The sequence below is a fragment of the Haemorhous mexicanus genome, chromosome 10 (assembly GCF_027477595.1).
Source record: "Haemorhous mexicanus isolate bHaeMex1 chromosome 10, bHaeMex1.pri, whole genome shotgun sequence".
NCBI classification, from domain to species: domain Eukaryota; kingdom Metazoa; phylum Chordata; class Aves; order Passeriformes; family Fringillidae; genus Haemorhous; species Haemorhous mexicanus.
In genome coordinates, this window is record NC_082350.1 from 24686206 (window position 1) to 24756380 (window position 70175).

Here is a 70175-nt window from a genome sequence, read left to right on the forward strand (position 1 = left end):
GAGTGGAAAGATTTCAGCTGGAGGTAAACAGGGATAACAACAGTGATAGAGGAATGGGAAGATCAATTTGGAAAAAGCTGTGCTGTGCCTCTTTAGAGCTCTGATTACTGCTCCAAGAGCCTGGAGCTTAAAATACCTGACTATTGTGACTTTCTGCACAGTTTTGGTGGCTTTTTTGTGTCCACATCTGGATCTGGAATATCCAACCCATCCCTCAACACCACAGCCCCAAAGGTTCAGTGCTCTGGCTGATCCCACCAAGATTTTTATTCCAATTCCCCTCACACAGCTCAATGTTATTTCCATTTTTTTGTCACAGGAGGAAGGTTTCTAAATTATTGTAAATAATACATTTATTGTTTATCAATTTATTTACAAAACGTTTATTCCATTCTTCATAATTTTATGAAATTCTTCATAAATTTATGAATAAATTTATATGACTTTTGTTAAATTCTTCATAAACCAAAGTTGCCAATCCACCAGCAAAGCCTTGCAGCTTTCCAGAATTTCCCTGAATTCCTCATCCAATAAATTAGGGATGGAGGTTTGGGGCACTCTCAGCTGTAGAGGAAACCCTCATTTAAAAGCACAAACTGAATTTTCTGGCAAAAATTAAGAGCAGATCTCCTCACCAAGATTCAGTTTTTAAGGATTGAAGTGACACCAATTCCCTCCCCCCTAAAATCACCTGGCCTTTGAGAGATAAAGATTGAATTCCATCAAATTCTACCTGAGGGATGAAGAAAAATCTTGATTTTATTCTATATTTTAAATAAATATTTATTATTTAAAATATTAAATTTAATATAGCCTCAAGAATGTTTATTTCAACATCCTCGAGCTTATGTTTGAGTGAAATATTAGGAGGTAAACCCCCAATTTAGAGCTTTTTGGGGGCCAAAGTCCAGCCCAAAATCCAGATTTTAATCAGGTTTTGTTATTCCTGCAGCTTCTCACCCAGGAAACTGCACAAGACACAGAAGGAATTTAGATCTAGAAACACGTAGAAAATGTGATAAATTAATATATTAATAACGATTTTAACATTGATAATTGGCATATTAATTTGTCCAAAAGAGCTTCCTAAGTCCAGTTTACATCTGAAAAACAAAATAACCTGGATATGGAGTAGAGATCTCATAAAATGGTTTTGAGAGCCCTGACTTGGTGACCACAACAACCCTGCTCTTCCAAATTACTCCCAAATCTCCCATTTTTTCTCCACATTTTCCACCCAAAAGTTGCTCCAGAGCAAAAGAGGCACCTGGGAAGCACCAACACCTGCAAAAAAAAATAAAACATCTTTTCCTCCTTCTGCAGGCATTGGAGGGGAAGCAGGAGCCTCTGTCCCACTGCAAACCCTCTGGATTTATTGAGGATTTGGGTTCCAGGAAGACTCATGAACTTTTTTTTGTTTTTAAGGAACACCTCTAATTGTCTGCCAGCCAAAAATCAATTGCAGGTGGAGGTAAGAGCATTTGGCTGCCTAAGGAATTGGTGAGAACCACAAATCAGGGAGATGGCCAAGCTTCTCTTGCATTTACAGCTTCCCTGCCTCCTCATTTTCCACCACAAAAGTGGGAATTTCAGATTCTTGGTTGGTTTTATCCCAAGGTTTGTGTTAAAACCAGCAAAGAGAGTCCCCCACGTGGTCACAGACTTCCTGGGATTATTGAAGTTGGGGAATCATTCACATATTCCAAGTGAGGTTTGTGCTGCAGCTCTCTGCATCCAGAGCTCTCAGTGAGGACACGGACCCTCAGGGATAAAACAGCATTTAAATCAAAACAAGCACACAGCTCCCAGGAAATAAACACCATTGTGGGCCCAAGCTTGGCCTTTTCAAGGTGTCAAATCCTAAACAGACCTTCCCTGGGTGGAAGGGACAGGCTGGGAGTGTCCCCCCATCCCAAAATCCATGAGCCTGGCTCCAAGGGGACACAAAGAGCCTGAGGATGGGGACAAAGTGACTCCTGAGCAGGTTCACAACCCATCCATCCCAGCCTATGGAAACAGTCCATCCACCCATCCCAGCCTATGGAAACAACACATCCATCCATCACATGCTGTGGAAGCAATCCATCCCAGCCTATGGAAAAAACAACCCATCCATCCATCCCACTCTATGGAAAAAATCACATCCCGTGGAAACAATCCATCCATCCCACCCTATGGAAACAACAACCCATCCGCCCATCCCAGCCTATGGAAATGACAACCCATCCATCCATCCCGTGCTATGGAAGCAATCCATCCCTCCTATGGACACAATCCATCCATCCCACTCTATGGAAAAAAATCACATCCCGTGGAAACAATCCATCCATCCATCATATCCCATGGAAACAACAACCCATCCATCCATCCCACCCTATGGAAATGACAACCAATCCATCACATGCTGTGGAAGCAATCCATCCCAGCCTATGGACAAAATCCATCCATCCATCCCACCCTATGGAAACAACAACCCATCCATCCATCCCACCCTATGGAAACCCTCCATCCATCTATCCATCCATCCATCACATGCTATGGAAGCAATCCATCCCAGCCTATGGAAGCAACCCATCCCTCCTATGGACACAATCCATCCCTCCCACCCTATGGAAAAAAATCACATCCCATGGAAACAATCCATCCATCCCACCCTATGGAAGCCCTCCATCCATCCATCCCAGCCTATGGAAAAAATCACATCCCATGGAAACAATCCATCCATCCATCCATCACATCCCACCCTATGGAAACCCTCCATCCATCCATCACATGGTATGGAAACCCTCCATCCCAGCCTATGGACAAAATCCATCCATCCCTACCCTATGGAAACAATAACCCATCCATCACATGCTATGGAAACCCTCCATCCCAGCCTATGGACAAAATCCATCCATCCATCCCTACCCTATAGAAACAACAACCCATCCACCCCAGCCTAGGGAAACCATCCACCCATCTATCCCAGCCTATGGAAACGCTCCACCCATCCCAGCCTATGGAAACGATCCACCCATCCATCCATCCCACCCTATGGAAACCCTCCATCCATCCATCCATCCATCCATCCCAGCCTCTGGAAACCCCACCCCAGCCCAAGGCCGCTCCTCCCAGCAGCGCTGCTCCCGTTTCCCAAGGAATTTCCATGCGAATTCCCGGCTGGCTCGGTTCGCAGCGCCACATTGCCACCTGCTGTCCCCGCCGCGTCCCCAGAACCCGCGGGGAGCCGAGCCCGCCCGGGCTGGGCTGCTCGGAGCTCCAACAGACCCCCGAGACGGCACTCTGCACACAAAGGTTTGCATTCATTAATTAATTAATAGGGTACAGGAGATCAGCTCACCAGAGCTGCTCCATCTCTCCCTGCTCAGAGGGAAAACCCAGGAATGGTTTGGGGCCAGGGAAGGACAGGGAGGGGTCACAGGCAGGGCAGAGTCCCCGTGGGGAAGTTAATTGATCACCAGAGCTGGGTGGGGAGAAATAATATTGATAATAACAGGAATAAACCTGTTCCTCCCTTCTTCCTGGGCTCAGCCTCACTCCCAGCAGAGGGATCAGGGAATGGGGGCTGCAGGCAGCTCATCCCAGGTGTTCCCTCCTTCCTCCTCAGGGAGAGGGCTCCTCACTCCTCCTGCTTCTTCCCATGGGATCACACAGGGCTGATCCAGGGTGGATTCCCATGGGATCACACAGGGCTGATCCAGGGTGAGCTTCCCATGGGATCAGAGATCTGATCTAGCAGGGAATTCCCATGGGATCACACAGGGCTGATCCTAGACGAGATTCCCATGGGATCCCACAGGGCTGATCCTAGGTGAGATTCCCATGGGATCCCAGCCTTTGCCCTGCTGTGGGGTCCTCCCAGGGCAGCAGAAGGATCTGTGCTCCTCCATGGACTGGATTCCAAAGGGGTCTCAGCTCCTGCACCTCCTTCTGGGATTGCTGCTCCCACAAATCCACACTCCTCTCTGCAGTGTTTCCCCCCAAAATTCCCAAAACTTTTATCCCAGACACTCAGCCTTGTCCAACACCGGGTCCAGTGCCATTGGATCCACGGGACACAAGGGAAGATCCTGGCAGAGAAGCCCCTGTAGCCCCACCACTCCCAAATCCTCACCCCACAGGGCTCAGTCGGATGCAGAGTCCCAAAATCCAGCCCAGGAATGAATCCTGGCACATCAGGTGAGCTGTGCACAGCTGCACCGCTGCTCAAACAGCTCCTCCTGCTCCAGCAGCTCAGTCCTGCCCCACAAATCCCAGCCCTGCAGCTCAGAACAGCTGATTTTATCAGCCCCACACCCAACAGGAGTTTTGAAGTGGCTGCTGGGGTGCTGCCCTGAGCTCCCTGCAGCAGATTCACCCTTCTGCTGACACCCTGCGAGCACAGCCCAGCACCTCCTGCTGCAAGCAGCCCCACAGCTCTTCCTGAAAAACCTCAGAAAGGTCCAAACACAGGCTGAAGGTGGGGTGAAGCCAGCTGGAACCTGGCTCTTAAAGATTGTGGGGAAAAAAAAAAATACTCTTGTAAAATCCCACCAAGTTCCCTAGGCACGGAAAGTGAAAAACAAAAAAATTAAAAATCAATCCAACCCTTTCTTCTTTGCTCAGGAGCATGGGGAAAACAAGGCATGAGGCTGTCCTTGCTAATCCAGGCCTAACTTGCAGCCTGCTCCACAATCATTAATCCTCCCTGCAGCTCCCAGCAGCAGCTCAGGAGGGAGCAAACAGATGGACAATGACTTCTCATTGGAGGGGCTTGGATCAGCAAGTTAGAAATTCAGATTTCTGCAGGAAAAGCAAGTTAGTCATCCAAACAAATGGATATGCCCTGGGGAGATGAAAAATCTGGATAGCAATGGAGCTAAAATAAAACCTCAAGAAAAATAAAGGCTGTGACTTTGCAGAGAGGAGAAATAAAGTGAATATGAGGAGAAAAGAGCCACACAAAGCACAGACAACTCTGCTAAATGCTCTTTTTTTTTTTGTGGGGCCAGATTTATAACAGAAGGAAATAAAGACTGCTCTTACAAGCACTGAGGGGATTTGTCTCTGTAACATCTCGGGCCATCTATTTGTGCTTTCCCCAATATTTCACTATTTCCTGGCTCCAAATGCTGTAGAGGAAAACTGAGGCTGCCAGCTGGGGTAGGATATTCAGGATAAATTCCAGCTCAGGGTTTTGGATTCAAACGATTGTGGGTGGGAGCTCACAGAGCAGGATCTGAGATCTTTCCTCAAACATTCCCGAGGGAGCAGCCGTGCCAGGGCAAGGATGAGCTCACCACCCCTCTCTGGGGACCTTGGGGGACATTCCAGGTGACACAGGACAGGCACAGCAGGGGAACCTCCTGATCCCTCTGCCCAGAAATCCTCTGCCAGAGCCATGATGCAAATCCCAGCCAGCTGGAGGCTCCCTGCAGCAGCAGGATCACGGGATGAGGTGCAGCTGGGATTCACCTTTCCAAGGGAAAACCAGGAAAAAAAAGCAGCCCAGGGAATTAAGAATTCCCTTCAGGAGCCTGTCTGACATCTGGTTACACTAAACTGATCCCTGCCCTGCTCCCAGCTCCTTGGGAAATCTCCTTTTTGCTCCTGCCTCCCACCTCCCTGGACAGCCACAGGCCCAGACAGCAGAGCTGGCTCTGCCTGGGACACAGCCCAGCCCAAAACCATTAAAGCAGCAAAGAGTTAGGGGCTTTAGCTTCAGGTATGTCCAGCTGGAAGGTGTTAATAGTCATGCTAATAGTCGGGAATTCAGTAATTATAAAAGAAAAATAAATAAATGTTTACTATGGCAAGGAGAAAAGTGCACCAGGAATTCCCCCACTGCCCCATGGCTGCTTCCAAGTCAGGGGTAAATTCAGTGTTTTATCATCTAGAAAAGCCACACTTACATTCACCTTTCACCAGGGAAAAACAAAAAAAAGAAAACCACCCAGACCTGCTTTTTCTGGGTTTTTTTCTTTTTCCTCACTTCTCCCAGACACTTACCCAATGCACCAGCAAACCCCACCCACACCCCTTCCTTCACAGAGAAAATAAAAATAAAACCTCTTTTCAAATGATCTGTCTCCCATCAAACACTTAAAACATCCATAAAAAAATAAATCAGAGATATCTGACTTTTAGGATGGCTTATTCCTCTTCTCCCCTTCTTAAATGAGGCAAAGTCTGCAGAAGCTCAGAGTAAAACCAGATTGGTTTAGAGGCTGCAAACCAAAATTTAAACTGAGAAAGGCAAGCTAAAACAAAGCCAGTGCATTTTCAGTCCATCCACAATTTTATCCCATTAAAATAAGATATTTCCTAAAAACAGAATAAAGCATGGAAGTTGTAGCTGCAGCAAGAGGAGTTTCACCCAGAAAATGGAAGATCACTGCTTAAAAAAATTCTTATTTATAACCAAAAATAAAAGGGAAAAAAAAAGCCATTCAAAGAAGTCATTAAAATGAGCCAAATGCTTCAAATTTACCCCAAAATAGACTTAAAAAATTTAATATACACATCTAAGTTTAGGCAAATCCCTCACAGATTATATTAATAGGAAACCAGAGCACCCAGAATCACCCAGGAGCAAATCCTTCTAAATCTTTTCCTGGTGCAGACACTTCTGGCCTGAAAGCCTTTCAGGGAATATGGGTGACACTGCAGCTTCCATGAAGCCATGGCAGAGTTTTTCCTGGGAGTAAAGACCAGTGGCTCTACCTGGAGAACACCATAAATATTCCCTGTTAAGCAACATTTTACAAGCCACTAGAAAACTAGCAGTGCTCACAACACAATCCACTTTCACTCCCATCAAAAGGTGCTTTTCCTCCTTCCCAAAGGGAAAACCTTTCAGCAGCCAAGCAGCTGCAAGCAAAGCCACAGAATTCCAAAAAATAAAAAAAAATAAGGCACATTTCAGCTGAGATGTGGGAACTTGGAGCAGGATATTGTATTTGTAACCCTGGCTTGAATCAATGAAATCCATCCATTTGCATCCAAATCAAAGAAAAGCAGAACCAGGGGCTTACCTGGGACAGGGACTGGAAATCCAGACTGGAAGGAGGAAGAGCTGAGTAAGGATCCAGCCTTTGAGCAGCCAAGAGCAACTCCCTGATCCCAAATAAATACAGAATTCCCACCTGGCCCCCATCATCCCTGGAATTCAGCACCCCCAGCCCTCGGGCTGCACAGGTGGGATTTGTTCTGGGGCAAACACAGCTCAGCTGGGGACATTCCAGGTGGCAGCACTGCCTTGGGGACACCTGGGAAAACCCAGGGCAGGAAGCACGGGGAGACACCAAGTTCTGCTGCTGCTGTTCCTCTGGCTCAGAAACCCAGTCCTGCCCCTAAAATCACAGCATTAAGTGCTAATCTGTGGGACATTTGATTAAAACATGGAAAACACCACCCAAGAGGTGGTTTTGTGGCTTTGGAATAATTTTTCATGGTTGCTGACAAGAGCTGCTGGCCTGATTGGAGCCCTGAGCATTTATTTTCTTCCACCAGTGTCAAAAGGCTTCCCTGCAGCCTGGAGAGGGGACAGTTCTACCAAACAAAATAAAAGCAGAAGTGAAAGGGAACAAATATTTTGGCTTTTTTTTTTAGCAGGGCTCCATAATGAGACAAAGCCCATCCTCAATCAATCCATTGTCATTCTGCCACAGCGTGAAAAATGAGGAAAACCAGCTCATAATGAGGGATTTTTTAAAATATACTTCAATATTTTTAAGGTGGAAACCAGCTTGGATTAAGGTTTTCTGGTCAAATGGTCTCCGTGAGGCTTTTTAACCATCCCCACAAATCCTCTGAGCCATCACAACACCTCAAGGGAGTTCCAAAGTCTGTTCTTGGCTGCCTCCTCCTCCCCCCAGCAGCCCAAGGATGAGCCCTCAGCATCAGAGGCTCAGAAATCGGGGATCTGAGTGGAGCAATAAAGTCAAATATTCATCTCTCAGCTGCTTTCGAAAGTTTCAGATTTATTTTTGTTTAAGAACAAGATTTAGGAGGGTTTTTTGCACTGATTGAACACTCTTTTACACAATTTTTTATATAATTCATGACCAAAACCAAAGCACTAAATAATACTGATTCAAGGATAAAAGAGCTTTAAATCTTTTCAGGTGATTTCAAGGAACCTACTGCTCTTGTTCCCATCTGGCTGATCCCAGCCATCAGATGAGGATGATCCCAAGGATGATCCCACAGCCTCAGAGGCTCAGAACCTGGTGGTCTGAGTAGGCCAATAAAATAAAATATTCACCTCTCAGCTACTTTTGAAAGTTTCAGATTTATTTTTGCTTAAGAACAAGATTCAGGAGGGTTTTTTACGCTGATCTAATGTTCTTTTAGACCAAGACTAAAGCACTAAATAATACTGATTCAAGGATAAAAGAGCTTTATATCTTTTCAGGCGATTTCAAGGAGCCTACTGCTCTTGTTCCCATCTGGCTGAGCTCTATAAATCAAACCCTGGCATTTTTATCAAAATCAGAGTGATCAGAACTGATTCCTAGAGGGAGTTTGGGCCATGCAAGGACTGCAGGAGCTGGGAAGGAGTTTCATTCCGTGATTTGAGTATTCTAATTACAAACTGTGCTGGGAAATGCCCTCCCCACGCTGGTCCTGTTGGTGCTTGGACACCGGGCAAAGGATGCGTGACTTCTACTAATCCGTGACTTGCAAATATCAACATTTTTGTTAAAACCTCACGAAAACAGCAACTAAACCAAGGTGCTGCCCTTTTCTCCTCTCGCACCCCGAGGCAAAAGACATTCCTCGGGGTTATAAACTCACAGAAGGACCTCAAAACCATCGGGGTACAGCAGGAACCCCGTGAAGACGCTGTCGTCCTCCGCGCCGGCGTAGAGCCCGTTCCAGTCCTTGCCGACCTCCAGCCACACTTGGTCGCCCACCCTGAGCTTGAGGATGGTCAGGAAGGAGGCCTGGTCGATGTCCTGGCCGTAGAGGGTGTCCCTGGCCTTGGCCACCCTCCTGCTGCCAGCCACGAGGCTGAGGCGCGCGGGGCGGCCGCGCACGGTGACGTGGTAGGAGAAGACGTAGGCCCCGGCCACGCTGCAGTTGAACTTGCCCGTGGCGGGGTCGTAGTCGTGGCGCTCGTCGAACCACACGCGGTCGAACCTGATGGGCACGTTGGGAGGAGGGAAGGGCCGCGACAGCCCCGCGCTGAAGGCCGAGCGCGGGGCCCAGGCCGCGGCCCCCCGGGCGCCCTTGGCCCCACGGGAGCCTTTCCTGCCCGGGGCGCCGCGGCCGCCCTTGGCGCCAGGCTCGCCCTTGGGCCCGCCGGGGCCCGCCGTGCCCGCGGGGCCCGCGTCCCCCTTGTCGCCCTTGCGGCCCTGCTCGCCCTTCTCTCCCTGCCTGCCGGCCGCCCCCCGCAGGCCCTCGGTGCCCGTGTCCCCCTTGCTGCCCTTCTCGCCCTTGGTGCCCCCTTCCCCTCTGTCACCCTTGGCCCCTCTGCCCCCCGGCTCCCCACAGTACCCCTTTTCCCCCGTGTCCCCCTTTTCTCCCTTGTCCCCCTGCTCTCCGCCCGCTCCCGGCTCTCCGGGGTCCCCCCTGTCCCCTTTGTCTCCTTTGGTGCCGTTGTCACAGGTGTCCCCTTTAGCTCCCTTTTGTCCCTTCAGTCCAGGGAAGCCGTAGCTGCCCTTGTTGCCTTTGGCTCCAGCTTCACCTGGGGGGAAAAAGGAAGATTGAAACCAATAAAAAAGAAGGTGAAAACCAATAAAATTGGATCGCTCTGGAGGTGGAAGGACCATCCAGAGGGGTTGGTCCTTCCATGCTGTTGTAAAGGTCAGAGCAATCCTGGATTTTCCAGAGCAATCCTGGGTTTTCCAGAGCAATCCTGGGTTTTCCACACCTACCTTGCAGCCCAGGTTTCCCTGGATAACCGGGGCTTCCACTCGCTCCTCGCTCCCCTTGCTCCCCTTTTCCTCCTAGGACGTTGCAGCATTGATTAATTAATTAATTAATTGGTGCTGATGCATGCAGCACAGCGAACATCACACCCTGCCGGGACCGTGTGTCCCTCACTTCGTTAATAAAAGGGATGAGAGCAACGTGGGTTTTGAGGAAACACCTCCAGGAGCCTCGGCTGGATGCCACAGCCCCCAGCACCACCTCACTCCCAGATTTCTGCCCCTCTGCCAGGCAGCTGCTGCTGTTTCACAGACGGTGCAGAAGGTGACAGGTCTGCATTCCTCATTCCAGCATGGCCAAAAAGCTTTTCCCAGGAGTAAACCACTGCCCAAGGGGCTGCAGGGACTGAACAGCCCCACACTCTGCTGCTGGGACCCCGGGTGATTCCCCGGAGGCAGCACAGGATCCTGCCAGGATAAAGCTGCTCCAAGCCCAGGATGAAGGGCAGGGTTTCCTCTCAGGAATGCTGATGGATAATGACTGCTCAGCATCTGAACTGGAGCTCTTTTGCCTGAGGGACTGAAATTGAAATGCAGATTTTACACCTGCACACAGCTTCCACGGTGGCTTTTTCCTACTTCTGTCCTTCATCCAAAGCAAACTGAACCCAGATTTTGAACTCCTGTTCAGAACAAGAATTTTTGAGTGAGATCTTTGTGAGCAGCTGCTCCTATTCCACCTGAACAAACCTGAGTTCCTGTCCCTGCACTGATGCCAGCTAAACCTCTCCAGGCCTCAATCCCTAGCAGAAATCTTCTTTTGCTTTGAAAAATACGGGGTTTTTAATAATTTTGTGGTATTTCATGAGGACAGCAGCATTTCCCATTAGTCTGGTTTACCTCTTTCTCCTTTAGAGCCTTTTGGCCCTTGGGGGCCAGGGGTTCCCAGCGGCCCTGGCAGCCCAGCATCTCCCTTCTCCCCCCTGGGACCTGTAAAATCAACAAAATTATCTCAGTAACTCCAAGGTTTAACTTCTAAATAACATTTTCATCAATACCTGAGCCGTGGGGCATTGAGGAGTGCATATGAGGGGATTCCATCACCTTGGGAAGAGCTGCTTGTTTTATTTGACATCATCAAATCCCCCAGCTTTGCCTTTCACGCTGGGCCATAGTTAAAGACTTTTTAAAACCAACTTTGAGCTGCCTCAGAGCCACAGGAGCTCAGAGGTTCACAAAACATCAGAAATTAATCTGTCTTTAATATCTGAGGAGCTGCCAGAGCTTTGGAATTGTCCCTTCCCTTAAGGAGAATTAATTCTGCAAATATAGAAGGGGAACCTGGCTGAGAGCTGCAGAATCTCTGCAGAAAGGAGGGATCAAAATCTTTCCATTTTCCATCCCCTTGGGAATCCAGAGATTCCTGTCTTGGAGCAGATTATGGCACCTTCAATCACCACAAGGACTTTTCCATCAAGAGATGAGAGATCAAACTCCCTTTACAGCCACCACAATTTCCATGAGCCAACTGTTCCCAAGCCATGGGAAGTGAAAATCCCTGGAGTCCACTGGATTAAAGGAGGAATATTTCATTATTTTCCCACCTTTCCTCAGATGAATAGTTCCTATCTCCAATATTAGTGCAATTGAAGTGAACTTTTGCAGGCTAATGCACTATTCATTAGAGCAGGAGCAGAATCAGGTGCTCTGTGGATGTGCATTTTAGCAGTAGAAAGAAGAAACAAAGTGTATTTTATTAAATATCTAGGTCCTTTATAGAGAGCAGCTTCTTGTGCCTCATTTATTTATTTTTAAAATTGAACCCAATTTTTTTTTTAATTTCCTCTTTTGCAATGGGAAAAAATCAAAAAATAAAAAAAAAAAAAAAAGAAGCCTTCAGAAAAGATGCAAAACTGCTTGAAGGTAGTTCTAGGGGTCATAAAGCCACGGTTGAAGTGAATGTGGAATTAAAGCTCAGGGCAGGGACAGAGAATTGAGGAGTGTGGCCTCCTGCCAGCAGGGATTTGGGATGGTCCCAAAGGAATTCCCAGACTCACACTGGTGGTTTGTCACTTCCAGGATGGGGCTGACACTCACTTTTCTGCTCTGGATTTACACTAATCAGGATCACATCCCACATTTCATAGAATCATAGAATCCTGGAATATCCTCAGCTGGAAGGGACCCACCAGGATCATCCAGTCCTGCCCCTGGCCCTGCCCCAACACCCCAAAATCCCACCCTTGGCAGCCCTGGCAGCATTATCCAAATGCTCCTGGAGCTCTGGCAGCTTTGGGAACGTGCCCATTCATTCCCTGGGGAGCCTGGGCAGTGTCCAGCACTCTCTGGGGGGAAGAACCTTTCCCTAAAATCCAACCACCCACCCCAAACCTGCCCTGGAACAGCTCCAGCCATTCCCTGCCGCTGTCCCTGTCCTGGGGAGCAGTGATCGGAGCTGCCCCTCGGGAAGAGCTGAGGCAGGAGATTTAGGGGTTAAAGAGAGATTGATTAGGGGTCGCTGACTACACACTGGGCATCACTGAACATTTTCTGTGCTCGCAGGAGTCAGAGGAGAGAGTGCAAGGCTGTTGTGATGAAAAAGAGAAGAATGCAGGGCTGTTGTGACGAGGAGGATTGCTCGGGCCCCTGAACCAGCCAAAACCACCCAGCATCACAGCTGCAGATGGCTGAGATCTCCCCCACGAGCTACACACACCCTCCCAATGATTTCCCGAGGAAAAAGCCGCTGGATTTGGCATTCCCAGCCCAGCAGAGAGGGCTCAGCACACCTGGGGGTCCCGGGGGGCCCGGCCAGCCCCGAGGCCCCGCCGCGGGCGGGCAGCAGTCGCAGCAGTTGAAGAAGAACTCGGCCGAGTCCAGCGTGGAGTTCTCCAGGGGGAAAAGCGTGGGGAGCTCAGCTCTGCCCGGCCCTGCTGGGAATGGGATCCTCCCCGGGACAGACGGGGGAGCTGCTGGTGGCTGGGAGGGTTTGGGCTTGGTGTAGAGCACGGCCGGGGTCACCTTCAGCGCCGCCAGCGCGGGGACGGCGGCCAGCGCCAGCAGCAGCGGGACGGGCCGCGGGCAGCTCGGCATGGCAGCAGCTGTGGGAGACAGGACAGACAGACAGACAGCCAAACCCTCCCTGCATCCTCTGCCTCGCCCCTGTGCCCCTCACAGAGAGCAGCAGGCACCAGTTTCCCCAGGAGAAGAGAAAATAAGTGTTATTTCTATTGGCTGCTCTTGTTTTCGCACGTGTGGAGCGTGTTACGGGGATTGTCTGCCCAAAGTGATTTGGGTAATTGGACAGGGGGGAAAGTTGTTTGGAGTGATTAGCCAGTCACTCAAAGCTGTGGCCTGGCTGTCTCAGACTGTCACAGGGCTTTTTTAATATCTTAGAGTAGAGTAATCTCTTTAATATGGTTATAATACAGTATTAGTGTAATATAGTATAGTTTTAATAAAGCAATTGTTCAGCATTCTGAATCAGAGAATCAGGGCACATTATTCCCTGGATAATAGTAAAAATAAATAAATATAATAATAATAATAATAATAATATTAATAATAATAATAATAATAATAATAATAATAATAATAATAATAATAATAATAATAATAATAACAGGGGGATCACCTGTTTCTCCTATACTTCCCCAAAGCCAGGACAATGCCAGGAGTGAGGCCCTGGCTCTGCTTTCCCTGAGGAGTTGTGGCTACCCCATGCCAGGAGATGCTCAAGGCCAGGTTGGGTTGAAGGGACCTTAAATCCCATCCTGTTCCATCCCTGGGACACCTCCCACTGTCCCAGGTGCTCCAAACCCCATCCAGCCTGGCCTTGTGCACTGCCAGGGATCCAGGGGCAGCCACAGCTGCTCTGGGAATCCATCCCAGCCCCTCCCAGGCAGGAATTCCTACCCAAAATCCCACCCAACCCTGCCCTTCTCCAACTCCAGGCCATTCCCATCACTCCATTCCTTTAGGGAAAAGTTTCTCTCCAGCTCTCTTGTAACCCCCCTTTGGTCCTGGAAGGATATGGAGAGAATTCCAGAATGATTTCAGAGTCCAACACAACTACACACAATAAAGAGCTTTTCTCTAAAAGAATAAATAGAAACAAAATGAAACAACAAGTTTTCCAAACTCAGGTGGTTTGGAATCAAAAGTATCAAGTGTACCAAAATTTTTATCTTGATTTATTGGGTTTTTTTCATTTCTGCCTGATTTTCTGGATTTTTTAGTGCAACCTTTCACATCTGTTCTTTTTATCTTTAAAGTGTTGATTCAGCTGACCCAGGAAGAAAGGACAAAGGCAGAAGATTTTTCCTTTAGGCCAGGTGCTGCCTCTCAGGTGACCCGTCACAAAAAGCACCTTTGTTCCTTTTTTAAAGCAGGGTCCTCACCTGTACCTGCAGAGGGAACAGAGCCCCTTTCTTGCTGGGGCTGAAACCCAACCTTCCTGAGGAGCCACAGCATTCCACAGCATGGGAAACCCCCAGGAGAGACCCCCAGCCCTGTCAGCCAGAGGGCAAAAGGAGATCCAGCTCCACTCCAGGCAGCAGGACCTTTCCATCTTTCACAATTCCATTGCAGAGGAAAGAGGGATTTTTTTTATTTTTTTATTTTCCCCCTCACCTTTTTCAAACAAAACGAAATCATTAAATGGAAAATTGATTCCCCACATAAAACCCCCCGTGGTCACTGCTGGATGTTGGAATCTGCTGAGAATTTTAGAATTTAGCACTGACCCCCAAGAGAACACTGCTTTTAACCTGAGGCTGCAGGAAAAAACCTCCAAAATTAAATGGAAAAACTAAGATTACAAATGCATGGTTTAAATAAAAGTGTGTAATATCACATAGTAAAAAACCCTTAAAGTTTTAGAATATAATAATATATATAAAACAAGATAAAAATTTTAAGGCAGAAGAGAGTACTTCTTCACCTTCTTCTTCGTTAAAGTAGTATTGTATAATTAAATTTAAAAATCCACATTACAAGCTACAAGTAGTTAGTTATTAAATTAAAAATAAAAATAATTTGTGTCATTTGTTAATTAAACAGTTAATCCTTAAAAAATACATAAAAACAATGATACAACTTCATTTTTAATTTGTTAGAGTAAAATACTATAAAACTATAAAATACTATACAAATACTATAAAACAATTTGTGAAACTATAATATAAATAAAAACCAATTAAACACCTAAATCCAAACAAAACCCACCATCTCCCACATTTAATCCCAACCCTAACAAAAAAGAAAATAAAACTCAGCAGTTGCCCCCTGGGACCATTCAACCCATGAGGATAAATTATCCCTTCTCCATGAGTGAGTTTAATTGGAATGGGGTTCCATGGCCAGATTTTTGACCAAAACTGGGATTTTTTTTTCCCTTACCATGAAGAGTTTTCCTGGGAAGTTGGTGTGGAGGGAGATGCTCAGCACGGGCAGGCAGGGAGCAGCCAGAGCCTGCAGCTGCAGCCACAGGAAAAAGAGAAAAAAAAGGAGAAAAAGGAGGAAAAAATGGAGAAAAAGGAGAAAAAAAAGCAGATAAAGGATCATCTGCTGTCTGGAAAAAGGGGAAAATCCCCAATTTCTCCTTTGGAACAATATCCTCCCACAGGAGGGTCCTGTCCCAGCTGGAGGTAAGTAAATAAACCCATTATTTACACACAAAACCCCCAGGGATTTTAGGGATTTAATAACTTTATGGGGAAATCCTAAATCAGCTCTCAAATCCAAACCATTCCTGAGTTTTCCTGTCACACATCACAAGCCCCAAACCCAGCCAGATTGATGGATTGCTGTCAAACACTGGAAAAACGTCATTAATTAACAAATTATACCTCACCAGCCTGAAATTAAATCCTCTGAGCAAGCAATCTCTAAACAGATTTTCATTTTAATGGGCAAGACTGTTCCTGTATTAATTATTCTTAAATAATTATTTTAGGATTTTTTTTTTTACATGTCACAGGGTTGGAACAAGTTGATCTTTAAGGTCTCTCCCAACCCAAACCAGTCTGTGATTCTAAATAAATGCATTTAAATAAAACTGAAATTTTTAACTTCTTCATTACATTAATTCACCACCACTGAATATAAAATCATTCATTGGAATCCCCCCACTAAAATTATAATTCACAGTGAACACAAAATAGAAAGAATTAAACTTTGCTGCAGTGCCATATAATTCATAAATTAATCTGCATTTAATTAGATCTAAATATCCACTAATTATTAACATATTTCCCATAGTAAGATGGTAATAATACACTTTTTTTGTGTGTGTGCTTCCTAAAACTCCAGATATTCCAGTCCACAACAGGAATTTAACCCAAATCCATCAGTTTTAAATATCAGGGAGCTGACTGCACTCTATCTTATTTCATTATTCCTAATTCTTAGATGTGTGAGGAAAGAAAAACCCTAATCCCCATGCAGTCATACACTGATTATAGACAGGAATTTTTCTGCAGACAAATCCTACAATTTTAAATTCTACCACTCTCTCCTACCTTATAAACACTCCTGCTCCCAGGAGGAACCCCCCTCCATGGCACCTGCAAAAAGGGAATTTATTTTGGGAGAGAATCAGCTTTATTTGGTCCCAGCAGCTGCTGTGGCCAATGAGAGCCTGCAGGGGGGACAGGGGGATTGGCAAAGTCCCTGCAAGGAGCAGGGGACACTGAAACCCCAGAAATCCAACCCTGGGAATGGCAAAGTCCCTGCAAGGAGCAGGGGACACTGAAACCCCAGAAATCCAACCCTGGGAATGGCAAAGTGCCTGCAAGGAGTGAGGTGAAATCCCAGAAATCCAACCCTGGGAATGGCAAAGTGCCTGCAAGGAGCAGGGGGACACTGAAACCCCAGAAATCCAACCCTGGGAATGGCAAAATCCCTGCAAGGAGCAGGGGGACGCTGAAATCCCAGAAATCCAACCCTGGGAATGGCAAAATCCCTGCAAGGAGCAGGGGGACACTGAAATCCCAGAAATCCAACCCTGGGAATGGCAAAGTCCCTGCAAGGAGTGAGGTGAAATCCCAGAAATCCAACCCTGGGAATGGCAAAGTCCCTGCAAGGAGCACAGAGACACTGAAATCCCAGAAATCCAACCCTGGGAATGGCAGCAAGGAGTGAGGGTACACTGAAATCCCAGAAATCCAGCCCTTCCCTCAAAGCCTGGGATGCTGCTGGGGTGTTTTGGCTCAACCCCGAAGATTTTTGGGGATTTTAGGGATGCTCCTCCTTCATCTCACTGGGTACCACCAGACTGAGCAGGAATTTGCCTGGACAGTTTTGAGGAGAGTTTTGACATTTGAGGACCCAAAGGAGAAGGAATTTGTCCATTTATTTCTGCAAGGTCCAGGTTTCCCTCTGTTTCTAAAATGCAGATTTTTGGCATCACAATCCCCTCCCTGAGCTGGGAGTGGGGAAATGGGGTAAAATAAAAATAAAAAAGCTCTATGGGATCATGAGAGCAACACATGTTAAATTCCCTTTACTAAGAGCAAATTTGGATGGTAATCTGCTTTTTTTCCCCCTCAGATGATCAAATTGTGAATTAAATGCTTGAGAGAAATAAAACCTGAAAATGAACAAGAAAATAATCTTTGGGTTTTGCCTTTATAGTTGTTCTGTTCTCAGCTTAAATTTGGGAGCAGAGGGGATTCATTTGTGATGAGAACTTTAAATGCTGCATGGGGTAGAAATTATTTCATTTACATAGAAAAAGAGCAATGGTTTGTGTAGGATTTTAAATGCTTGACTAGAGAAAATACAAAGAAAAATAGAAAATTCATACTAGAGAAAATATTCCCCTCCATAGGGATTTCCTTTGGATTCAGAGGAATAAAATGATCTCCCTGTAAATCCAGTCTCGTTACATTTGGTGTTACTAAAATTCAGATATCAGGGGGAAGATGAGATGGGGAAAGCCTGCACCAGTCTGTGCCAGAGCATCCCACAGCCCCTGCTCCAAATCTTGGTCCAAACCCCCTAAAGCTGCAGTTGCACCTAAATGGGGATTTACTGCCCTTTAAATTTACTGGCTAGGAGATCCAAAAGCTTCTATTTCCCAAAAAAAAAAAACCATTTGGGGAGTTATGTGAGAACCTCCTGGAGCCCATCCCTGTGAGAGCCCCACTGCAGATTTAGAGCAGCAGAACCACGCTGTTATTTATGGGAGCCACCAGAATTACAGCTCAGGAATTATTCTGGGCTCAACTCCCACACCGGGGCTGGGGTTTAGAGCCTTTTGGGATGTAAAACATATTCCCCCAGGGGTTATCCCAAACCCTGGCCCGGGATTTCCTTTGTGGGGAGGTCTGGGCTGAGAGAAGCATCCATTGTCTCCTCTGGAAACTGGAGACAGCCAAAGGGGAAAGGGATAAAATTCCCGGCTCCCCTTTCCACCGGGGGTCCCTTTGTGAGGCAGCCCTGGATGTCATGGACACCCTTTTATTCCCAGGAAATGTTGTTTTCCTTGTGTGTTTGGGGAACAAAACCCTCCTCAAGAGCCTTTTTTGGGATCGTTGCCCTCCTTGTGGCCAGTGCCAGACTTCAGGGAAAATGAGTGGCTGGAAATGAGGGGGGGCTGGAATTCCAGGCTGGAGGTTCCTTTGGGGCAGGGTTGTCATTCCCTCCCCAGCCCCAGCAAAGCCTCAGGAATCATCATTAAATCCTGGAAAATCATTAATCAGCATTTTATGAGACAAAGGGCTTGGAGATTTAATTCAGGAGAGGATCCTGTGGCACTGAGTCCCTTTGCAGGTGATTCCACCGAGGCAGGTGTTGCAACACTCCTTGGAAAGAAGGAAATGGAAAGCTCTGGTTTCCTTTCACCCAAATTCCTCTTGGCTCTGGCTGATCTGGGCTGTGTAATAAAATCCAGGGTTCCAGCCCAGGGCAGAGTGCTGCAGCACCTTCAAATCACAGCAGGAAGCAAAAATCTGGGAGTGAAACTGCCTCTGTGTGCTGGACTCCAAGAATTCAGGCAGCTTATGGTATTTGGGGAATTAAAAAGCAAAGGAGAGGGAGGATTCTAATTTTTTTTATCTACAAACTCGCTGCAAGGGCTTTGGATCTGCACTAAAATCAGAGGGAAAACTCCCATTGATTTCTTTGGAAGAGATGCCTAAAACTCTCCACCTCCTCTGCAACTCACCCAGAAGCAGCAGAGGCAGCAAAATATCTCCAAAAAATAAACAAGGGGATGTAAAACAGTACTAAATTATAAATAATTGTAAAATATATTGTATTTTTTAGATCTCCTGACTCAAATCGTATCCTGAGTTGGAGCAGATCATTAAAGTCCAACTGCTGGCTCTGCACAGGACATGCCACCAGGAATCCCACCAGGAATCCCACCAGGAATCCCACCAGGAATCCCACCAGGAATCCCACCAGGATTAGGGCAGGAGCAGAGTGACTTCATTTCCATCTCTCATTTTTCATTTCCAGCTCTTATTTTTCATTTCCATCTCTCATTTTTCATTTCCAGTTCTCATTTTTCCCTTGGAAAGGGAGCAGGAGCACAAAGTGCTGAGGTGGGAAGGATTGCTCTGGTTCCGTGGAGGTGACAGCTGTGCCAGATGTCACCTGGTGCTGGAAGAGGGGACAACTGCTTTTAAAAAGGGGTTCCAGGCTGGCAGGTGGAGCTGGGGAGGAGCAGGGATGGGAGGGCAGGAGTGGGATGGAGAAGGAAAAGCCAGGAAGTTTTAGGCAGCACAGAAATTGCTGCTCCAGAGGGCACAAGAGGGAGCTCCAGGAGCTCCCAACAGCCCGGCCAGGGACAGGTTTGCAGCTGAAGCACCAAAATCAGGGAATATCCCGGTTGGAATGGCCCCACAGGCATCATCCCAACAGTCCCACCCTGTCCAACATCCCAGCCCTAAGAATTACCGACCCCACTCACCCTGAGCCATCCTGATCCATCCAGGACTAGCACAAAGCTCCAAACCAAACATTTTTTTGGGATAACTTCCCAAAATGGAATTTTTTGAACACAAAAATGAAGTTTCTGAGAGACCTGCACTGCTCAAACCTGTTTGCATTGGGAGCAGTGACCTATATAGGGGAAAACCAACAAAAAAAATAAAACCCAGCTATGGGAGGAATTCCTCATTTTAAGGGAATTTCCCGTGGATAACTGGTATTAGAATGAGTAGGGTTGATCTTGAAGCTGGGGCTTCTCCAGGCGAAAATCTTCTCCAGCCACAGGGTGGGATGTGCTCAATGGTGATTCCTCCCAGAGTATCCCAAACTCAGCTGCCTTCTCCAGAGGGAAACCTGAACCTCCCAAAGCAGCTGGATTTTCCTCTGGAATGCTTGGGAAGCAGTGATGGGAGCAAGCCAGGCATTCCCTGGGGTGGGGTGGGGATCCCCACCTGCTGTCCCCGTGAGGGTGGCTGTATGGACACACTGGGATCTGCAGGACAAGAACAATTCCCAGTTTTCCCAGTTATCCCAGTTATCCCACCAGATCACACACTTTGCTCATCCAGCCTGGCTGGAGCAATTCAGTATTGGCCACGGGGCACAGCAGGAAGCAGAGGTGAGAGAATGTGACTCACCCAGGACTGGAGATCCTGCCCAGCCCTTGCTCTGATTATTCCTTTACCTTCTAATTACTTGTTCCTGATCCCAGAATTCCACCCAGCCCCTCCCCCAGCTGGACAATTAACCCAGAACATTAATTGATATCGATATTGATTTATTGACACTGAGGAGGACAAGGCTGCTGGTAAATAATCCCAATTCCACATAAACAGATCCCCATAACACAGAATTTCTCAGAAGGAAGCACAGAACTCATTTGGCACAAAAGTCCCAAGGCAGTCACAGCACAAGGGAGGGCCAGACCTGGTCCCTGCCACCACCAGTGTCCCACGGAGCAGTGCCACCAAGCCCCAAAACAGGAGCTGTGGTGGCACCTGGAGCACGTGTGGAGAGAGGATCACCCCCAAAGGGCTGTCACCACACCCCACAGGGCTGGCTGATCACCCCCAAAGGGCTGTCACCACACCCCACAGGGCTGGCTGATCACCCCCAAAGGGCTGCCACCACACCCCACAGGGCTGGCTGATCACCCCCAAAGGGCTGTCACCACACCCCACAGGGCTGGCTGATCACCCCCAAAGGGCTGCCACCACACCCCACAGGGCTGGCTGATCACCCCCAAAGGGCTGCCACCACACCCCACAGGGCTGGCTGATCACCCCCAAAGGGCTGTCACCACACCCCACAGGGCTGGCTGATCACCCCCAAAGGGCTGTCACCACACCCGGTGGCACCTGGAGCACGTGTGGAGAGAGGATCACCCCCAAAGGGCTGCCACCACACCCCACAGGGCTGGATGATCACCCCCAAAGGGCTGTCACCACATCACCACACCCCACAGGGCTGGCTGATCACCCCCAAAGGGCTGTCACCACATCACCACACCCCACAGGGCTGGCTGATCACCCCCAAAGGGCTGTCACCACACCCCACAGGGCTGATGGCTTTGTCCAGCCTGCCCTGTCATTAGATAAAAGGGTTGTTCTCTAATTTGTCAGAGAGGGTGGCTGTGGGCAGGATCACCACGCTCCAAATTAGTTGGGAACACAATTAGCAACACAATAATCTCAGCTTCAGCCAGAGCATCACCTCAGCCCAGAATATTCTGCAAACTCTGCCAGATTTCCTTGCTGACCCTGGAAGTTTCCTTTCCATTAATCAGGACGGCCTCGCCAGCCAGACAAAACCTGAACAGGCACCTCCAGATCTCTCACTGCTGGAAAATGAGGGGTTCAGGCTGTTGCCTTGTTGGGTTTGCAGGAACATCCTCAAGTCTGCTGAGGTGGAGGTTTAGATCAGATTTTAGGGAGAAATTCCTCCCTGTGAAGGTGGGGAGGGCACCCAGAGCACTGGGGCTGCCCCTGGATCCCTGGAAGTGCTCAAGGCCAGCTTGGACAGGGCTTGGAATGACCTGGGACAGTGGAAGGTGTCCCTGCCATGGCAGGGGTGGGATGGGATGATTTTAAGGTCCCTTCCAACCCGTTCTGGAATTCTGGGATTCTATGAAATGGGATTTTCTGGGCAATCCTCTGGTGGTGCAGGCTGGGAAGAACCTGGCCTGCTGTAAAGTGTTCCTGCAGGGCTGGGACAGCCCAAAGGCTCAGGAAATACTCCCAGACTCTACAAATGCCATGTTGGCTCTCTGGCAGGGCAGGGATTTTATTCCTGTCTCCAGGGGCTGAGCTGGACGTCTCCTGCAGGAGCCAAAGCCACCTGGAGTCCCCAGCAATAATTAACACAAATCCCCAGGGGCCAGAGCAGAAGGGGATCAGACCTCCCAGAGCAGCAGCCCCTGGGGAGACAAGGAAACAAACTCCTGTACTTTTATCTACTTCACACAGGTAATTTGGTCTGATTTTTACCATGACAAGCACAGGGCTTTTAGGGAAGGCTGAGGCTCAAGCAGGTCTGGAGCAGGAGGATGGTAACCCTGAGGAAGCTGGCAATTAAATGTGGTTTTGTTCCTCATCTTTTCTTTTATAAGCCTGATTTTAAAGCACTGGGAGCTCCTTTGCTCGCTGCAGAAGGGTCAGCCTGCAGCTGGTAAATGCAAGGGTTAGGCTTATGAATAAATTTATTTACCCACATGAGGTTTCTCCTTTTCAAACCCTGCTCTAATAGAAAAATAATTCAAAAGTTAATTCTTTGTTTCCCTTTTTTTTTTTTTTTTTTTTTTTTTTTTTTTTTTTGTTTGTTCACTTTTTGTTCCTGTTCAGTAATTTGCTTTTCATTCCTTGCAAGGGACAAGCCAGAGGCTTCTCCTGAGTCAGGGGAGGAAGCAGCAGGAGCAGGAAGCTCAGGAGGAAGCAGAGCCTATCAGCAGCAGGGCCTGATAACTCAAACCACAGCCTCCTCTGGATTAAACCCTGTCCTACTTCTCAGAACAGAGCTGTTCATCCTGAGTTCAGTCAGCTCTGGCTCGGGAGGTTCTTCCCTCTGGAAACACCAGCAGGGCCTGGCAGGACCTCTCAGCCCTGTCTTGTCTCAAGGCAAACAAAACTCGATTATCAGCAAATCTGAAATTTATTGTGAGGCAAATCCTTCTCTGTTTGATAAGGCAGAGTGGGCCAAAGGCAAACGGAGGCATTTGTGCAGCACAGAACCTTCTCTGCAGCCAGGGCTGAGCTCACCTGGGGGCGAAGGGGCTGGAGCCCCAGGAGGGGCTGAGGGAGCTGGGAAGGGGCTCAGCCTGGAGAAAAGGGGGATCAGGGGGGACCTTGTGGCTCTGCACAACTCCTGCCAGCAGGGGACAGCCAGGGGGGTCGGGCTGTGCTCCTGGGATGAGGGAACAGCCTCAGATTGTGCCAGGGGAGGCTCAGTTCAGATTTGGAGAACAATTCCTTCCTGGAAAGGGCTGTCCAGCCCTGGCACAGCTGCCCAAGTCCCCTGGTCTTGGGGTTTTGGGGATGTCCAAGGATTGTTGGAGTCCCCATCGCTGGAGGGATTTAAAAGCTGTAGGGTGTGACATCTGGGGACAGGGTTTAGTGGTGGCTTTGGGAACACCTCAATGATCTCGGAGATCTTTTCCAACCTAAATTATTCCAAGCTTCAGGGATTCTGTGCCCATCAGAAGCAAGGCAGCAGCAGCAGCTCTTCAGGGCACTGATGAGACTGGGGGACAGCTTTTTGTACATTCCTCTCTGGGAAGTTCAGCCCCTGGAATAAATACCCTAAATTAAACTGCTGTGTGCAGCTGATGCCTCAGGTTTGAGCTTTTCTATGTTTCAGGTTCTGTGCTGCTTTGGTGTGTGGGTCTGAGCTCCATATTATGGGATGGTGAGCTCTGTGCACAGAGCAGGGAGACAAAACAATTCCTGCTCCAGCTGGGCACCAAGGACAAATGAGCCAAATCTCAGCCCAGGAGCACAAACCCCGTGGGCTGGAGAGAGAAAAACAAGCAGGGTGGGAGTGCCTGGGCTAAAGCTGGGCTGGGACAATGAACTGCAAGGTGCCAATGGAGCAGAGCTGATCCCAGGGAGAGACCCCGGGAGCGCTCGTGCATTTTGGGGCCATTTTGGGTCATCTTGGGGGCAGCCCTGGCTGGGCTCTGCTGCTGCCCAAGGTGGAGCCATGGAGGAGATCCTTGGAATCAATCCCTGCTTTATTCTGGGACTCTGCCCAGCCCCTGCTCCAGGGCAGCCTGCACAAGGCATCAGAGCAAATGCCCTGATAACCCAAAATGCTTTTGCCAGGATTTTTTGGGAGTTGGGTGACACCCACCCACCCATCGCTGGCAGAACCACTCTGGCCATTTCAAGCTCTGCCCACTCAGGGATTTCACCACTCCGAGTCGTGCCCAGACACAGCACAGAGCTCCGGGACAGGCAGAGCTCTGCTCCGGGCTAGGAAGGGACACAACCATCTGCAAATTTTGAACAAAGCCTTTGCACGTGAATATTTTCATATCAAAGGCTAAGTAAGCATCAGTTCCACAGACAACATCCATAAAAATAGCAGCGGCAGAAAGAGGCACTGTTGGGTTGGGAATGAAAGCGTCACATCCTGATGGCCCCTTTGTCACCTGCGCAGCTCTGTTTGAGCAAGCGCCTCTTAAAGGTGTTCGCCGTGGAAAGAGCAGATTTAAAGCATCGTTAAAATGTGTTCAAACAGGAAAAGAACAGCTTTAACCCCAGCTGTTACATCTGGCCCTGAAAAGGTTTGCATTCCTCTGAGGTGGGGAGGCACCGGTGGGTGCCAGAGCAGCGACACTTTGTTTGGCGAGGGAGATCGTGCCTGGAATCCGGCTGCTCCAGGGGAAAATCGGGAAAAAGCATTGCTGACACTTTTATTCCTCACTTAAACTGCAAAGTTATGTGCTGAAGGAGATGTTTGGGAGCGAGCAGGACACTACATTAAGCTTTTTTTATCTCGGGGGCAGAACAAGCTACAGAAAGCTGAGCCTCCTGATTGGCAGGGTCGTGCTGCGCTCCACGGCATTTCAGGTTAAGTTTTGTGAATACCTGTCCATCCCTGTCTCTCCTTTCTGCAGACCCCTCACCTGACACCTGCGGGTACCTGATCAGTGTGAAATCATCCCGAACCCTCTTTCCTCCCGCTGGAACACCGCGCTGCAGCTCCCGGCTCCTTCCCTCTCATCCCCTTGGAGCCGGGATGCTCGCAGGCACCTGCCGGCACCCTCGGCAGGATAACCGCGCTGCAGGAGCGTCTGTCGCGACAGAGGGCTGCGATAAGAAGCCGCTCCGTGCGGGGCAGCTCTGGCGCATCCCGCAGCCCGGCCGCCGAGCGCATGACGCCAGCGCCGGGAAAAGCCAGGGAAACACGGCGCTCCAGGGAAACAGCTGGCGTCCCGGAGGTGCCAGCCGGCTCCATCCCACGGGTTTCCCCGAGCCCGGCTCCGCCGCTCCTCCTCCCCCGCTCCCCGGCGCCGCAAGCCCGAGCGCAGCGGCTGCGGCAGCGGGCGGGGCGGAGGGACCGGCCCGGGGCCGCGGCCACCGAGAGAGCGGGCGGGAGGTGAGGAGCGGGGAGGAGGGAGGGAGGAGGAGGAGGGAGGGAGGAAGGGAGGGAGGGGGAAAGGTGGGGATTTAAGCGTGGGCAGCGCCGGGCTGGGGAGCTGCGGTGCGCGGAGCGGAGGTGAGGGAGACGCGGGGCCGCGGTGCGCTGCAGCCCGGTGTTCCTGCATCCCGGTGCGCTGCAGCCCGGGGTTCTGCATCCCAGTGTTCTGCATCCCGGTGTTCCCGCAGCCCGGTGCTCCCGGTGCCGGCGCTCATTCCCCGCTCGGCTCGGCTGGCCCAAGGGCACCGCGGCGGAGGCGCGTCCCGGAGCATCCCCCCAGCCGGGGCCGGTGACCTTGGCGAGCGCGGCCGCGGCCACGGCGAGTCCCCGGCGGCTCGGTAAGGAGCGGGGGGAAGGCCCGGGAGCGGGGCTGGCAGCCGCAGGAGCCCGGGGGGTGCTGCGCTGTGCCTCCCTCCGGGGAGCTGCCGGCGTTCCTGCCGCACCTGCAGCCTCCGGCGAGGGCTCCGGGCTCGGGGTGTCCCTGCCCGCGGCAGCGCTGCAGTGACATGGGCTCCAAGGTCCCTTCCGAGCCAGACCATGCCGTGATTCCGGGACTTGTTGCTGCAGCCCTGGAGCCGGGGGTTTATTTCCAGGTGGCAGGAAGATGGTTTGCCTTAGGGATTCCCTAAAGACGAGTCAAACACCCGGGAGTGGGAAGGTCGCGCCGGCTGGGGGGGATGGAGGAGGTTGTGCTGCTCGCACCGCTGCGCTGGGAATGCTCATCGCTGGCAGATTTTTCTTCTCTGCTTTTCTTAGAGTTGCCTTCAGTGGGAAGCAGGTGCAAGTCCTGCCTTCCCTGTTGGATAAACCCTGGATAATATGGAGGAGAATCCCTGCAATAAATGCTTAGGCTCTGCTTAGTCAGCACAAGGCACTTTGGGGGATTTTAATGTAGATTTTAAAGCTTTGGGAATTGGGATGCTGGGTTTTCTTTTTCTGAGGAATATCACGAGTATGGTACAAATAACTGCAATTCCAGGAGGGCTTGGAGTGATTTCTAGCGCAGGTTTGGTGGGGAGAAGCAGGGAAGCTGTGCATGGAGCATGGATGTTGTTCCCAGATTCCAGCTGGAATGGGAGATGCTGAAACGCTGCCTGGGGAGCAGCCTGGGCCCATGGTAATGTTTGTGCCACCCCTCCGTGCCCAGAAAGCACCCACAGCACCGGGACACAGAGCTCCAGCTGGCTGGGAGGCAGACAGGGCTCTGCTCTGGGTCCTGCCAAGCCACATTTTATGGAGCTTTCCATTTGTTTTATGGAGGATATCAACAGCTTTGTGTGTCCAAACCTGTTTGCTCACAGCGAAGAAGTGCCTGCAGAGGAAGCTGTTCCTCACTGCATAGATGGGGTTAAATCTGTGAAAAAAGTGCATTTCCCTTTTTATTTCTTATCTGTTGCAAGCATCTCACTCCATTTTTGCTGTTCCCCTCTGGAGCAGTGACTGGAGTGGTGCAACTCTGCTTCCTTTGATGAGCTCTCAGGGAGATGCACTTGCACAAGAGTCTGGTCCCATTTTCCACCAATACCTGTCATAGCTGTGACAATATTCACTTCCTCACGTTGCACACAACCCAAGCTGTTACTTTCAGCTGCCTCAGAAATGACTCAGAGCAAAGCAAAGAAGTCTGAATAAAATAAGGGCTACAACTGAAAGTAAATCTTGTTTGGGAGCCCAGACATCTCAGTTATTTTGTTGGTAGATTGATGTGTTTACACAACCTCCTGAACTTGGAAGCCTTCAAAGGATGTGGATGATGCCCCAGATCTCACAGGGAACTGAGGTTTGTCACCAGGAGCAAATGCAAAACCCCTCTGAGATATTCCTGGAACAGTTCCTAAGGAACTCTCAATTTTTAAATGTTTGCAGTTTGAACCTGGTGCTGGTCTCTAGTCCCAGATTTGAGGTTTTGGTTGGGAATAGTTCTGTTTGAAACCCTGTTCCTAAATGATACTTACACTCAAAACAGAGGGGAAGGTTTCCCTTCCCCTGGGATTCAATCTACCATTTTCCCATCTCCTCTGGCAGAGCTGCTCACCTGTTCTGCCCCAAGGTACCAATCCTGGCACAGGGGGAGGACCCAGAGCCCAAAGCATGCCCAGCCCAGGAAAGCTGGAAAGGAAGGGATCTGTACCTAAACTGCAAGGAGCAGCTGGTTATGTAAGGAAACAACTGAGGAAACTTCAGGGGAGGGAAGAACAGGAAAATTGTTGAAAATTTAATTTAGCCTTGGAAGAAAATGGGACAGAGCTGTTCCAGGAATGTTGTTGGTACAGAGAAGCTGCATCCTCTCCTTTCCCTGTGCCTGAGTAAGGAGGGGATTGGGCACTGATAAATCAGCCAGGCTGCAAAGTCAGTGGCAGCTGAGTTATTCAGAGCTGTGCCTTTGCTGGGAGCAGCTTCCAGCTGTCAGGGGGCAGGTAAGGCATGAAATCAGTCCCAGCTTCAGCTGCCTTCAGCTGCTGGGCTGGTACAGATGCTTCTCTCCAGAGGAGATCCCCGTGGGTGCTGCAGGGCAGCCTCTGCTTCCCTGAGGGTCAAAAATTCATGGATCTCATTTGAAAGGACTTTTCCACATGGTTGTAGGTCACCATAAACCCCATCTGTGTACTCTACTCAGCTGAAGGAGAAAATTCAGCAATTCTCTGCCTGTTGTCCCACGCAGCTGGCAAGGCAGGCTGACAGGAATCCTCTGCTCCAGGATCCTCTGCTCCAGGCAGAGATGCAGCTGAATTCCAGCCCCAAACCCCAGTTTGGGAGCCCAGAACTGCAGCAGGTGGAGCACACACACAGATCAGGGTCCAGGTGGATACAAGGAAGTCAGCTCAGATTTTGTGTAGGTGTGGCACCGCCACTCGAGGAGGGGTTTGAGGTTCCCAGGGGTAACAGGAAGTTTTCCTGGACAGGGAAAGCTCCCAGGCTTGGTGTGCACTGTGTAACATTTGAACAAACCGAAATAGCACCTGTGTGCTGCCACTGAGGCCAGCAGGAAGGAATTTGGGGGTTCAAGATTAGGAAGATGCTGGAATTCACTCTCCCGAGCAAGGGAAGGCAGAAACAGGGCTGAAAAGACCATTGCTCTTCCTGCCTTACCCCTTCCACTCCTGGAAGATTTTATTTCCAGCAAAGCCCACGGGCTCAGCCAAGCCATGCTCACCCACGAGCAGAATGGCTGAGTCATGAGCAGCACCAGCACCTCCCCAGCTCAGCCCCTCATCCTGGTGTGGCACAGGACACGTGGAAGGGATTTACATTCCCTGGAGCTCTGCAATGGACGGCCAAGGGTGCTGAGGGAGAGAAACCAGGATTGCTTCACTCTGCCGTGCACTCCAGGATTCCAGGGTGGGTCTTTATCCAAATCTGCAAGACAAGGTGCTTTTTGAGGTGTAGCCTTGTCTTTCAGCCCTAGCCCTCCCACTCCTGCAAGATTTTCCAGCAAACCCCACAGGTTCTGCTGTGCACTCCAGAATTCCAGGGAGGATTGTTTATTCAAGGTCAAGGTGGTTTTTGAGGTGCATTCTTGGCCGCTGTGCTGGGGTTGTTGCTGCTCTTCTCATTCCTGGGATTTCCTCCCTGGGAGAACAAACTGGAGGTTAAATTGACAGATCCATGTGGGAGTGCTGCAGGAACCTCAGGGCTCTGCTTGCAGGAGGGGAAGGCAGATCTCCAGGCTGAGCTGCTGCTCCATGGACACGCTCCGTGCGGGATTGGAGCCACAGGGATGCAACAGAGGAACAGGCTGAGGTGGTGTCCCAGGAAATTCTGGGATTTGGATTTCCCAGAGCAGGCTGAGGTGGTATTCCCAGGAAATTCTGGGATCTGGATTTCCCAGAGCAGGCTGAGGTGATGTTCCCAGGAAATTCTGGGATCTGGATTTCCCAGAGCAGGCTGAGGTGGTGTTCCCAGGAAATTCTGGGATCTGGATTTCCCAGAGCAGGCTGAGGTGATGTTCCCAGGAAATTCTGGGATTTGGATTTCCCAGAACAGGCTGAGGTGGTATTCCCATCGAATTCTGGGATTTGGATGCCATGGACATGCTCCGTGCGGGATTGGAGCCACGGAGATGCAAAAGAGGAACAGGCTGAGGTGGTGCTCCCAGGAAATTCTGGGATCTGGATTTCCCAGAACAGGCTGAGGTGGTACTCCCAGGAAATTCTGGGATTTGGATACCCTAGAACAGGCTGAGGTGGTGTTCCCAGGAAATTCTGGGATCTGGATTTCCCGGAACAGGCTGAGGTGATGTTCCCAGGAAATTCTGGGATCTGGATTTCCCAGAGCAGGCTGAGGTGGTGTTCCCAGGAAATTCTGGGATCTGGATTTCCCAGAACAGGCTGAGGTGATGTTCCCAGGAAATTCTGGGATGTGGAATTCCCTGGAATCTGCTGCCTCATCTCAGTTTCTGCCCAACCACTGATCATTTCATCCCTTGTGCACCGTGCTTGGTGCTCACTGAATAAAACATGAATGGGAATGCCTGGGAATGGGGATGGGGATGCATAAAATCACTGGGCTCATCCCAGGATGGTGTCAGCATTAAGAGGGACAAAACTGAAGCCTTGGATGAATCAGGATATTCAGCAGGACAAAGCCATGGAACACAGTGAAGTTACAAGAACAGCCCCACATCACGAACTTGCAGAGAGGATTTCTATGCCAGTCCCAAGGAGGTGATTGCCCATTTAGCCTCCAACATCCAAAATTATTTACAGATCAGACAAGTTTAAATTCAGCCTGGCAGCCTACACGTGGGTGCTCAGGGCTGGTGGGACTGGGACCCCCTCAGGGACTCGTGAAGGATTTTATTTAAGCTCCAGCAGGAGAGGATTCCCTCAGGATGCTGCAAACCCCATCCACTCTTGCTGCTGGGCTATCCCAGCAAGTCTTCAGCCAACAGTCACTTTTAGCCAATTAAATATTTGTATTTTGGGGATGGATTGATTGATTGCTGCTTTTATTTCTCCTCTCATCCCTACTTTCCATTTAAAGCAGCAGAGGTCACCTGTTGAATGATCATGAGGCCATTTCCAGCTCCAGGCTTTGTTTTTGCCCGCTCCAGAGGAACTTTTCCTGAATATATGCTGGAAACCCTTTCTCCCTGGATGTGTGACTTGACCAACCCATCCTGCTGAGGGCATGAGGTGCTTTTTAAGCATTCTTTGGAAACCAGTCTCTCCCAGTTCCCCTGCAAGAATGTTTCTTTCCACAGGAATTTCCCAGCAGGAGCTGTCCGGCCATGGGTCAGAGCTGCAGATTGAAAATGTGACCAAAACTCCCCAAATCCCAGCTGCTCAAAGCAGAAATTACATATTAAAGGACCTACCACTGGCATCTTCTAACTCCCAACTAGCTCTGGCTCTGGAAAATAAGGTCATTAATAAAGAAATTTGGGAGATTAGACATGCTCTGAAATGAAACTTTGATATTTGGATGATGATTTATCTTTTCAGCTGCCCTAATCAGAGACATGTGTCAACAAGCAAGAAAATCAGGCAGCCACTTAAAACACTAAAAGCTGCTTTACAGGTTTCTCTTCTTGCATTTTTTTTTCTCTTGGAGGTGCAAGTGCTGAAAATAATCTGAATATTGCTTAACAGGAGCTGAATTCTCTTCATTTCACTCATAGCTGGCTGTAACAGTCCCATGGCCTCTAAACAGGAAGGCATTTCCCCAGCACCTCTGAATGTTTCAATCCAAATTTGTAGACAAATGAATGTTGAGTTAAAATTGCATAAGAACAAATCATCTCCTGCTCTGGAATAGTGGGAACTGATGAGTGAGTAACTCAGGGCCCTTTCAAGTGGGAGTGCCAGCTGGAACAGAATAAAGCACAGACATGGAAGTGAAGCCTCTCTGGGATGAATCCTGTTTAAAATACAGATTTTTAGCCTCTGAAGTTTGCCTAGTGATCTGCTATTCCCTTTGATTGCTGCTACAATTAGTTTGGGTGGTAAATCTGCCACAGAGCTCTGGAGGTGTGGGGGTTTGGGCTGCTCCTTGTTCCTCATAAGGGGTCCAGGGGGATGCAAACTGTCCCTTCCCCACGGGCTCTGTGTGACAGTGCCACGGGGGAGCCTGGTGTCTCATTGCCTCAGCAGCTGCTCTCAAATGGCTTTTATCCCCTTCCCCTCCTGTGTTTTCCTTTATAAATTATGCAGCTGGAGCTGTGTTATCCCTGCACAGCTCCCTGCTCTCAGGCTGCCTGAAATGCAGAAGTGTGTCAGTGGTGAGGGCACAGACTGTCATTTGCTTTTGCCTTTTACTTATCCCAACCTCCAGCATTCATTAGGAGACCACAGAGCACAAAGGCAGCTCGTGTTCCTCCTGGAATTCCAGAGTGCCTGGGGATGGAATTACTGCCGTGCACTGGGAGCTGGGAGAGCCAGAGAAAGCCAGGCTGTGCTGGGGCTGCAGGGAAATGCAATCCCCGGGCTGGAAAAAAGGTGCCAAGGGCTTTGGTTAAATCCAAAGGGCTGCTCATCATTTTAACGGCCTCATCCTTTATTCATGTGGCCCTCCAGGTGCTGATGGGGAGGCTGCAGCCTGGAACATCAGTAAAATCAGCCTGGGGAATGTTTTTCCTGCCTGTGGCTGTCCTGGATGGAGATGCACAGGGGTGTGAGCAGCTCTGGGCACTCAGACACCCCCAGCGGTGCTCCAGCCTTGCAGCTTCTCCAGGCAGGGGTCGGGATCAGCAGGGATTTACCCACGGAAGGGATGAGTTTAACCAGCACAGCCCTAACCCCAGTGTAAACCCCATAATCCTGGGAGTGTGAGGGGGCTCTCCTTCTCCTTCTCCTTCTCCTTCTCCTTCTCCTTCTCCTTCTCCTTCTCCTTCTCCTTCTCCTTCTCCTTCTCCTTCTCCTTCTCCTTCTCCTTCTCCTTCTCCTTCTCCTTCTCCTTCTCCTTCTCCTTCTCCTTCTCCTTCTCCTCTTTCTCCTTCTCCTTCCTCTTCTCCTTCTCCTTCTCCTTCTCCTTCTCCTTCTCCTTCTCCTTCTCCTTCTCCTTCTCCTTCTCCTTCTCCTTCTCCTTCTCCTTCTCCTTCTCCTTCTCCTTCTTTCTCCTTCTCCTTCTCCTTCTTTCTCCTTCTTTCTCCTTCTTCTTCTTCTCCTTCTTCTTCTTTCTCCTTCTCCTTCTCCTTCTTTCTCCTTCTCCTTCTCCTTCTCCTTCTCCTTCTTTCTCCTTCTTTCTCCTTCTTTCTCCTTCTCCTTCTCCTCCTTCTCCTTCTCCTTCTCCTTCTCCTTCTCCTTCTCCTTCTCCTTCTCCTTCTCCTTCTCCTTCTCCTTCTCCTTCTCCCTCTCCTCCTTTCTCCTCCTCCTCCTCCCCCTCACTGTTCAGGAAAGGGCTTCCCCCCCCAGAGGACAGCTCTGCTCTTTTTGCAGAAGGTCTGCACAGAGACACTTTTGGCTCCCAGGGAGTCCCACTTTGCCAGCTGGGCCACTTCCATTGAAGGCTCTGCAATATTTCCAAGGCTTTAAGGCCTCTCTCTCTCTGGAGTTCTGCCTTCCAATAAATGATCAGAAAGGAATCAGCTTCCATTCATGCCTGGCCAGTGAGCAGCAGTGCCTTTCTCCCCAGCCTGAGCCCCTGCAAGAAAAGCTGGTCCCAGAGACAGCCACTGCTACATTTTAAATGTTTCTCTGTCCCCAGAAGTGTCGTGGAACTTTCTTGGTCTAGGAAATATGGGAAGATGGAAGTGAAGGAAATGCTTTGGGAGAATTAATGGGGAAAACTTCCCTTTGGTAAATCCCACATCCCCCCAGAACAGAGCAGGAAAACACTGAATATTGGAATATTTTTGACCTATATCAGTGGCCCATCCTTATTTTAATCCCAGGTACAAATTTCCCAGTGCTGCTTTAGGATCTGCTGCTCTGAGGGACAGCAAAGTTCTGCTGCCCCAAACTCACTGTGACCACCAGACTGCAGGGATGTGATGTGTCCAAGCCTCTCTGTTCTGGCATTTTAGGCAGCACAGGTGTAGAAGAAAATGGGACACTGGGAGGTTTTCCAGCAAGGAATCTGCTGAATTCCCTGTGGACGGATCTGCTTGGAATGTCCTTCAACTCCAAAATAACAGAATCCCTCTGTAAAGCCTTGGACACTTTCTTGCCATTCTGTTTTCTCTAAATAGATGCTCTTAGCCTGCACCTAAAGATTGTTTCAAATGCCAAAATGCACATTCAGCAAAGAACAGTGGAAGCAAACCCTATTTCCTATTTAATTCTTGCTCAGCCACTCTCTTTCCCAAGTGGAGCTGGGAACAATGAAAGCAGCAAGGCATTACCCAAGAGGAAAGTCTTTCCTAGACTTGTAATTTCCATTAAATATTCTTTTAATCTGTAAAGTTTTTCATTTCTTTGGAATGAGCTGCAAAACAAAGTCCTTCTTCAGAGATCACTTTTTTCTCCTCCTCTCTTTCAGAACTTGGCTTTTCTTTATTCCCAGCAATTGCAGACTAATAAAAATGACTATCAAAAGTAAGCAGAGGAGTTTTCATAGGGCAGTTGTTTTAATCTTATCTTTATTCCAGGGCATGCATGGAACTTATGGAACATTTATGGAATTTATGGAACATTTCTGGAAGCTGGCCCAAAGCCTTTCTTTTTAAATGCCGATTTCCCTGATTTCCATGAGGAGTAGGATAGGAAAACCCACTTGGAATGTGGGAAGTGATAGATTCACAGGGAGGTTTGGGTCGGAAGGGAGTTTAATCATCCAGTCCCACACCTGCCATGGGCAGGGACACCTTCCACTATCCCAGCTTGCTCCAGCCTAGCCTTGTGAGGCATTGTTTGCAGGGGTCTTAGGATGAGGGAAGAGATGAGAAAGTTGACTCCATGTTCAGAAGGCTGATTTATTATTTTATGATATATATTATATTAAAACTATACTAAAAGAACAGAAGAAAGGATTTCATCAGAAGGCTGGCTAAGGATAGAAAAGGAATGAATGACAAAGGTTTGTCTGTGACTGAGACAGTCTGGGCAGCTGGGCTGGGATTGGCCATTAATGAGAAACAACCACAGAGACCAATCCCAGATCCACCTGCTGCATCCCACAGCAGCAGAGAATCCTTGGTCACATTTTGTTCCTGAGGCCTCTCAGCTTCTCTTTCTTAGGGAAAATCCTAAGGAAAGGATTTTTCATAGAACATGTTGGTGACAGCCTTGGACACTTCCAGGGATGGATCAGCTTTTCTGGGAAGTGGGAATGCCCAGCTGATGCAGCTCCAATAGCTGAGCAGCAGCTGCAGAGCCCATGGTCCAGGAGAGCTGGTGGCACCAACACCTCAGAGAATGAGTTTGTGTAGCGTTTCCACAGGATACCCCCTCTGTAATCCCAATTTCCCTGTCATTCCAGGCGCTCTCCAGCCACCCTGGCGCTGAAGATGGACGTGAAGAGGGTGAAGGACTACCTGTACTGGCTGTACTACCAGTACCAGCTGGTGACGTGCAGCTACGTGCTGGAGCCCTGGGAGCAGTCCATGTTCCACACCATCACGGTGACCGTGCTGGCCATGGTGGTGTACACCGCCTACGTCTTCGTGCCCATCCACGTCCGCCTGGCCCTGCAGTTCTTCTCCCAGATCTTTGGGCCCCAGCCCGAGGGCGCCGTGCTGAACTGAGCCGGGCCCAGCAGGGCCCAGCAGCTCTGTGAAATGGGTCACAAATGGTCCCTGCTGAGGTTTGGCTCTTGGGAAAGCCCTGCTTGCTTCACCTCGGCGGCTGGAGAGCGGAGCGAGGCGCCAGGCACGGCCCCTCTTCCATGAACACTCTGGGAATGGCACACAGCTCCAGGAATGGCACAGGATCCACCCAGCTCCCACCTGCAGCAGCAAAACCATCTCCTAGTTCATCCTGGTTCAGCCATTCTCTTTCCCAGTGCTGCTTTAGGATCTGCTGCTCTGAGGGACAGCAAAGTTCTGCTGCCCCAAACTCACTGTGAACACCAGACTGCAGGGATGTGATGTGTCCAAGCCTCTCTGTTCTGGCAGTTTAGGCAGCACAAGTGTAGAAGAAAATGGGACACTGGGAGGTTTTCCAGCAAGGAATCTGCTGAATTCCCTATGGACGGATCTGCTTGGAATGTCCTTCAACCCCAAAATAACAGAATCCCTCTGTAAAGCCTTGGACACTTTCTTGCCATTCTGTTTTCTCTAAATAGATGCTTTTAGCCTGCACCTAAAGATTGTTTCAAATGCCAAAATGCACATTCAGCAATGAACAGTGGAAGCAAACCCTATTTCCTATTTAATTCTTGCTCAGCCACTCTCTTTCCCAAGTGGAGCTGGGAACAATGAAAGCAGCAAGGCATTACCCAAGAGGAAAGTCTTTCCTAGACTTGTAATTTCCATTAAATATTCTTTTAATCTGTAAAGTTTTTCATTTCTTTGGAAATGAGCTGCAACCAACTGCTCTGGCAGAGGCTGTTTTGGTGGCTCCTGACACCCAAAGTTCTACCAACACAGTGCAGGGGCCTGGTTAGAGGAGATAAAAAATGAGAATATCCAGCAGGATTGGAGTGCCCATGTCGGGCTGGTTGGTGACTTCCAGGCTTCCATGGATGGGAGAGGAGCTTGGAAGGGAAAGCAACAGGAGGATGAACTCAAAGCCAGCTTTTTTCCCCTCTAAGTTCCCGTGTCTGACTTCAGATGGTTTAATTTTTTTTTTTTTTTTTTTTTTTTTTGGAAAAAAATTCTCCACCTCATCTTGCAGCTGCGTGAGGATGACAGGAAGATGCAGCCCTGCTCTGTCTCAGTGCCCTCCTGCCTTCTCTGATGAAAATCAAAATCTTTTCTTGCTGCTCCCACTCTCCAAGGTAGCAAAGTGCAAATCAGCACCAGGGGTAGAGGATCCAGAGTGGAAATAATATTTTAATACCTGCAGGGAAGGCTTAAAGAGCTTTCCTTTACAAAGAAGAAATTAGATTTATTGCCATTGCCTGTGGGGAGGTTTTGGAACAATGGGAGGCTTGTTTGGTTTTCCCTCTACACAAACCAAACGTGGGTGCCAAATCATAAATTACAGCTGCACTCTGCACGTCTCTACCAGCTGATGCTCCTGTTCGTGGAAGTGAGAGGTGCAAAATGTAAATAGCTTTCAAATGATGTTTGCACAGTTCTAGATTAAAAAGAAAACCCTCTTTAACTCCTTTCTCAAGCTGCAGCGAGCTCCTGCATGCTTCAGAGCACAAACTGGTTTGGAAACGAAGACATGTGGTGAAGGTTGCCCAGATCTGAACATGTGTATGCAGTTTTTTCAGCCAAAAAAAATAAAGTTTTATTCTTCACAAATGACCTCTGGCTGCATGACTCAGCTCTTCTGTGTTTTCCACTCATTCATAAATATTCTGGATGTGTGTGGGCCAGGCTGGCACTGTGGCAGAGGGATTATTTTGTGGTGAATGTTTTGGGGAGAGGTTGGAGAATCCTTTAAATGGATCTGGGATGAACACCAGCCCAAGAGCTCTCCTGTTTCTGGAGGGAAAATACCTTCTGACCTGCTTCAAATTAAGGCATTATCAAATACCCGAGTGTGCTGAGGGCTCAGCTGAGAGCTCTGGGCTCCAACAGGAGCTGTCCTGGCAGTTTATCACAGTTGGGAACCTGCAAACACGAGGTGCCAAGCTGTAGTCACACCTCGAGGAGATGAAAAATGGCAAAACCTGTGACAATTCCTCTTGAAAGTGTCTGTAAAATAGACTAAAAGTTATAACCCCAAAGTTGGAGGTGAAAAGGGAGAATATTTACGTAGCAAGTGGTATGAATTCTGTCTCCAAGTGGGTTCCAATTCTATCTCCAAAGATTCTGCTTGTCTAGAGAATGTGATGGTGTGAGTGCCAGGGCTCCTCCTCATCAGCCCTGTTCCCACTGATCTTTAATTCCTTCAAAAGTGGATTTCTGCCCCATGCCATCAAACTCAACTTTCGGAGCACAAGGAAAAGTTTTTGTGCAGCAATGCAAAGGCTGGAGCTCCTATCTGCAGGAGTACACACCCGCTGGAATATTGCTCTTTAAACATTTCATTTGGCAAACAGAACCTGGAGAGGACTTTGTTCAGGATTTCCATTGCCCTCCCACGGTGGGATCCATGCAAAGCACCTTCCTTCCTTCCTTCTGGTGCCTGTTGCCTGTGTTTGGCTTTGGGAGGTGCAGGGAGTGGCAGGCAAAGAGCAGCAGGTGCTTTTTGGGAGGGCTCCTGCAGGTATAACCAAGTAAAAACTCGTTTTTTCTGTGAATTCTTCACCTTCATTACTAAATTTTAAAGGGTTTAGGCAAGAGGTATTTACTAGAAAGGAAAGAAGCTGCTGGAAACAATCTCTGCTAAAAACCTTTTGAGATTTCCCCAGCCCTTTGCACTTCTCCTTGTGTCCAGAAAAGCTGGAATAACCCTCCCTACCTAATATTCCAAATCCCTGGGTTCCAGCAGGAGACTTCAAAGGATTTCTGGCACCCAGCAGGGAACAGAAGCTTTTTTTTCCCCCAGCTGAAAGAGAGAGGAGGTGAGATAACACTTTTGACAGCTTGAGACCTCACCACAGCTTAGGAAACTCTTCCAGCTCTAAAATCCTTTTCCCTGGGGAAAAAAAAAACCATTCCTGGACAATGGGAAGAGGTTTCTGTGGGATCCCAGCTGCACACAAAGGTGGGAGGGTGGAATTTTGGAGCTCCCAGTAACACCAGTATGTGGGTGGCAACTCTCTTGTGAGGGTTGTGATGTCAGGCTCTTTATAAATGTCTCCTTTCTCCTGCTTCATTATAGCTCCATGTTAATTGTAGTTAATTGCTTCACTGGGCTAATTGTAGCACAGCAGCTGGAAGTGTTCACACCAAAAATAATCCAAATAAAAGGAGCAAACAGAACCAATAATCCAGCAGTGGAAAAGGGAACAAAAGCAGAACAGGAGATGATCCAACTCCAGCTGCACTGACCCTGAAAGTACAAATGCCCCATTAATTTAAGGAATGAGAAATGTTGGGGCTCAGCTGGCCAGCACCATACACCTCTTGTTTAAAACTCATTTTCTTAATTTCATCTCATCAGAATTCTCATTTATCCTGCCATAAAAGTTTCCTGGCCAATTTCATGGATCACCTCCCAAATCCATTACTGAGGGCCACAACACACCAGACCATGAACCTCCAGAACCTTCCTCCCAAGGCCCTGTGGGCAGCTTTTACCCAAAACTATCAGAAACAGCTTCCCAAGGCCCCTCTGGGCAGCTTTTACCCAAAACTATCAAAAACACGTTCCCAAGGACCTTTTCCTTTGTGCTGCTCCCCAGGGAACACAGGGATCGGGATCACCACCAGTGCCCCTGCATGTCTGAGTGTCCAGTTTACTCAGAATTCCAGGGAAATGTCCTGTGCTTATGGAATTTTGAACTCTTAAACCAGCTGGGTTTTTTGGTGGTTTTGGTTTTTTGGTTGGTTTTTTGGGTTTTGGTCTTTTTTCCTAAGGTTTTCTCATCATTTTGATTCAACCATCATCTAAAATTCTTACTTTGGATGCTCCAGTCCTAAATTTAATTCCCTGATTATTTGGAAGTTTGGAAAAAAATTCACACAACTACTTAAGCCACGGTAAAAGAAGCCCAGCAGGTGTAGGAGAGTCAGCAGAACCACACAAACAGCAAATTACAGTCGTGCAGCACCAGTGAGAGCCAAAACTGGGACAATTGTCCCAGATGAATTGCTGCACCCCAGGGCACAGACGTGGACAAGTGGCCACGTGCCAGGCTGAGCACTGAAATTAAAGCAGAACAGGCAGATTTGCAAATGAAGTATCACAGAACTGGAATGATTAACTTAATCACACACAATGGTCAATATTCATGCAGCAAAAGCAGCCCTGTCCTCTAACCCCTACCCAAATAATCTCAGTTCTTTTTCCCTCAAACACCAAACAACAGCTGAATATCCTGAAATCTTTCCACAAACCGAAAAACAGGGAGGTCAGGAGCAAAGCTGGACTCAAAGTGCAGATTTCAGATCAACATCAAACCACTCAAAGCAGCCCTGCTGCAAACTTGTCACGTCAAGGGAATCAAGGAGCTGAAACTAACGAAATGTTCAGGGAAAATAATCCCAGGAAACTGAGAATTCAGGGTCTGTGAGGTGGCAAAGGAGGTCTGATGCCTCCTGAGGTGCTCCAAAGGCTGGATCTGAGCTTGTCCCACGGCTCCACCAGGAACAGATAAAAGGAAATGGGCTCCCCTTGACTCTGTCCTCACACCAGCAAGGAAAACCCAGCTTGCACCAAACAAAGCCCCTTGCTCCAGCAACTTGGTCCTTCATATTCCTTCCAATGAGCAATCTTTTGTCTGAATTTGAGGAGCCCAAATCCTGAGAATATCTCCAGGACACTTCCACGGGAACTCCCTGGCTGGAAGGCTCTGATTCACGGGTGGAGGTCAGAGTTAACTCCGAGAATTCCCACTTGTCATCATCCCTGCCTGCTCCACCCTCATTGCAGCAGTTGCTCCATCAGGACAGGTAAGAGCTGATAAACTCTGCTGATCCTGGGCTTTCAGGGCAGCCAGGGCAGCCAAGGCCTCCTTTTTATTGGAAATAAGGAGGTCCAAGGTCAAAATAGGCAATGGAAATGGTTTTATGTGGCGTGATGTAAGTTAGAGCCCTCCTCAATTACCAACAGACATTAGTCTGGGTTTAAAAGTGAAATTAAAACCAGGCACCCTCTGTCTCAAAATAAGAATCTCAGTGCTGGAATATAATCAGGCAAGAGGAAAAAGTCAGGAAACAGGACAAAGAGGAGAGGGGAATATCCACATGACAGAAAATAGGGTAAACCTGGCAAATCCATATTAAAAAACCAAAAAACCAGATTCTGCTTTTCTTACAATGGCTGAGCAAAGAGGGAGGAAATGAAGGTAAATAGTGGCAGGATCAGGAACAGATCCATTGGCAGCCAGGGTGCTGTTCCCGTTATTTTCTCTGGCATCTCCTACCTTTGCTTTGTAATCTTGGAGTAAATCAGAAATATCTCTTTATTTCAAGGACATACTCAAGGATGAGTTACACTCTGTGAATTTTTAGGAGTTTTAGGTACTTTAAAAAAAAAAGAACAGGGGGAGAAAATGCAGGTAAAATGTTCATTATGGGGAATTTGACACAAAACAAGTGAAGCCAGGCTCAGGATAAAGCACCTGACATGGAAAGGGCTGGGATGGGATTGCAGCACCCTAATTAAAGATAGGGAGCAACAGCCTCACCCATGGGGCTGGCAGAAGAAAGGGCTTCCTGCAGCTCCTTGCATTTCCCACAGCCACAAATTGCACAAGAGAGAAGCCTCTCTGAGGCAGTAATTATCTGCCAAATGCACAGAGATTGAGTGATTTATGAAGGAACAGCTCAAAAAAAGATGCTTCAAACTAATTCAGCACATCCAGCTCTGGACACGACGGTGCCTTGCTCAGGGGAACTTTGGGACATGTCTGGTATTTCCCTCCAGGTAAGTAATACATCCCAAGAAGTTTTCACCACACATTTTTGATTTCCCTTTCCAATATTTCTCCCCACGTGAGAATTAAAGGTGAAATCAAGTGGAATCAGTCTGGTACTGAGGTGTGGGTACCTACACCCAGCAGTCCGTGCTGCCTCAGGCTTGGTGTGGAGACACATCAAAAAATTCCAAATGCTTCCAGTGCCCAAACCTTCCACAGCTGCCTACAGGTGCCTCATGGGCTATCCAATAATCTGAGGTAATTGGTATCCAAATTTTGGCTAGTTTTGATATCCAAAACCTCTTCCTTATCACAGATGTATTTTAGTGGCACCACCAAAATACCTCAGAGCCCCACACCTAGTTTAGCATCAGAACCAGATTTTGGGGAGAAATCCTTCCCTGGGAGGGTGGGCAGGCCTTGGCACAGGGTGCCCAGAGAAAGGGCAGCTGATCCATCCCTGGAAGTGTCCAGGGCCAGGCTGGACAGTGCTTGGATCAACCTGGGGCAGTGGAAGGTGTCCCCATGGCAGAGGTGGCACTGGATGGCCCCTTCCAACCCAAACCATTCCTCTCCAATCCCCTCCACCCACGGCAGGACTTGGGCACTGAAACAGCCCCTCACAGCACCCTGGCTCCATGGCCTCTTTTCCCCAAGAAATCCTCGGTTGCCAAACGAGCATCACTGGGATCATCTTTCATATAAATGCAGATACTCCTAAATAAATAATGAGCCGCAGCACCGGGATCAGCTGGGGAAGTTTCCACTCCCTTGGCCACGCAGCGAGCCCTGGTTTTGCAATGTTCTGGCTGAGCAGCACTTGCACCAACACCTTTTCCCAGGGATGTGTCAGCACTCCGTGTCGTGCCTGTGCCAGCAGGTGGGAGCGGTGGGGAAGGATCCATCCCACGACAATTGCGACATCTCCCCCCGGGAGTTTATCTGGCTGGATAATTGTAACACGCAAATGCCATCAGAGAGGACTGGAGCAAGCAAAAAGAAATGATGAATAGTTAAGAAGAAGGAGTTAATTGTCATTTCATTTAGCAAATTTCATTGATTTCAGCACATCTTAGGTTGACACTGGGAGGATGCTTAATGCTAAAATGTCCCTGTGGTCTGATGAAGCCCTGGGTGGACAGAGAGTGCCTGTCCTACTCCCACTCCTCCTCCTCTTTCCATGTGTTCCTTCCCTGACTGTTTAAGCAATCTTCATCCACTGAACTGTATTTTTGGCATTTTCCCTGGTTCTGTCTCCAGCCAGACAGAGTGAGGCAAGGAAAGTCACAGAAGGGAATCTGGAAATGTCAGCTCTCTCCGTAATTTTTATGTGCAGCTTCTGAGCAGGAATAATGCATGAAATATTTTCACCTGCATATCGCTCTTCTCATGCTCTCTCATCAGAGAACTCAGAGTGAAAAATACACTCATTTTCCTGATCACAGAATTAAAGAATCATTGAGGTGGAAAAAATCTCCAAGATCATCAAGTCCAACCTTTAACCCACTCAACCATATCCCAAAGTGCTGTTTGAACACTTCCAGGGATGTGACTCCACCACGACCCTGGGCAGTCCATTCCAATGCTTAACCACTCCTCCAGTGAAGGACTTCTTCCTGATATCCAACTTGAACCTCTCCTGATGTCCACACTTGTCCTCTCCCAGCAGCTCTCAGCTCACCCCACCTCTCACCAGGATTCCTTTCATGGGATGAGATGTTTTAGCTGGCACACGGAAGATCACCAAAGGCAAGTGGAAAGCAAACAGCTCCTGTACAATCATCCTCAGATCCCTCCCGTGTTCTGATGAGCAAATATTTACCTTTTTAAAACAATTATTTCTTAGTCTGAGTTCATGCCTAGTGCAGCCTGGTAACAAACACACTAAAGCAGCACCTCCTGGCTCCTGTCCATGCTTTGCCTTAAAGTGAAACCTTGGCCGTGGCTGTCTGTGGTTATCAAGGAAGGATAAGCCATGATGTTTGAGTTATCACAATTTCACAGAATCACAGAATCCCAGAATGGTTTGAGTGGGAAGGCAAATTAAATCCCATCCCTTCCACTGTCCCAGGCTGCTCCAAGCCCCAATACCCAACCTGGGTTTGGACACCCCCAGGGATCCAGGGGCAGCCACAGCTGCTCTGGGCACCCTGTGCCAGGGCCTCACAGGGAATAATTTCTCCCTCATATCTAATCTAAACCTACTTTCATTAATCTGGGATATGTCCTTGTTTGAGCAGCTCAATACAGTTTGGGTTATTTTGGTTTATAAAGGCTACAAAGAAAAATCCCGCTGCCTGTAAGCCCCTGACAGGCACAACAGGAGTTTTTAAAAGGTTCCAGGGATTTAGGAAGCAGAGGGTGCTGTTTGTTCCCCTGACTGCACAAAGCCAGCAGCTCTGCCTCTGAGCATCCAGCTCTTCCCAGCTGCCTCAGCAGGGCTGGGAGTCATCCCCCTCTCTGACACAGGGCAGCACTTCCAGAGGTATCCCTGAACTGCATCCAAGGCGTTTGACGTGCAAGTTTCACACACACATGAGAAGAAAGCCAACCCACGGGTATTTGTGCTGCGACAACGCTCATTAAAGCTGGTGATGCAACACAGTTTCACCGCCATCAGCTGAGAGTGGAATGTCACAATATCCCCATCCCTGTCACAAAGCTATTTTAAAGGAGCTCTTCTGGCTCCTTTTGTTCCTGCCTTGAAGTTCAGCAGTGATAATGCTCGTGGCTCACACTGTAAATTGGATTGCTAATTGGGTTCCTCACAAGAACTGAAGAAAAAGGCAAAGAACTGGAAAATAAGTGGAGCATTATCCCAGTAAATGTAGTGCAGGTAAAGGCGGTGAGCAGCCCTGGAAGTGCCATGCCCCAGGGGAATCAGGGAATGTTATTCCTCCCATTCAGACCACAGAGGACACGCTGAAGCAGCAGCCCTTGCTGAAATCACCTTTGCAACTTCCCAGCTGCAATCCATGAAAAGCAAGGAGAGCCCTGCTTTCCAAAGGAATAGACCACTTGGAGATGTGTGATTACAAACTGGGAGCTGGATCCTGGCTTGGAATAAACCTGGGACCTGTCACCCCACACACAGGCCAGGCACAATCTGTTCCTGCCCAAGAATGTCTGCGGTGGCACCGGGAGCTGAAACAGCTCCTGTACAAAGCCCTGCCTTTCATTCCCCTCTCTGGATCCTGACAATTCTTCTGTTGTCAGAATGGAAACTGCTCCGTTCCTCTAAATTGTGGCTTCCTGCAATAGGAAGAGGAGCAGAATTCTTGGGAATGTGGGAACGCTTGTGAGAAATACATTTGTAAATAATTCTAGAATAGATTTGTAAAGAAATACAGACTGGGTGTCTCCAGGATCCTCCTCAAAACTAAAGTGGGCCTCAGTAAAGATCAGAAAGGTGTTTTACTGTTATTGCTTCCATCTGGATGCTGTTACTGAAATCCTACAGTTCAGAACAGATTCACTGCTCTGAATCCCCAATTTATAAGGGAACGAATAGGAAAAAAGTGTAAAATGCTTTTTGGTTCAGTTCTTAAATTCCTGAAGTTTTACACTGAAATGAGCACAGGGAATAAAAAGAGCAGCCCAGAAGAATCCCTCTTTGGGAAGCTCAGAGCAGGAGAGGTCCAGGAGCTCCTCGGGCACCTCCTTTCCTGGATCCAGTGAATGTGAGGGAATAGTGACCTCAGGTGTCTGTTCAATTAATCACAGGGATTTTCCCCATGAATTTACCATTCTTTTGGACATTCCTACTGAAAATGAAGCTGCTGGGAGCTGCTGTCACTGGCACAAAGTCGCCTGGGTTTTCTGGCCTTGGCACTTGAGCTTGTCCAAAAACACCTACAAGGACTCTCTTCAAGGCCCAGCCACCTGCAAAAAAGTCTGAGAATAAATCTATATTGAAACCTGGTTTTAAATATTTATAAATTTTTAACATATATTTAAATGGTGTGCTCACTGTCCTTGCCTCTTGCACAGACTCTTTAAATGCTGTGAAAGAATATGGCAGTAGAGGCAGAAAGCCCCCATATAAAATCAATATAACATTTAATATTCACTGAAAAACACGTAAGAAATCAGTACAAACTGATATGGCTTTAACTAGGGGTGAGATTCAGCCTGCTTTGCTTTTTACCTCATTTTGCGCAAAAATATAAAATCCTTTAGAAATGGCTTTAACAGTTTAAAACACAAACTTTCCATGGAAGCCAGACGACAAGCAGAGCTTGCAGACGCAACACAAAGTACCTTGATGACTACAAAGAACCCAGTTTTGATATTCACTGAGGCTGTGCCTTGAGCTATGATTTGGGGTATTAGCACCAAAATTAAGTGAAGAAAATAAGTCTGCAACTGAAACTTTTCCAGCATTATCAGGATCCAGTTCTCCTCCCAGTGACTCCAAAGATGTGGCTTCCAAAAAAGACAGGCTTTGTCCTACCCCTCTCCCAATGCCACTCTCCAAATGCCAGCCTGGAAGTGTTTTATTTCCTAAATCAAAGATCGAGTGATTCATCAGGGCTTCAAAGTAAAAACTATGTAACACCCACTGCGCAGCAGACGTTCTAAAACAAAACTTCAGAGCAGGGAAACATTTGGTTTTTTTATTGTGCTTTTTCCTCTCATTGCTTTAATAATATGGTCCATAGAGAGTCGTCAGAGAGGTCTGCAAAGAAACTTAATTTCAAAGGAGCAGAAGTGAGAAACTGTGTGAACACAAGCAGCACACCAAAGAAAAATGTGCTAAAGAATTAAAAACACGGCAGACAGCTCGACAGGGTGTGATTTTCAGTCCTTGAGTGAAAGAACTCTTCATTTCCATCATGATGTTACCACATTAAATAAATCCCACACAATGTGTTGATGCAATTCAGCTTTATTTTTCTCCAGCACAACCTGCAGGAAACAAATGCTGATCCACAAACAAACCTCGGTGTCACAGAATCATCAAATGAAAGAATGCTCTGGGTTGGAAACGACCTTAAAGGTCATTTCTCTGACCCCTGCCACGGCGGTTCCTCCTTTCCATAGGGTGTTTATGGTATATCACAAATGGAATATAAACCGAACGGACACTACAGGCTGCTTCTTGTTAATGAAAATATAAATTAATTCCTAATAAATGAATTGTAACAGCGTATGTCCCTCACGGTTCCCGCCCGCTCCATGGCTCCCTCACTCCCTTTCCGGGCTCCCTCAAGGCTCCTCCATGGCTCCCTCACGGTTCCCTCCCGCTTCTCCGTGCCGCCTCCATCACGGCCCCCTCACGGTTCTCTCAGAGCTCCCTCCCGCCTCTCCACGGCCCCGTAACAGCCCCTTCCACGTTCCCTCAAAGTTCCTCCATGATCTCCTCACGGCTCCCTCACCGCTTCCCCCGCCTCTCCATGGCCCCTCACGGCCCTTTCCGCGCTCCCTCAGGGCTCCCCCATGGCCCCCTCACGGTCCCCGCCTGCCTCTCCATGGCCCTTCCCGGCCCTCTCCCTGCTCCCTCATGGTTCCCGCCTGCCTCTCCATGGCCCCTCACGGCCCTTTCCCTGTTCCCTCACGGCTCCCGCCTGCCTCTCCATGGCCCTTCGCGGCTCTCTCCCTGCTCCCTCATGGTTCCCGCCTGCCTCCCCATGGCCCCTCCCGGCCCTTTCCCTGTTCCCTCACAGCTCCCGCCTGCCTCCCCATGGCCCCTCCTGGCCCTTTCCCCGTCCCCTCACAACTCCCGCCTGCCTCTCCACGGCTCCCTCCCGGCCCTCTCCCTATTCCCTCACGGTTCCCGCCTGCCTCTCCGTGTCCCCCTCGCTCCACCCTCCCCGGGGCCGGGCTGGGCTCGCCCCGCCGTCTCCTCCCCTTCCTCTGCCGGCCGGAAAGCGCCGCGTGTTCCGCAGCCATGGAGTACCTGCCGGCCCCCGCGGCCCCGGCGCAGGGACACATGTGAGCGGTGTCGGGGGGAGCGGGGTTCGCGCTGCCTGTGGCCGTGACCGTCACTAACTGTGCTTCTCTCTGTCCCTGTGTCCCAGCCTGTGCTGCCAGTGCGGCGTCCCCATCCCGCCCAACCCGGCCAACATGTGCGTGGGCTGCCTGCGGGCCCAGGTGGACATCACCGAGGGCATCCCCAAGCAGGGCACGGTGCACTTCTGCAAGCAGTGCGAGAGGTGAGGAGCCGCGAAACTGCTGGGGATGGCAGCAAAATGCCCTTGGAATGCACTTAGAATGCATCAGTCTCGGGGTTTAGGGAGGCACAAGCGCGCAGGTTTGGTGAGGAGGAGCTGGGGGGCTCAGCCTGGAGAAAAGGAGGCTTAGGGGAACCTTTGGCTCTGCACAACTCCCTGACAGCCAGGGAAGGGTTAGTTTGGATATTGGGAAAAATCCTTCATGGAAAGGGATGTGTAGCCTGGCACAGCCACCCAGGGCATTGGTGATATCCCCATCCCTGGAGGGGTTTAGAAGCCCTGTGGATGTGGCATTTGGAGTTGTGGTTTATTGGTGGCTTTGGCAGTGCTGGGGGAATGAGCTCAGTCACCTTAACCACTTAGCCATGATTTTCTATGATCCTAAAAGTTGTAGCTGCATTGGTGTTACTAAACTGAAAGCTTTGGAAGTAGCTGCTTGTCCTTGGAGTGATTTAAGGTGCTCAAGCAGCTTTCACGTGCTGTAAAATGCTCCCTGCATCCCAGGTACCTGCAGCCTCCAGGAACCTGGATCCAGTGTGCCCTGGAATCAAGAGAGCTCCTGGCTTTGTGTCTGAAGAAAATCAAAGCTTCCCTGAGCAAGGTGAGAACTGATCCTGCTGGGATTTCACAGCCTGGTCACAATTGTTACTTCAGAGGTGGGAGCTGAGCAGAATGAACTGAGGGACATGTGTGGTTTTAATATACCTCAATTCAGAGTTTTTTGTACATTTCAGAAATTATGTATGCAATATTTGTTCTCACTGGTTTATGATGCTACGAAAAAGGTTTGCAGAGGTCTGTATATAGATTAACTCAAATTCACATGTTTCAGTTGAATAAAGCATCCCTTAGGTTCAGAATACTATTAGAGGAAAGGACCTGAGATTGAGCATCTTGATTTTATGTCAGTCATCCTCCATGTTCTAGCTAAGCACTATTAATTGGATTTGGGATATTAATATATATTTTTTAAATTAAGATTATTCACTTCTTCACTACAGACTGTTTGTGTTTGTGGAGTTAGGCTTGGTTTTACTGAGCTCTTGTCCTTCCCCACGGGCAGGTCCGGCTGATTGATGCAGGATTCATTTGGACAGAACCACATTCCAAGAGGATCAAGCTCAAGTTGACTGTTCAGAAAGAGGTAACTGGAGCACAGCCTTCTCCCTGTGGCTTTTAAAAAGCTTTCATGGCAAACAACAGGGGTTTTTAATTATTATTTTTCTTATTATTAGATTTCATCCTGCCTAAATTTTGTCACTAAAGTGCCATTCATCAGAATGGAGAAAGTTATTGTCTGTTCCAGTAAAGATGGGGAAATACTGCAGTTATGTGTGACCCAAGCAGAGCTTAAACCTTGAACACTTTGGTTTTGCAGGTGATCAACGGGGCAGTTCTGCAGCAGGTGTTTGTGGTGGAGTACGTTGTTCAGTCTCAGATGTGTGAGGACTGTCACAGGATTGAAGCCAAGGATTTCTGGAAAGCTGTGGTGCAAGTCAGGCAGAAGGTAGAGGCAAACTGAATTTTTATTTGGTCCTGGCAGAACAACCAGGCAAAGAATTGGGTGGTTTTCTGGGTTTCTCAGACAAAAATGTACTCACACTTCGCCACAGGGATATGGTTTGTGTTCAAGGTTGTTGGATTTTTTTAACTCAGTTTAGAAAAACTTTCTGCTGTCCAGTGTTAACATTCTTTAAAATGATGCTGGCAGGAGGATCTTGTGTGGGTAACTAAATACCCTCCTGTATTTAAGGCACTTTGGGAACAGTGGGACAAATATTTAATTCTTCTTTAAAACAAGTGGATCTCTCTAGCAACCACTTACCCAAAAATGAGAAATAGAAGCTTTAAATAATTTGGTAAAAGTAGAGCACTCTGAAATCTTTTTGTTTACTTGAATGTTCTTTCTCTAAGTGATCTCTTCATATAAATGTTTATTCTTCAGAGATCCTGCTTTGTACTTAATGCTTCTTAAATAACCTAGGTGCTTCTGTGTTTGTTTGGCTTTAGACTGTGCACAAGAAGACTTTTTACTATTTGGAGCAGCTGATTTTGAAGCACAGGCTCCATCAAAACACACTAAGGATCAAAGAAATCCACGGTGAGTGGCTCTGGAGGCAGAATGACCTGGATTTGTGATGGGTGTTTTCACGTGGGTGTGCTGGGAGCTGTGTAGAGAAAAGCTTATGAATTATATTTGATAAACTAGAATAGAAATAGATTTGTTTCCTTGCTTTTCAGATGGCCTGGATTTCTATTACTCTTCCAAGCAACACGCCCAGAAGATGGTGGACTTCCTTCAGTCTACAGTTCCATCCAGGTACAGCTCCCCTGTCCATTGCCTTGAGCACCCAGAGCTTTGGGGAACTATCTTAAATCCTTCATTTTAAAAGATTTTTGTAAGTGCAAGTGTAAGGAATCTGTATTTTAATCAAAACAGACAAAATCCTTTCTACAAAAGTCCCATGTTTTCCACCTAGCCATGGTAAAATTAACCTCTGTTTCCTCAGTATTTCTGTTTGGGACACAGACACTTTGTTCCAAGGATCTCCTGTTCCAGGTGATGTCTCTTGTTTCCTGAAAACTTTATTTTTGTGTTTTGCAGATCCAAATCATCCCAGCGTTTGATCTCCCACGACATTCACAGTAATGTCTACAACTACAAAAGCACTTTCTCTGTGGAAATTGTTCCCATATGCAAGGTAGCTTCCTCTGTTCCACCTTCAGGGTGTTGTGGGAAGAGTTGGGAGTTGGAGATTGGAGGGTTTGGGGGGTAGGGAGGGATCCACACAGGAAGTGCAGAAGTTACTGGGGCTAGAAAAATAAAAACACAGAGTTTAAAATTTTATTTCAGAAGAATTGGTTGAAAATGGAGGGAATGGGAATGTCAGTTGATTGTGTTGGTTTGCAGGACAACGTTGTGTGTCTGTCACCCAAGCTGGCCCAGAGTCTGGGGAACATGAGCCAGATCTGTGTGTGCATCAGAGTGACCAGCACCATCCACCTCATTGACCCCAGAACTCTGCAGAGTGAGTGTGGGGCTTTCCCCAGCCCCAGATTGTTCTGCTGGCACAATTACTGTGGGTTTGTTTCCACAAAATCCTGGATCTTTGGACCTTACTGTTGTTAAGTTTGTCTGTACAGTAGAAATTTCATAGTGAGCTGAGAGCTCTCCAGGTTTGATCCCCATGGGATCCTGGGCAGAATGTGCAGGCTCAGTTTGAGTTCCTGGGTGTTCTGAGCATTTACCTGTGTCAGCTTTATTCCCCTCCAATTACATGGCATCTGGATTAACTTTTCAGCCACTTCAGTACCAGAAGTTCTGTGCTTTGCTTGGTGTGTGCTGGTGAGCTTGGGCAGCAGAATCCCTCTAAAAGGATGGATCCAGGAGTAATTCCTTTGAGTAAAATCTGTCACGGATCAGCTGCTCCTGCAGCAGTGTGGGTCATGTCCTAAATAACCATGTTACAGAAATGAACAAAACGTGTCTGGCAGATGCCTTAATGTGGTTAATGGTTCTTTTCTCACAAGGAATTCTCTCCCTGATCATGTTGCAGTTGCTGAAATCGATGGGAACACCTACTGGCGCCACCCCTTCAACAGCCTGTTCCACCCCAAGCAGCTGGAGGAGTTCATCATCATGGACATCAACAGGGTCCATGAGAAGAAAAAAGGTGCTGGGGCAGGGGCTCGGTCCAACAAGGTGAGAATGTCTCTCTTTAATTCATGTTTTGGGCCTCCTGCTCAGCTGGATTCTTGATCTGGGTCTGCCTGGCACAGTCAGACTGGGCTGTTCTGGATCTTGCACTGGCAGAAGCTTTCCTTGGGACCATTTGGTTTGGAAATGGCACGGGCAGGAGGTGAATTCCACTTCCAGGAATTCTGCTTGCAGAGTTGAAACTCTGTTACTGGGTATTGAAATATTAACTTTGCAGCTTTAATGACTGAATTGGTTTTGTTGAAGCATTTCTTTTTAATCAGAATTAATGGATCTTCTCAGTTAAAAGCTAAAATAGGTGTTTATTCATAGAAACAGCCTTTGGGAATTCCGGGCAGTTGCCATGTCCATTTCCTTTTATGTAATGAGAAATGAGGAGTAGCAAGGGATGCATTGGGTGTGATGCAGAAACACAAGTTTAATGACCAGTGGAGTTTAAATCAGTGCAGATGCTGGGGTTCAGCTGGGTTTGGTTAAGGAATGATTTATTTTCCATTCCCACAGCACACTCTGGCTGAAGCCTGGGTCAGGAAAACCTCGGAGCTGGACACGGATCACCAGTATTTCTGCTGCACTCACCTGGGGCACATCCTGAATCCTGGAGACCTGGTCTTGGGGTCTGTTCTTCTTTTCTGAAACTTTTACTGAATGATTATTTAATGACTGAATTCATGTGCTATCAAGAAAGTGTTGAACTGTTCTGATTTCTAAATGAAAGCAGCAGAAGGGCTGGACTCATCCTGGTCCTAGTCCAGGAAATCTCTTCTCTAGGAGTTTTCATGTAAAAATTGTTAGAAATAAGAGAGCTGATTTTCTTCAGAGTGCAGCTTGGAATCACAATTTAGCCACAAATAAAGGGGAAGGATTTTTAAAACCCCAATTAGTTATTTGTTTGCTAATGAATATCATACATAGTGATAACAAATGCCAATTTTTTGTACGATAAGGCAAATTAGGTGATGCTTAGAAAGGTTTAAACATGAATGTTGTGAGCCCTGAAGAACCTCAGTGGATGCTGCAATTTGGACTCCAGAGGTTGGGAAGTGCCAACAGAGCAGGATTTGGGAACTGCAGCTGCTCAGACTTAGGAGAGCTGCACATGAATGTGGATTTTTATTTGTTTCCCTTCCTCTGGAAATATTTCTGTTCCTTAGGAGCTGCACCTTGCACTGAGCTGCCCTTTAGCACAAACATGATCCACTGAGGTTGGCTTTTTATGAAGCAGAATAAAACCCCTGTTTCTCTTCTAGCTTCGACTTGGCCAACTGCAACCTAAATGATGAATTTGCCAACAAGATGAACCCCCAGCACATTCCTGATGTGGTAAGAAAATCCCTTTCTCTGTCCAAAGTTCCTCCATCACCCAAGCTGGGAGGGAGTGTGATTTGGTAGTGAGCAGTGCCTGAAGGAAGACAGGATATTAACAGTGACATTTGAGCAGCATCTGATTTTGAAGGATTATTTCCTTAAATATTTGACTGATGGTTAAGTTATACATTTATTGTTGGGTTTTTTTCCAATTGCCATGGTTAGCTAATACATTAATTGTTGTTTTTATTCCAATTACCAATCCCTGGGTGCTGAATGATAACTCCAGTGTGTGCCTGTCCCTTCAGGACCATTTCCCAAGTGTTTGGAGACATATGAACCAACCAACTCCCTGTAAATCCAATATAACACTGCTGAGTGCCAGTCCAGCTGCTTCTAGATGCCCAGATGTGGATTTGGGAGCTGATTTGGGATTTTGGGAGGTGGACAAAGGAGCTGCTTTTCCCTGCAGGTGCTGATCAAGAAGAGCTACGACCGCTCCAAGCGGCAGCGCCGCAGGAACTGGAAGCTGAAGGAGCTGGAGAGGGACAGGGAAGCCTCAGACACAGATGATGAAAGGTTCAGTATCTGCTCTCCTTGTTCAGTGCCAAAGCAGCTTCTAAATGACCTCCAGCTGAGGGGAAACAAGGAGAAAGTCAGAGATAAATGAGTTGGGAATTAATAGGTGAGGGTAAAGCAGCGGCGAGTTGGGGATGCTCTCAGCCCTGCTGGGTTTTGTTTCTGTGATTTGACTTTGTTGCATGAATTCCCATCAATCCATAGGAGCAGGGAGTAAACACATCCCACATCTTTTACAGACAATACCAGGACTTCCTGGAAGATCTGGAAGAGGATGAGACCATAAGGAAAAATGTCAACATTTACAGAAGTAAGGCCTTTCTAGCTCCTTCACTGGGTGTAATTAAATCATGTTTAAATCGTGTTTGAGGCAAAACAATTTGACTGGAAGTCTCTATTTACATTCTCCAAACTCTTCCTGCCTGGAGAAATGCTGTAAACACAGATGTGTTGCACCTGGTGGGTTTTGTTTCCTTGCCTTTAAGTGAAAGAGAACTTTCCTGCTGCACCCAAAATCTCTGCTGGGGGAAGGATTTGATACAGAATTCAATTTATTTCCATGAGGGGACTGTTGAGTTTTTGAGAGGAATCTTTGGTTTTGTGGGTTGTTGCTTGTTTTGGTGGTTCTGGTTTGATTTTTTCCCCCCCATTTTCCCTTGGGGTTGCTCTGGTGGTTTGAGGTTTGTTTTCTCTGCTTAGCTGTTTTTTGGGGGGGTTCTGTGTGTTTTTAGATGCAGATATTCCAGTGGAGAGTGACACAGATGATGATGGAGCTCCACGGATCAGCCTGGCTGAGATGCTGGAAGATCTCCACATTTCCCAGGACGCCACTGGAGGGGAGGGAGCAGAGATGCTGACAGAGTAAGGACAGTGCCTTACATCCAATAAATATTTCTTGGGGAGCAAAATCTCCCCAGACCATAATTACCCATCACAAGGCCATGAAAAGGGACAAAACCCACACTGCACCCCAAATAATGGCCTGGAATTCGTATTTTATGGATGATATTCCAGAGAATCAGCAATTAAAGTTCAATTTCTGGTGGAAGCATTGCAATATAAATTCCACAAGTTCCTCCCATCCCCGAGGGAACTTTCCATGTAATTTCTGCAGTGGAGAAAATAAGGAAGGATGTCCAGAGGGAAAGATTTTATTCCAGTTTCCTGGATTTTAGGTAGAGTCCCTACCTACTGTTACAGCTTTAATTTCTCACATGGGGAAGGTTTTCCCCATTTTTTGGCACAATGGTTTGAAGCCTTTTATGATGCTGGGAGATTATTCCATATGTCCATATTTGGGAAAGCTCAAGCTAATTTCTGTTCCCTTACACAAAGAAAACTTCCCTGCAAAGCCCTTGATCAGAAAGATTGGAAAATCCTGTGGAGTGTGATGAGTATTGAACTGTAGCCCATGTCTGGATCAGTGGATTAAAAGCAACATGCACAGCAGTTAATTAATAAACCAGCTCTAAAGGATTAAAAACCTCTCGAGATATTTTGATTCATCATTTTTTAGTTCATTTTCAAATCCAGTGGCACTCTGCAATTCCAAGGAGAACAGAATAATGAACTCCCTGTTGGTGGCAGGTGGTGGGGGATAATAAAATCTGGGTTTAAACTCTGCTGTTTTCATCAATCCTTTTCCTCCTGCCTGTTTTCCTCCTGGACTCTCCCAGGAATGTTGGATATTTGCTGTGCTGTTTATCCCTGGAGATTTCCCTCTTCCTTTCCCCCTTTCCTTGCTCTGCTGCCAGCCTGGAGAAGCTTTCATGGATCTTTCAGCAGATCTTGTGCTGCTGAAGCCTTGAATCCAGGCATTGCCTGGGTTTGTGGGATGTCTTTGGCTGGAGCAGCTCCCCACAGCCAAAGCTGGGTCTCCTCGTGGGTTCCCAGGTGTCCAGTGCCCCTCTGGGAGCTCAGAGGGGTTTAGGGAGTGTCCAACAAATTAAATATTTGCCAATATTTTCACTGCCACCAGAGTTAACAAAGTGTTCATTGTCATGGATAGAAGCTGCCTCCAGCCCTGCAGCTCTTCCTGAAAATCTCTGACTTAAGCCACAAAGAGCTCCTTTTATACAACAGAAATCCTTCAGGATTTTAAGCCAGACCTGCTCAGTGATGCATTTCCAGCCAGATGTTGATGAATTTTGAGTTGGAAGTCGTGGGAGAAGCTGTGCAGAACGTTGGAATTACATTTTGCTCAGAGAAAATGGTGAAAAAAAATGTGTTGTTTAAGTCAGAGCTTACAGCACAAAAGCTGGATAACTGAGGGAAAAAATGAACAGAAAGGGGATTGGGCTGTGCAAACACTCATTTTTGATTTATTTTTCCCTAGATAAAAGTGCTGTGTGTTGATGATGAAAAGCTTAAGGTGATGATTTCACCTTTAACTGCTTTAAAAATCTGTTAGTGGATGGCCTGATGTAACTCCAGGGGTCCCAGATTTTCCCAGATGGAAACTGCTGAGGTGAAATGTTGATGGGAAAACACTTCTAACCTCAGGCTGGGTGCCTGAGCTTGGCTGCACTCCAGGGACAGCTCCTGGGCCAATTTTGGGAGCTTGCAAGCTGAGGAGTTGAGGCACTGATCTGGTGGGGCCTTCCACAAAATCAGTGTTATTTCAGTCTCCTGCTCCTGGAAGTGGCTTAAAATAGGGAATTCCAGAGGAATATTGTGTCAGGGGGTTTTCCATAAAAGGTTAGACAAGGGTACAGATTCCTTCTGTTGGATTTTTGGGATTTGGAATCATTCCACTGGAATGGCAGTGGGAAGAGTCTGGCTCCGTTTCCACCCTGGGACTGACAGAGATGGATCCAATCCCAACTCTTCCCGGTATCCATGGAAAATGAGGATGTGCCTGTGCTGAACGTGAGAGTCCACCTGGTGTCACTGTTCCTGCACGGCCCCGGGAGCTGCTCCCTGCTCCAGGAAAAGGGGATGAAAACTCAGGAAAAACTCTTGATGCCCATGCAGTTCTTGATATTTAAATTCAGAATAGCACCAAGCTAAAGGAGAATGAGACAAAAATTGCTGTGAATTTGGTGTTGGAGGATTTAATGTCAGCAAACTGCTCCTTGTGCTGATTGATCTCAACTCAGGGCTGTTTGTTTCAGCTGCACCTCAAAGGAGTGGTGGGAATTGGAGATCCAGAGGCATTTGGGAATGCTTCCTGGAGCTCATTCCAGGACATAATCATGGAACAAAGAATCTTGGTGCTGTCAGAATCTGTATTGCCTCCTCAATCCAAGATGGGAACCTGGTTAAGCCAAGTCAGAAAGAGAAAATGGAGTTTAAAACTTGTCAGAGTTGCAGTTCCGTGACAAAACCAAAGCCTGATGGTAAAGCAAGAAACCAAAGGGGTTTTGTGCAATTTAAATATTCAGCTTCCTAAAATGAAAGCACTTTGGATGACACAAATCCCCAGCAGGGACTGAACAGCCTTGAAAGCCAATTTTAAACTCATCTCAGATCTGTGAGATGGAAGGAAACTGCTGAAGCTGTGAAATATTTGGTGCTGTTTGCACACCCTGGGAGTTTGTGCTCTGAGGGAGCACACAGCTTCACACCTTGATCCCTGGGAAAAAAAAAACCTGGAAAAATAGCAAAGTAAATCCTCTTTCATATAATATCTCTGCTCTGTACTGGAAATGTCAGCAGCAGAGGAAAGAGGAGTTTCCTCTCTCGGGGAGACTGGAACTCAACTGTTGCATGAAGCAGTTTCAGCTGAGCTGGGAAGTGAAGCAGAAACTTTCAGCCAGGCAGGACAGAGGAATTTCAGGTCAGCTCTGGAAAAGCAAACAGAGCTGCTGGAAACTCCCCCCTGCTCTGAGCAATCCCTGCAAGATGGAAATGTCCTGTGGGATGCAGAGGCCAGGAAGTGCTGACAGGTTCATTCTCCAAGCAGGATTTTCAGGTCAGGTAATGAAGAGCAGAGATAAGAACTGCAATTACACGTGGCTGGAAATAAAGCAAAGTGCAGCTGTTGGAGTGCAAAACAATGACAGTAACCAGGAGTAAGGATTCCTCTTAGAAAGCTTCATAAAACTCCTGAAGTGATCAGCAGCAGAGGGGCTAACATTCCACATGGACACAACCATCTTTAGTGCCTTTAGGAAGTGTAAACTCTTTGGATCAATAAAATGAAAGTTTAATGGGAGATAAGGTGTGAAAGTCCTACAATGAAATCACTCCTAAGGAGGGTGCTGGGAATGCAGCAGGATGCTCTGGCTGGAAACATCAAAGGTTTCCTGGTGAGCAGCACGAGCAGTTGGATTTTAGCAGCTGGTTCTTTATTTTGTTCTTTGGTTTCCACTCTTGCTGAACCAGTGTGGGTTAAGTTGTGCAATTTGAATATTTCCTTTTCACGCGGCAGGGATCTGAAAGGTGCTGAATGTTACCTTGCATTCCTTTCTGCCAGGACAGAAACTTCCCCCAGACAGACACAGCTGACCTTGGCGTGCTCAGGGAAGGGTGTGCAGGGAATATTCCATTTCCCATTCCTCTTGGAACACTTCCTGCTCCAGCCATGCATCCATTCATTCCTTTAAGTTTGGAACATTGAGCATCAGGTGGGAAAAACCCAGCGGTGTGGCCACTCAGAGCAGCCTGTGGAGCTGGTTGGAAAAATCTGGAGAAATGTGGAAAGAGCCTGTTCCATCCCAACAATCCCAGCCTGGGCATCCCTGGAATGGTGTCCAAACCCTCTGGAGCTCCAGCAGCCTTGGGCCAGTCCCTGGGGAGCCTGGGCAGTGCCCAGCACCCTCTGGGGGAAGAAGCTTTCCCTGCTCTCCCCCCTGCACCTCCCTGGCCCAGCTCCAGCTGTGCCTGATCCTGATCCCAGCTGAGCCTGACCTAACAAATCCAGACCCCCCAGGCTCCCAGTGCTTCCAGCAGGAACCTGCCCAGGCAGTGCTGGGAACTGAAATGGGATGAAACATTTGAAATCCTGGAGGCTTGGGACAGGCAGGGAAAAGGGGGGGATGAGGAAAATGAATCAGGAACTCTGAGGAGCTCCAGCTGCCACTTGACCCCTTGTTTCCTCTGCTGGATTTTGGTGCTTTCCTGGCTCTGTCCCGTTCCCCCAGCCCAGCTGGGATCTATAATCCTACACCCCTTCCCATCCCAATCCTACCCCAGGTATTGCAGAAGAGGCAGCCCCAAAGCCCACGTGGGAAGGGCAGCAGTAACACAAGCAGGGCGAAGTTCCTGCTCCTCCAGCCCGCTCTGGGATTCCTGAGCGCCCAGAAATGCTCAGGATGGCCTTGTGGAGTCCTGCTGGGACTGAGGGCCACCTGCTCCTGCCCTGGGCTCACTCCCAGGCACTGCTTGAGCAATATTTATTTTCACAGTCTTGAGAAATACAGATTTTGCACCTGCAATGCAAATTACTGCCTGTATTTCTCTCTATTAGGGACTGAGGCTGGGAAAATTCACTGTCTCCATAAATAATCTAATGACTGCTATAATGAAAATATTGTGTGCTCCCTCTTGTTCCTAAACATCAGTAAATACAAATTATATTGATAAATATCAGTAAACATAATATGCAGACTAAGCATGAAAGCAAATCTACACTAATTACTACTTCAACCATTGCTTTACTTGAACAAAACATTCCATTGGATCCAAATTTGAAAGTATTGAAAAGATTTTTTTTTACAAACTTAGAGATACTTGGGCATTGTTAAAAGACCTGGGAGTCTGAGCACAGCTGTCCTCATTTTCCCAGAGAAATTATTTTCATCTCCTGCCTTATTTCCCCATAATTATAAACTGGGAAAGCAGCTGAGGTGACAAATGACATAATTAACGTCTTCACTTTGTTTTGTCGTCTCCTGTGCCCAAGCCCCATTCCCTAATTCCCTGGATTGCCACCTACAGCTACAACCCATCCTCTGGAAGGAGAGGACATCCCAGGAGCTTGGGAAAAATCCCAAAACTCACCTCAGTGTGGGTGGAAAATGTGGATTTGTGTCACCCTGTGTGTCCTGCTCTGCTCCCTTCATCCCCTGAGGATTCCAAACCCCGATTCTCATTGCCAAGCTCATCCCAGTGCAGCTCCTGCCCACTGCAGGGAGCTGGCAGCACAGGAATCTGATGGTTTGAAGGCTAAAAAGTGTTGGGATTTGGAACAAAAGCAGTCCCAGCCAAGTCCAGCACGTTCTTTGCAGCTCAGGAGTTTGGGGTTCAGGAACCGCTCCACAGGGAGACTGTGAAAGGTGAAAAGGAGGGAGTAAAAGGTTAGGAAAAAAGGAGACATTGTATTTTTAAATTTTAAGGGGTTTATTTTCAACTGAAACCCTGCCACAAGTGAATCTGCAGTGTTATATTCTCTATATGATGCACGTGATTTACTCATCTTCTAAAGCAAACCAAAAGTTATGTTTTTATAAAGCCCAAGAATCTGAGATTTGCATCAGAAATTTTCACAGCAGCGCATCCTCACATTTTTAATGAATCAGTGGCATTGTTTGCATCATGGTAACAAGCCAGCCAAGTAATTAATTGTGTAAAACAATCAAGGAGACTCAATAAGTCCTGAAATCATTCCATAAAAACACAGCAAGCTCAGGGAAGCAGCTCCCGCTCGTCCAGGATTTTTGTGTGCACATCTCTTCTGCCAGGCAAGAACAAATCCACACTGTCTCATTTCTCCAGAGGAAAACTTCCCATATCCAAGCAGCTTTCCCTGGGATGACAAAATCTTCAGGGGAGTTGTTCCTGTCCCCTGGAATAACAAAAACTAGAGGGGGGTTGTTCCTTCTCCCTGGAATAACAAAATCTTTGGTAGGGTTGTTCCTTTCCCCTGGGATAACAGAAATTCAGGGGGGTTGTTCCTTCCCCTGGAATAACAAATTCTTCATGGGGGTTGTTCCTGTCCCAGTCCCAGCTCTGTAATTCCAGTGGGTCATTAAAACTGAAAGCTCTTGAAGAATCAAATAGCAAAACCAGGGATTGATTGGAGCAAAAATAATTTCCTGTCAGAGCAAAACACGAGGAGAGAATAAAGCAGAGTTTGCTGCTCCTGGACAAAAATGGGATAAGGAAACATTTTGATGCCAGAGGCAGGCTGAGGTTTTACTTCACCACAGAAAGAGCATTTTCCCGTGGGTTTCCCAGGAAGCTGCAGAGGAGCTGGAAGGCCGAGCTGGCGTGGCAAGCCAGGCACACGTAGGTGGTGTAGAGCAGCAGCCCCAGCATGGCCAGGTTGAAGGAGTAGAAGAGAACCTTCTCCCAGGGCTCCATCAGGTAACTGCAGGTGATCAGCTCAAACTGGCAGAAGAGCCAGTACAGGTAACTCGGGGTGCTCTTCACATCCATCCCCAATCCCAGAGCTCCTGTGGGATGAAAGGTGGGGGATCATGGAAATGGGGACCTGGACATGGGAACCTGACATTGCTCCTGAAGGGTGGGGGATCATGGAAATGGGGACCTGGACATGGGAACCTGACACTGCACCTGAAGGGTGGGGGATCATGGAAATGGAACCTGGAAATGGGAACCTGATACTGCACCTGAAGGGTAGGGGATCATGGAAATGGGAACCTGGACATGGGAACCTGACATTGCTCCTGAAGGGTGGGGGATCATGGAAATGGGGACCTGGAAATGGGAACCTGACATTGCTCCTGAAGTGTGGGGGATCATGGACATGGGAACCTGGAAATGGGAACCTGACACTGCACCTGAAGGTTGGGGGAACATGGAAATGGAACCTGGAAATGGGAACCTGATACTGCACCTGAAGGGTGGGGGAACATGGAAATGAGAACCTGGACATGGGAACCTGACATTGCACCTGAAGGGTGGGGGATCATGGAAATGGAACCTGGAAATGGGAACCTGACATTGCTCCTGAAGGGTGGGGGATCATGGAAATGGAACCTGACACTGCACCAGCCTCACCAAGGAGGCTCCCTGAGAGCTCATTTCATCCATGAGCTGTGGCAATTCCATTCCCCAGGCCAAGCTCTGCCAGAATTTCACCTTGCACTGGGTTACTCAAGGCTCTGTTGGAGCAGCTTAATTAAAACTCCCTTTAAACCCTCTCTCCTTCCTCCTCCTCCTCCTCACCTGTGGATTTCTACACAGAATTTGCTACGAGGCTGATTCCTACCACTGCAGACTGCATTTTATGTCTTGTGCTCCAGTCGCTGCTGGAAGCTCCAGGTGCAAACTGGGAGCATGGAGAGCCCCACACAAACAGAATTCCAAGAAAAGGAAACTACACCCAGGTTCTCCAGCTTTTTCTGCACCAGGGAGGGAATTGATCTGTTGCCAGAATGAAATAATAATACTAATAATACTAATAATACTTATTCTATAACTACTACTACTATTACTACAACTAGTAATAATATTTATAATAATATGTTGTGTATAATATATTGTATATGATATATAATAATGTAAAATAACAATAAACACAGATTTCTTTTAAAGAAGAAATAAATCAATGCTAGTAGTTACTGAGTGTTGCACTCTGGCACCTGCAGGACACAGAACTGGAGAGGAAAAGGGAAAACTGGGCTATTTCAGTTATTGACACTTTCTGTCCTTTGGTGAATAAGAGGAAACAAACCAAAAACTCTGATTTCCCACTTTTTAATTGGGAAGTAAAGAACTCCTGGTGGTGTCAAAATCTGTGGAAAGAAATTTATCCCTCAGAAAGAAGCTACAATTAACTCCAGAGATCCAATCAGAGTGGGATTTTACCCTAAAAAATCCACTTCCCAGAGATTTTAGAGACATTTTGCTTCCATTTCTCCCCCACCTCTTCTCCTCCTGCCAGGTGAGTGAAACAAATGCCTCTGCAGTTCGAAGTATTAACAATTACTTGTGGCAATATCCTCATTTCCCATCCCATTTCTGCCCTTCCACACGATTTTTACTAAACCAGGGGACACCTGAGCCTCTTCCCACCAAGTGCATCACTCCGAGCCAAAACTGGGGATGTAAGAAGCAGAACTCACCTGTGCCCCAACACGGCCGGGCAGGGGATGCTCTGGAGCCTTGCAGGGAGCAGCTCCCGTGCAGATGGAGAGGCAGAGCCCAGCAGTCTGATCCTCAATTACAGAGCGTGTCCTCTGCTCCCCGCCCTCCTCCTCGCCTGCTGAAATCTCCCCTGGCCACAGCAGCACTCTGGTTTGTGCAATAATTTATGCTCTGCCTGCACCACGCTCAGGACACAGCACCTGGGTCTTGGACCGAGCCCAAGCTCGAGGACTCTGCAGGGAGGAGCACACCAGGCAAAAAAATATTTACAGTTCATGCCTTCCCTGATCTCCAGCCTCCCAAAACACCTCTGCCCCCGTGGGGCTTTCAGCTCCTCCAAGGGCCAATTCCATGTCTACACAGAATTATGGGGTTAAGCAGCCACAAAAATGTGGCACAGGAAGGCCTGCAGTGAAGGCACCACCTTCTTTTGCAACCTCTGATGGGAATCATTCTCAAACAGCTCCCAATCTCTGCATCTCCCAAACCTCATCCAGAAAGCCCGGGGTGGAGGGGATTTGGGGATGAGGCTTCTGTAAGGAAAAGAGGGTGAGTTTTCCTCAGAAAAGCTGCAAAATGAGAGCAGGCCACAAGTGCTGGAGGCATTTTAATGATCTAATTGGGCAAGTAAACCAGGCAGGAATCTGCATAATAGATGGTGTTCTAAACTATCTGCCTGCAGCCAGATCGTTTCCAAACATGAATCATGGGGACGATGTGCCACAAGCCATGTCTGAGCCTCACCTTCCCTCCCTCCTGTCCCAAACACAGCCCAAGCTCAGCTGCCAGCAAACCCTGCCCTGCTCCTGCAACCTTCTGCTTTTCCCCCTCGTCTTTTCCAACAAAATCAAGTTTCTGTTTAAGAACTCTCCCTTTCCCCTAGAAAATGCAGCAATGGGGAAGGACTGCCCCCGGCAGCAGCAGCCAAAATGCTCCGTTTTCAACCTTTCAGCCAAATTCTCCATGTCCAGCCCTTGTCCCTCAGGAGTTCCCGCTTCCAACCAGACTTTCTCAGCCATGGATTTCTGTGGAGTCTGGACGGCTGGGGCGGGAGGCTGCAGGCAGGTAGAGATATTAGAAAAGGAAAAATAAAATTTGGTTTAGGCCCTGCTACTCTAGCTAAGCTAGCAGCATCTGACTGTGCTTCTCACAGAATCCTGGGATGGTTGGGGTGGAAGTGATGCCTCAGGTTTGAGCTTTTCTATTTTTCACATTCTGAGCTACTTTAGTGCATGGGTCTGAACTTCATATTATGGGATGGTGAGCTCTGTGCACAGAGCAGGGAGACAAAACAATTCCTGCTCCAGCTGGGCACCAAGGACAAATGAGCCAAATCTCAGCCCAGGAGCACAAACCCCGTGGGCTGGAGAGAGAAAAACAAGCAGGGTGGGAGTGCCTGGGCTAAAGCTGGGCTGGGACAATGAACTGCAAGGTGCAAATGGAGCAGAGCTGATCCCAGGGAGAGACCCCGGGAGCGCTCACGCATTTTGGGGCCATTTTGGGTCATCTTGGGGGCAGCCCTGGCTGGGCTCTGGTGCTGTCCAAGGTGGATCCATGGAGGAGATCCTTGGAATCAATCCCTGCTTTATTCTGGGACTCTGCCCAGCCTGCACAGGGCATCAGAAGCAGTGAAGTGCACAAGGGGGGAGTTTTCCTCTGCAGCTCCAGGGCTGCTGGAGATGGGCCTGCTCTCCTCTGGGAATGCAGGGCAGGAGAAAGCTGCTCCTCTGGGAATGCAGTGGGCAAAGGCTGCTGGGCTGTTCCCAGCACCTCAGATTGGATCCAGGTAGGAATGCTTGGCTCCTCCCCTGGGTGGAGCATCTCCCATGGGATGGTGGAATTTGATCAGCCCTGCAGGGACACTCACTGGCCATGGACAGCAGATAATTAATAATTAATGGCCCATGGACAGCAGAGATCTCCTGGAGGGAGGGTTGGCTGTGGGAGAGAGAAAGAAAACTGCCCCAAGAACAGAGAGAACTGCCCCAGCTGGCCCATTAGCAGAGGATGTCCCTGTGAGCCCCATTACCAGAGGATGTGCCCCCAGAGTTATGAGGGATGGGCCATGGAAGGGATAAAGGACACTGCTCCACCTGGATTTAACAGCTGGTGTAAAATACACACCTCTGGTTCCATCCTGCATTGCAGCCTCAGACAAGGACACCCCACAGAAACTGGATAAGGAATTTCTGGGGCTCCATCAGGAGTTTATCTGGGCTGCACTGCTGGGGCTGACTTGCTGCTGTTTGGGATGCAAATCCCAGAGTTTAATTAGGACATTGCTGCCTGCCAGAGTCACCCCATTTCCCACAGCTCCCCACACCTGCCAGACCTGTCCAGGAGCTTCCTCAGCCCTGCATCAAGGCAGGTCATTAACCAAGAGAGAGCACAGAGCTGGGATCTGCAGGAGCACAGGAATGTGCATGGAATATGCAAGGAATTGGCCCAGAGGATGGGGCACAGCCTATTTCAGCTCCAGGGTGACAGTGACAGTGTCACAAATGAGTGTCCCATAAAAGCTGGCCAGGGAATTAGGGCAGCTCTGAAACCCAGAACTGCCCCGAAGGCTTTTAAATAAAGATCCCCTTTCCTATTACCTCCTTTCTAAAATTATCTCAAGTTTCATTTCCAAGTTGGAGAAAAGGCAACACCTGCTCAGCTGGGCTCTGCTTCCTCTGAGCTGGCACCAATACTTATCCCCCTCAGTTCTTCCCCCGTGCTGCCCAGGCTGGGACATCCCTCACCTGACACCTGCTGTGCTTCCAGGGGCAAAACAAATTAACTGGGAAGGAAAAGCTGCCTAAAACAGGCTGAAATCTAGAATGGCACAGATACAAAGCCATGAGGGACTGGCAGAGATGGGATTTAGAGCTGATTAAACTGGGAATTCTTGAGAGCAAGTTCTGACCACGCTGTTCTCTAATTTCCAGGATCATTCTGTATTTTTACTGTAAATCAGGGGTGATGCCACCCTTGCTATCTTGCAGATCTTCAGCACACATTGTACAAGAACTCTGACTGAAGCAGTAAGAAATAAATTTTATTTGCTTCTCATAAAGAAATAGCAGCATTTTTATAACAGTTTTACACCTGTAGAGGAAATGTTTGTAGTCTTAACAAGCACAGGTCTGTCAAACACTGTGGGAGATTTTATTATCAGGATTTTAAAGAGAATAAAGTACACCTGGGAATGTTCAAGGCCAGGTTGGAACAGCCTGGGATAGTGGGAGGTGTCCCTGCCCCTGGCAGGGGGTGGAAGTGGATGAGCTTTAAGGTCCCTGCAACCCAAACCAGTCTGGGATTCTATTTTGTGATTCCCAACCAGATTATTCAAATAATGAACTGGAATACCCAAAGATTCTTCTTCCTGTCATTAATCTGCAGAAAATTCCTTCAGAACACCCTGCTAAAGGTGACAGCCCAGGATGGGAATCAGGGATTTTCCAGTGCTCAGGGATCTCACATTCCCTCTCCCTGCCATTGCCTCTTGTTCCCTCTCCTCTCCTCATTCTGCTTGGAAATTGTGAACAGTGGGAATAAACACACTCCAGAAATGCTCATCCCTTCTCCAGGAATTCAGCTGCCTGATTCCATCCCCAGAAATGCTCCATCCCTTCTCCAGGAGGATTCAGCTGCCTGATTCCATCCCCAGAAATGCTCCATCCCTTCTCCAGGAGGATTCAGCTGCCTGATTCCATCCCAGGAATGCTCCATCCCTTCTCCAGGAGGATTCAGCTGCCTGATTCCATCCCCAGAAATGTCCCATCCCTTCCCCAGGAGGATTCAGCTGCCTGATTCCATCCCAGAAATGCTCCATCCCTTCTCCAGGAGGATTCAGCTGCCTGATTCCATCCCAGGAATGCTCATCCCTTCTCCAGGAGGATTCAGCTGCCTGATTCCATCCCCAGAAATGCTCCATCCCTTCTCCAGGAGGATTCAGCTGCCTGATTCCATCCCAGAAATGCTCCATCCCTTCTCCAGGAGGATTCAGCTGCCTGATTCCATCCCCAAAGCTGTCCCAAAACCCAGCCCAGCTGCAGCAGAGACTGGGAGGGCTCTGGAGAGAGCAGTGAGGAATTTGAAATCCCTGCAGCACGAAACCTTCCTCCAGCTCATGCTGGGACCAGAGGGAATGCTGCACAGGCCTGGAATGTGCAAAGGGAATCATCAAAAGGACATTTTGGAGTTAATAATTAGCAATAATATAAATATAAAATAATAATGGGGTGTGCTCACTTCCCTCTCCCAGCTGTGCCAGCAACCATGGGCAGGAGCTGAGGATCCACCTGGGCTGTGCAGGAGATGCCTCTGGGAGATAAATCAGCACAGGGTGAGGTCCAGGGAGCTGGGTTTAGGAGGAAAGGCAGGGAATTGAAATTTGGGCTTTTTAGGAAAATATTCAGTGATTTTTGAATCAGCTCAGTGAATTTTTTAGGCCCCAAAGTGGCCACATCAGCCTGTATTTGTCTCAAACCTGCCTCAAAAGAGTATTTCTCAATGTCATCAGAGTGAAACTATTCTTAAGCCTATTTAAAGTAAATTTTCCTGTGTCTCCCCACTTTTAAAATTCTGTTTGGATCCCTGGGGCTCTATAACTCTGAGGAAGAAGAAAATCCCACGGAGCTGTGGAAGGAAAATGGGGAGTAGGTGATGGATAATAATGGGGAGGTTTTCAGAAGTTTCTCTTCCACTGAGGAATCAGCCCATGGGGGAGGCTAAAACACAGAAGTGCATCTTTTGCCAAACTATTTTCTATTTCTTGCTCTCCTGGCCCCACAAATCTGGAACCTCCAGCTTCTTTCAGTCAGCTCTGGCCACACTTGGTGGCAACATCTCTCAGAAAAATGGATCCACCTTCTCTTTTATTTCTGGGTGACAAAACTGATTCATTGAGGAAGAGATTTTGAGGCACATTTTTCTAAATCTTGATTAAGAAATCCTTGATTTTTCTTGTAGAATTTTCCTAATCTTGATGTATTTTCTCACAGAAAGCAAATCTGCATTTCTGCCCTGCCAACATCATCAGTGCTGCTGCTGCTTTATTCACATTATTTTGACAGAGGTTCAGACCTTTCCCTGGATATGAATCCTCTTTATTTAGATATTTCTTTTACACATGTCCTAGTTTTTTCTGGGACTGTGGTCCAGAGAAAGAAACAGGAATTTTTTCAGGGTAATAGTGGTTATTTCTCCCGTGGGGAAATTTTTCCTGGTCAGTTATTTATTCCCATCAAATCCTGCTTGGTGTGAAGTTTCCCAGGTTTTATTGCTGTCTTCTGGAAACTCTCTCCCACTTTGCAAAGCAGAGGTTTCTGTTGTGCAGATTTATTTGCAACGGAATCAAGCACTCCCAGAGGGGAGTTGTTTCTCTCCACACACCTAAAATGTGGATGCTTTGTTAAATATGATGCAGTTATTTGGTAAATTAATTGATTAGAACTGGAATTTTGCAGTTTTAATCTTTGTTCTGCCTCGGCCCCCTCAGAGCTGCCACGGGGATCATTTTTAACATTTCTCTTTTCTTTCTCCCCCTTTATATCCTCCTCTTACTAAGAGCCATTTGTCACTGTGGAATTTTCAGAATTTTAGTGCAGATGTAAAAATATCTTCTTTTGTACATATCCATCTTTATGATTAATAACAGACTGGCCTAAAAAGAGCTATTCCTTTCAGAATTATGAAAGGCTCTCATCCCATCTCCTCACCCCATCTGAAACGAGGACATTTTCACTCCTGGAAAAAAAAAAAAGTGAGGTGTTGCCACTCCTCTAAATCTAAACCTGATCTCCCAGACTCATTAAATCACCAGGGAGGGTGGAGATTTCCTGGAAAGTGCAGCCCTAGTGATCAAGGGATGGATAACTTCAGCTCAGGACAGGGATCTGCAGGTGCCAGACTTTATTTCTTTGTTTTATTTCCTGCCAGCCTCTCCAGTGGAACTCTCCCAGGTGACAAGTCTTAAATTCTTTTTTGCCAGGGAGGGATTAAATGTGTGAGATGGTAAAGAACTAAATTAAAGAATAATCCCAGGCCTATTTTAAAACTAAATCCTGAGGCTGTCAGGAGGCAGAGTGGGGTTAAGGAGCTCTGTGGGAGCAGTGAGAAAGCAGAGGATTGCAGCCTCTGGAATTCTGGCACTGAGGAAGATCCCAAGATATTTACACCTTTACACCACGTTCTTTTACAGCTTTGATGGAGTTAAACACACCAAAATAGAGCTCAAGGGGGAAATGACACTATTTATCCTTTAAACACACAGCCATGAATGTGATTAAATAATGGAGCAAATTGCTGTCAAAATGCATTCTGAGAGAAGATCTAGGATTGAAAGGAGCGTGGAAAGAATGATTACATTGGATTTCCCCATTTTTTATTTATGCACTGGGCTGTACAAATTCCACATCCCTCCCAAGCAGCCCCACTGATCCCCCACATTCCCACAAACCCAGAATTGTGTGGAGGAGGACACAGGCTGAGGGTCACTGGGACCATTTCTGTGCTGAAATGTTTCCAGAGCAGGGTCCCAGTGAAAAACCTTTCCATTTCAGATTGCTCAGCAGAACCTGGCTGTTTGCAAAAAGCCATTTTCAGCCCCAGCACTTCATTAAATGTCTCCTGGTACCAGAGAGGAACAAGTGAACCTTAAGGAAGTAATGGAGCAGCTTGAGAAGTGGCAACTTTTTCAAACCTGCATTATTCCACCCCAATATAACTTAGCCAACATTTAAAATCTATTTTCATTTTAAATCAGGCTTTCTTGCTCCTTCAGAGAGGTTCTATCTGACTGACTTTTTTTTTTATTGTCCCTTCTGCCTCGATATTTGTCCCTGTGAGACTCCTCAGACATTTAAGGACCTGTTTTATTGGGGTCAGAGGCCTTTCTGAGCTGCCATCAAATTCCCTGGACAAGGACACTTGAATTTCCTCCCATCTTCCCCAACTCCTGACTCCAGACTGTTTGGGAGGGAGCTCTTGGTGGTGACTCAGAGCTGAAGGTCACACAAGGCAACATTTACTGCCCCTGCTGCAGCTCCAGCTCCTGCATTTCACCTTCTCCCTCCACCCCAGCACTGCAGATGCTCCCGAGAGGGAGAAACTGGGGAAGATAAAGAAAAAGACCCTAAATTCTTACAAATAATAGGTAATAACTACTAGAGGAACAGGATATTTGTGCATTAGGTGTTGTATTCATTTCTCTTATAGTATTCATTTCTCTTATTTCCCTTATAGTATTCATTTCTCTTCTCTTGTACTCATTTCTCTTTAATTTCCAATATTTGGGTTTTTTCCCCGTGGTTCTGCTGTTCCACGTGTGACTGAAGCAACTCTTGCTGAAGGGAACTCTTGAAAAGGCACTGAAGGAGTGGGGTCTTCCTTCTCAGGCTGCAGATCCACCTCCCTCCACTTCCAAAGGCTTCTGTGAGTCAAGATCTCCAGGAATGTTCAGCTCTAGACAGACCAGACAAAGAAAAACAATGGAGGAGAGATGGGTGAATGTGCAGGCAGCCCCCAGATCCTGACATTGTGCTGTGCTTTCCTCTCCTCACATCCACCAAGTCAGGAATTAATTCCTGTTGCTCCTGCTTGGGAGCAGAACCAGCAGAGCCCAGATTTTGGCTGCTGGCCCAGCTCCCCTGACAGAAGAGCCTCAGCCACCTCCTGTTCCGTTCCCCATCCACAGCAGCTCGTGTTTGTTACACACTGAGTGCTGCTCCTCCGTGCTCAGCCAAGCTGGGAAATCATTCCTTGGCTTTTCCCTTCCAGCCAGGAGCAGAGAGGAGGAGCTGCTCCGTGTGCACACCGATCTCAGGCTTGGCTTCCAAAGCCCAGCAGGAATTCTCTCATGAAGGTGTTTCTGCTCAGGTGAGCTGCCTGTCCTCTGGCACATTTCTTATGCTCAGAAGTTGAAGTAGGAAAAAATCCTTCCCTGTGAGGGTGGGGAGGCTCTGGAATGGGATTGCCAGAGAAGCTCTGGCTGCCCCTGGATGCCTGGCAGTGCCCAAGGCCAGGCTGGATGGGGCTTGGAGTAGCCTGGGACAGTGGGAGGTGGCTTTCTGTGGCCTTTTTCACAGAATTCCCAGAATCACTGGGTTGGAAGAGACCTTCAAGATCATCGAGTCCAACCCAGCCCCAACACCTCAACCAAACCCTGGCACTCAGTGCCACATCCAGGCTTTGTTAAAACACTTTTTAGGAAGCAATGACTGATTCTGCCAGCCAAGAAAAGTGCAAATCCCTGCTCCTAATTTGTGGGGCACTACTCATGGATTGGGAATGGGCTGCTGGGAGCCAGAGCCCCAGGATCAGGAGCTGCTGCTGTCAGCAGCTGATCAGGTTGCTGCCTGCATGTCCTCACCTCCCTTATTAAGTGAACCTGAGGTGATTTTCTCTCCACATCCCAGGTTTCCTGGATTTTCTGGAGAATCCCAGAGTTGATAATAAGCAAAAAAATCACGAGGCACAGCATTAACAGTGGACTCACAACGAGAAGATTTCCCCCTGTATTTTGAA

General features: G+C 48.0%; 3 protein-coding genes across 3 annotated transcripts; 2 read left to right on the forward strand and 1 right to left on the reverse strand.

The window, feature by feature from the left end:
• Positions 1-8777: 8777 nt before the first annotated feature.
• Positions 8778-25169, reverse strand: OTOL1 (otolin 1). The gene is made up of 5 exons (XM_059854878.1): positions 25046-25169; positions 12647-12958; positions 10758-10847; positions 9864-9935; positions 8778-9673 (listed from the first exon to the last, which is right to left on the reverse strand). Exons 1-5 carry the CDS (start codon positions 25167-25169, stop codon positions 8778-8780), a joined length of 1494 nt encoding a protein of 497 aa, XP_059710861.1.
• Positions 25170-25596: 427 nt separating this feature from the next.
• Positions 25597-36726, forward strand: SPTSSB (serine palmitoyltransferase small subunit B). Its single transcript, XM_059855835.1, has 2 exons — positions 25597-25771; positions 34791-36726. Exon 2 carries the CDS (start codon positions 34819-34821, stop codon positions 35053-35055), a length of 237 nt encoding a protein of 78 aa, XP_059711818.1. The 5' UTR covers positions 25597-25771; positions 34791-34818; the 3' UTR covers positions 35056-36726.
• Positions 36727-46720: 9994 nt separating this feature from the next.
• Positions 46721-54153, forward strand: NMD3 (NMD3 ribosome export adaptor). The gene is made up of 15 exons (XM_059855836.1): positions 46721-46826; positions 46913-47047; positions 47570-47666; positions 48129-48209; positions 48444-48572; positions 49076-49166; positions 49307-49385; positions 49671-49767; positions 49977-50094; positions 50623-50768; positions 51288-51400; positions 52034-52106; positions 52564-52670; positions 52910-52980; positions 53402-54153. The coding sequence occupies exons 1-15, from the start codon at positions 46783-46785 to the stop codon at positions 53533-53535; spliced, it is 1515 nt and encodes a 504-aa protein (XP_059711819.1). The 5' UTR covers positions 46721-46782; the 3' UTR covers positions 53536-54153.
• Positions 54154-70175: the final 16022 nt, after the last annotated feature.

Bases quoted from the DNA above. Each gene is read 5' to 3' on its own strand.
- OTOL1 (XM_059854878.1), bottom strand. From the start codon at position 25,169: ATGCGCTCGGCGGCCGGGCTGCGGGATGCGCCAGAGCTGCCCCGCACG. The intron at 9,936-10,757 runs GTAAACCAGACT...GCAACGTCCTAG, and splicing joins AGGCTCTAAAGGAGAAAGAG to GAGGAAAAGGGGAGCAAGGG. The intron at 9,674-9,863 runs GTAGGTGTGGAA...TTTTCCCCCCAG, and splicing joins AGGGAAACCTGGGCTGCAAG to GTGAAGCTGGAGCCAAAGGC.
- SPTSSB (XM_059855835.1), top strand. From the start codon at position 34,819: ATGGACGTGAAGAGGGTGAAGGACTACCTGTACTGGCTGTACTACCAG.
- NMD3 (XM_059855836.1), top strand. From the start codon at position 46,783: ATGGAGTACCTGCCGGCCCCCGCGGCCCCGGCGCAGGGACACAT. The intron at 48,210-48,443 runs GTAACTGGAGCA...TTGGTTTTGCAG, and splicing joins AGTTGACTGTTCAGAAAGAG to GTGATCAACGGGGCAGTTCT. The intron at 50,095-50,622 runs GTGAGTGTGGGG...ATCATGTTGCAG, and splicing joins TGACCCCAGAACTCTGCAGA to TTGCTGAAATCGATGGGAAC.